The 72,089-nt window shown below is 37.8% G+C and overlaps 1 protein-coding gene across 4 annotated transcripts; it reads left to right on the forward strand.

The window, feature by feature from the left end:
• The first annotated feature begins 2,078 nt into the window (after nucleotides 1-2,078).
• Nucleotides 2,079-46,254, forward strand: MYSM1 (Myb like, SWIRM and MPN domains 1). 4 transcript variants are annotated; one of them, XM_032296845.1, is made up of 20 exons: nucleotides 2,079-2,196; nucleotides 7,578-7,656; nucleotides 10,106-10,176; nucleotides 12,353-12,430; nucleotides 12,522-12,545; nucleotides 13,672-13,750; nucleotides 17,590-17,688; nucleotides 19,931-20,694; nucleotides 25,081-25,211; nucleotides 26,052-26,155; nucleotides 27,518-27,595; nucleotides 29,302-29,390; nucleotides 31,940-31,994; nucleotides 32,296-32,346; nucleotides 33,055-33,129; nucleotides 33,766-33,954; nucleotides 35,024-35,156; nucleotides 39,447-39,552; nucleotides 39,723-39,780; nucleotides 40,835-46,254. In XM_032296845.1, exons 1-20 carry the CDS (start codon nucleotides 2,129-2,131, stop codon nucleotides 40,991-40,993), a joined length of 2,490 nt encoding a protein of 829 aa, XP_032152736.1. In that variant the 5' UTR covers nucleotides 2,079-2,128; the 3' UTR covers nucleotides 40,994-46,254. The 4 variants fall into 4 exon arrangements, with proteins under 4 accessions (XP_032152736.1, XP_032152737.1, XP_032152738.1 ...); XM_032296846.1 differs by having other exon boundaries at nucleotides 39,726-39,780; XM_032296847.1 differs by lacking the exon at nucleotides 12,522-12,545.
• Nucleotides 46,255-72,089: the final 25,835 nt, after the last annotated feature.

The following is a 72,089-nucleotide window of genomic DNA, read 5'->3' on the forward strand; positions in this document are numbered from 1 at the left end:
ATTGTAGTTTTCATCTCTAGAAGAACAATGTCATTCTTTCTGTATTTTCATGTATCTATTTAACATTTTGAACATAGAGAATACAGTTAATAATAGCTATTTTAGGCAGGGCAAGGTGACTTACGCCTGTAATCCCAGCACTTGGGTAGGCTGAAGTAGGCAGATCACCTGAGGTCAGGAGTTCGAGACCAGCCTGGCTAACATGGCGAAACCCCATCTCTATTAAAAAAACAAAAATTAGCTAGGCATGGTAGCGGGTGCCTATAATTCTAGCTACTCAGGAGGCTGAGGTAGGAGAATTGCTTGAACCCGGGAAATAGAGGTTGCAGTGAGCCAAGATCATGCCACTGCACCCCAGCCTGGGCAACAGAGCAAGCCTCCATCTCAAAAAAAAAAAAGAAAAAAGAAACTGTTTTAATGTCCCAGTATAGTAATTCTAACACCTGTGCCACTACTGGGTGGGTTTCAGTGGATTTTTTTCCGTCATTATGGGTCATATTTTCCTACTTCTTTACATGGCTGATAAAGGGATGCCAGGCATTGTGAATTTTACCTTGTTTAGTGCTGGCTATTTTTCTATCCACCTTTTGTCATCATTTTCAGAGTGCAGCCTGAGAACTAAGGTGAGATGGGACAAATTGGGAATGGTGTGAGAAGTGAGCTCATTTAATTAATTAGTTAATTTCCCTGTTCAATATTTATTGAGCACCTGCTATGTGTCATACACTATGCTGAATATTGGTAGTGTAAGAACTAGCAGACATGGTCTTTGTCCTTAAGGAATTCACAGTCCAGTGCAGGGGACAGACAACTGAATGAACACTTACAAGGTGTGAGTGATAAAGGGCAGTATCTAATTTCTTTGTTTTTTTTTTTTTTGAGATGGAGTCTCGCTCTGTCGTCCAGGCTGGAGTGCAGTGGCACAATCTCCATCTAACACAACGTCTACCTCCCAGGTTCAAGCGATTCTTCTGCCTCAGCCTCCTGAGTAGCTGGTATTACAGGCGCCTGCCACACACCCAGCTAATTTTTGTATTTTTAGTAGAAATGGGGTTTCACCATGTTGATCAGGCTGCCCTCGGACTCCTGACCTCATGATCTGCCCACCAAGTCCTCCCAAAGTGCTGGGATTACGGGAGTGAGCCACCACACCTGGCCAGCAGTATCTAATTTCTTGAGAAAGCATAAATTAGACAGAAGTGGGGTTTATCCTTCAGTTTCTAACAACATGATTTGTACATGGTGAACACTCAGTAGAGAGTCAACAAAGCCTGGATTCTGTTCCTGCCTCTGTCTTTGAAACTACTGTCCTTGGGCGATCATTTCAGCTTTCCAAGCCTCAGTTACCTTATAGGAGTATAACTGATGATACCAGCTCTGCCTGCTTCACTGGGATACTGCAAGGATTAATGGTCATGGGTGTGAATTTTAAATTGCAAAGATGTCTACAAATAAATTATACAATCATAAGTTATATTCTTAAGTATTTGTTGGATTTTAAAATAAAAGTTGTTCAGTACTTAGGTGAAAATACTGAACAACTTCACAAAAGTGCTACCCGACCCTTTTCTTTAGAAAACAAGGAAAGAGTTGGGCGAGGTGGCTCACACCTGTAAAGCCAGCACTTTGGGTTTTGAGGCCGAGGTGGGTGGATCACCTGAGGTCAAGAGTTCCAGACCAGCCTGACCAACATGGTGAAAACCCGTCTCTACTAAAAATACAAAAATTAGCCAGGCGTGATGGCACACGCCTGTAATCCCAGCTACTTGGAAGGCTGAGATAGTAGAATCACTTGAACCCGGGAGGTGGAGGTTGCAGAGAGCTGAGATCGCAGCATTCATTGCACTCCCATCCTGGGCAACAAGAGTGAAACTCCGTTTCAAAAAAAAAAAGAAAAGAAAAAAAAGCTCAGGCGTGGACCACTTTCCAAGATCTCTCTCTACATGTCAATAAATTCTAAAGGAAATAGCCCTAGGCCTCTGGGGTCGCCTTTGCTCTGGAAGCCCCGCCTTCTGGCACGGGAGGAGGTGGATGACGCTTCAATCCCGCCCGTGACGCTAGGCCCCGCCCCCGGGCCATGCTCGTCTCGCGGGATCTCTCGGGAGGACGTACGGGGTCAGGTCCCATCATGGCGGCTGAAGAGGCGGATGTGGATATCGAAGGGGACGTGGTAGCGGCGGCGGGGGCACAGCCAGGGTGAGGCTTATAGACCAGATCTCTCTGGGGCGGAGAGGGGATTGGATTCAACGAGAGGGCCCTGGGAAAGCTGCAGGTCCGGCAAGGGAAAAGGGAACAGAAGACTGCTGGGCCAGAGTCTCCTGTCGGCCTGGGAGGCACCGCGCCCGCCGGCTTGTCCCGAGCCCAGCGGGCGGGGCGGTTACCTGGGTCTCTGGTACTGCAGTGTCGCTTTCACCTTTTGTCGGATGCTGTGAGGGCACCGATTTCGCTTAGCACATTGCGTTTATTTCACATTTAGATTATTTCTTCCATTCCCTCCTTTTCAGGATCTCCTCGACAGTAACTAGAACAAGAGCAGCTACGGACGAGACCTGAGCTCAGGGACTCTTGTTCCCTTGCTTGCTAGCCATGTGACCTTGGGCGAGTCGTTTCATCTCTTCTTCCACATGGGGATAATTGTAAAGCTTACTGAGAAGCAGCTTGACTAAAGGAAAGGGGTCAGGTTTTAGAGTTGGACAGTTCTGGGTTTTCCTTCTGCATTTGCTCGCCCTACCAGTTAATAGCAGTGTGACCTTGGGCAAGACATTTAACTTGTCTGAGTCTCAGACTACTCATATTTAAACTGACAGTCATAATATGTACCCATTGAAATGGTGAGGATAAACTGAAATTATTATGAGATACGCTTTAGCATATGGTAGGTGCTCTCTGAAATTGTTCTTTACCATCCTGTTACCCTCAGGGACAGTACTGTGAGGATCGAGTGAGGGATCACATTTTGTTTAATACCTATTCCAGCAGAACAAACAGCCCAGTGTGATTTGACATACAACCTCCTTTGACTCCTTGCTTTCCAAATGAAAAATGAGTCTTCTTTTAGTCATAAAGGAGGCCTAGACTAGCCAGGAATCAGAAAACCTGAGGGTTTTTGTTTTGGGTTTTTTTTTTTTTTTTGAGATGGTATCTCGCTCTGTCGCCCAGGCTGGAGTGCTGTGGTGCAATCTCAGCTCACTGCAACCTCCACCTCCTGGGTTCAAGCGATTCTCCTGCCTCAGCCTCCCAAGTAGCTGGGATTACAGGCACCTGCCATCATGTCCGGCAATTTTTTTTTTTTTTTTTTTTTTTTTGTATTTTTGTAGAGACAGTGTTTCATCATGTTGGCCAAGCTGGTCTCAAACACCTGACCTCAGGCAATCCACCTGCCTCAGCCTCCCAAAGTGCTGGGATTACAGGTGTGAGCTACCATGCCCGGTCAGAAAACCTTAATTCTAAACTCAGCCAGTTATGTTTTTTTTAATTGTGAACAATTTCCTCAGAACTGTATTAGCTTGACCCATATGAAATTGCCAATATTTAGACCATTTTTTATTCTATAAAGTGGCAGTTTCATGTAGGTCAGCCTAATATTAGGGCCTATGTGGACTGGGGAAAAGTACCACCCCAGTCCCTGAGGCACTAAGGTAGTGTGTTTAGAAGTGTATCGTGAACGCCAAAGCCCTGTAAAAACGTGAGGGGTAATTAAACTCATATAGTTGTTGTCCCTCAAAGCTATAAGTAAAGCAGTCTAAAGCTATGCAGATGAGTAGGGAGCCCTTAATAATTGTTGACATTCATGTAGTTTTAAAATCTTGACCAATTGCTTTTGCATGCTTGATTTAATTTACTCTTCATAACAAGTTAATGAAATGGGTTGGCAGGGATACTTATTCCTAGTCTAGAACGAAATGAGCTGGCCTTGGAAACACTAAAGATTGATCACCTGAGGGCGTCAGTTGTATTCTTCATCCATAGATTTCTCTCAATTTTTCTGATTGTGTTTAGTTTTTCTCCCTTTTTTCTTCCTATTTTAGTTGAGCCCTAGGTCTACTGGCAGCACTTACGGTAATAAGCAGGATGAAAAAGGTTATTGGTTCGTGATGATGGTTACAACTTTGTCTTATACAACCCCAAGTATCATTAATATTATATTCTGGTGAATAGTGCCTAGTGGTGTTGGAATTCCAGCCATGTGGAATTTCCTGTCATGGTACCCCCCGAAGTATGTAGTTAAATTAATGATAGCATCTGTGAAAGCCTTGAGGATTAATTTAATAGATGTCAAAGTTAGAAGATGGCAGTGAAACTTTTTGGTTTCTCTTCTTCTCCTAACATTCTATCTCATCTTCCTTTTGTTATTTACATCCTGGTGTTGCAAAGAGTTTTCTCATCGGACTTTTATTCACTCACCACACAGTCCCTCTCAAGACTTGAACTTCTCTTTGTTTGGTTGAACCGTATGAAATTTTACTAGTGTTCAATCTTTTTTGACCTGCCAGCTGATGTTTCCCAAATCTGTCATCAACCCAGATCTGTCTCTTAAGCTGCAGATCCATTTATCCAGTTTTTTGAATCTATCTGTACTTGGATGTCCCACAAGCACCTCAGTTTCACCTTATAAATTTTCCCCACCAAATCTGCCTCTCCACTCCACCCTAGTTTAATAAATGGCACCTACATTCACCCAGTCACCCAAAGCACAGACCTAAACTTTAAATTCCTTACCTCCCTCCTACTCCTCTACCCTATCAGTTATTTAGGGCCTGTTGATGCTGTCTAAATATCTTCTCAACTGTATTCATTTCTTCCTGTTCACAGTTTGTCCCCTAACTATAAGTTATTGTCACCTTTCTCTAGTATTTTTTTTTTTTTCTTAAGACTGAATCCTACTTTGTCACCCAGGCTGGAGTACAGTGGTGCAATCTCGGCTCACTGCAACCTCCACCTTCCAGGTTCAAGTGATTCTCCTGCCTCAGCCTCCTGAGTAGCTGGGATTACAGGTGTGTGCCATTACACCTGGCGAATTTTTGTATATTTAGTGGAGATGGGGTTTCACCATGTTGATCAGGCTGATCTTGAACTCCTGTACTTGTGATCTGCCCGCCTCAGCCTCCCAAAGTGCTGGGATTACAGGCGTGAGCCACCACGCCCGGCCTCTCTAGTATTTTTAAAATCACTCCCTCTTAACTGCTCCTTGTCTTTTTGGCCCTCTTCTGTTCTGTTCTGAAGTTAGAGTAGTCTTTCTTACATCCAAATCTGATCATGTTATTCCCTTCACTGCCCAATTGGTTTTATGATAAAATCCTCATTCTTTAACCTCCAGAGATCTGTGTGATCCATGCCCCACCTACCTTGTTCATTCAGTCATTCAGAAGATATTTAGTACCTTCTACATGTCAAGCACTGTTATATAACAACGTATCAAAACCAAGTCTGTACTCTTATAGAACATTCTAGTTAAATGACATAGACAGAAAACCTGTATATATGTCAGATGGAGATGGGTGGAGAAAGATAAAGAAGGAGGTGAATGGCTTGTCAGCTTTATCTTTTACATTTACCCAGAAAAATTATATAAGATTGGAAACTACAGGACCTCAGGGGTAGTATGAATACATTAGAAGGACTGGTTTTGGAAAGTGGGAGAAACAACAGAATTGGGGCACATTAAATGTGGGTTATGAAGAAAAAAGGGCAGGCTTGGATTTCTGGCTTGGGTAGCTAGGGAGATGGTGGTGCCACTGATTGAGACAGGGAACAATGAAAGAGTAGATTTGGGAGGAAAGGTGATTTCAAGCTTTAAACATGCTAACATATGGTACCTATGGAGATTCAGGTAGATATCCAGAAGTACAAACCAGAATATGAGTGTTGCTGATTCTTCCTATTGGTGAATGAAAAGATTTCGATAGTAAACTTGAAATATAGTGGTTCTACTTTCTGAACACTTGGCAGACCTAGTTATTTGAACAAAGGTTTCCTTGAGCTGTTATAAGTCTCAGAATCCTTTATTTAGCCTTCCTGGCAGCTTCTTCCAGATCATAGTTGACTTTTTTTGGGGGCAGGGAGGAGCGGGAACAGAGTCTTGCTCTGTTGCCCAGGCTGGAGTTCAGTAGTGCAATCTTGGCTGACTGCAACCTCCGCCTCCCGGGTTCAAAGCGATTCTCCTGCCTCAGCCCCCTGAGTAGCTGGGACAACAGGCACATGCAGGCACACCCAGCTAATTTTTGTATTTTTTTTTTTTTTTTAGTAGAGATGGGGTTTCACTGTGTTAGCCAGAATAGTCTCAATCTCCTGACCTCGCGCTCTGCCCACCTCTGCCTCTCAAAGTTCTGGGATTACAGGCGTGAACCATTGCGCCCGGCCCCTCATAGTTGGCATTTGAGATTAAACCTGTTTGCCATCAACAATTGCAAGAAATGGTTGCTTTTGGAGAATAGTTCATTAGCCCCATAATTTATTATAACTACTGCCTAATTAAAGATTCAAATTTATAAACCTATTAATAAGTTTTTGCAGTCTTAGAAGATTCCTACCGCTAGATTAGGTCTAGAAAAAGTCAAAAACTTAGCAAAATATTAAATTTATATCATGGATTGAGCCCCCCAAAACTTAATTATTCCGCCTTTTCAAATATGGGGTATACAATGTAATTTTAAAGAATTCGTATTAGCTTAATGAAAAAAGTGAGGTAATTAACACAGTTTGATCCCTCATGGACATTGAAAAGCCTCCAAATGAAATTAATTTTTTTAAGTATATGAGTTGTTAATAAAACATCACGTTTTTCTTACCTATTCACTGTACTATCCTTTGAGTATTTTCTGTTTTGGTTCTCATCTAGTTTTGTTTTGTTTGGTTATTTTATGGGTAGTGTTATTGATGGTGGGGTTTTTTGTTTTTTTGTTTGTTTGTTTTTTGAGACAGAGTTTCATTCATGTTGCCCCGGCTGGAGTGCAGTGGCATGATCTCAGCTCACTGCAACCTCCACCTCCTGGGTTCAAGTAATTCTCCTGCCTCAGCCTCCTGAGTAGTGTGGTACCTGCCACCACACCTGGCTAATTTTTGTATTTTTAGTAGAGATGGGGTTTTGCCATATTGGCCAAGCTGGTCTCGAACTCCTGACCTCAGGTGATCTGCCTGCCACAGCCTCCCAAATTGCTGGGATTACAGGCATAAGCCACCGTGCCCGGCCGATGGTTTTTGTAATTTAGATATAGCAAAAAGATTTAATCACAACTTTGAATTCCTGTATACACATGGGTACTGGTATTAATCAGCTGAAACTGCATTGTTGGTTCATAGTCACAGAGCATATTGTGATTGCTGCTTTGGGGTATTGCTTTTTTCATGAGATTGTTTATTCTTGAGAACCAAAAGAAGTGAGCAGTCAGACTTGATATTTCACAACTGAGATGGGGTAGCTTAGCATTACCATGTATTTCACAGACCAAAGAGGTAGAGCAGGCATTTCCACAATGTTAAATCTGTTTGTTACGACCTGCCGGTTTCTTTGCTGTGTAACTCACATTCATTAACTAGTATGATTTTGGCTTATATACTCATTTTCTTAATTATTACAGAAGTGATGAAAATACAGCTTCAGTTTTACAAAAAGATCACTATCTTGATTCATCTTGGAGAACAGAGAATGGACTTATTGTAAGTATTTTATAAAAATATCAGGTGCATTAAGCTGTTATTTATTGCCTAGAGTGCTTCTTTTTGTTTATTTGTTTTTGAACTTAGTGCTAGTTCTCAACTACCACAGATGTAATATTTTTCTTCTTTAGAAATTTAGAATTTTATTCTCATTGATGCCTACACAAAGAATTAAGAAAAAATTTAGAATAAAGAAAACAAAAAATATTTAGAATTTTTCTTTCTTTAAAAATAGAAACCTCTTCTTTCTTTGGACATTGAAAAATGGACTGTTGAGAAACAGGTTTGGAGCCAGCTAGATTTAGGTACAGATCCTCGCTCTGCCACTTCTCAAATTTGTGAACTTCAGTTTCGTTACCTAAAAAAGTGGTAGCTGGGCCAGCTGGCTCCTGCCTATAATCCCAGTTATTTGGGAAGCAAAGGCAGGAGAATCCCTTGAGCCCAGGAGTTTGAGATTATAGTGAGCTTTCTTTTTTCTTTTTGAGATGGAGTTTCGCTCTCGTTGCCCAGGCTGGAGTGCAATGGTGCGATCTCTGCTTACCTCAACCTCTGTCTCCTGGGTTCAAGTGATTCTCCTGCCCCAGCCTCCCAAGTAGCTGGAATTACAAGCACGTGCTACCATGCCTGGCTAATGTTGTTTTTCTTTATTTTTTTGAGATAGAGTTTCACACTGTTGCTCAAGCTGTAGTGCAGTGGCACAATCTCATCTCACTGCAATCTCCGCCTCCTGGCTTCAAGCAATTCTTCTGTCTCAGCCTCCCAAGTAGCTGGGACTACAGGCATGCGCCACTATGCCCAGCTAATTTTTTTGTATTTTTATTAGAGATGGGGTTTCACCATGTTGGCCAGGATGGTCTTGAACCCCCGACCTCAGGTGATCCACCATCTTGGCCTCCTGAAGTGCTGGGATTACAGGTATGAGCCACTGTGCCCGGCCTACAGTGAGCTCTGATTGTGCCACTGCTTCCAACCTGGGCAACAGAGTAAAACCCTCTCTCAGAGAATAAGGAAATGGGATTATCACAGGGCTTATTTCTTCATGTAGTAGTTACTTATTGAGTACTTACTGTGGGCCAGTCAGCAGGTCAGGCTTAGAGGATATGACTATAATGAAGACAGACATGATCCTGCTCTCAAGGAGCTTATATTCTAAAAGGGAGTTAGATAATAAACAGGTAGACAAACTAATAATAGATTTTGAAAGAAATAAGCAAGATGCTGACTGAGTACCAGAGTGGGGAGCTTAGTTTAGATTAAATTGTCAGTGAGAGAAACTCAGAGGAGGTGAGATTTAAGTTGAAAATGATGGGGAAAAGGGTAGATATGTGAAAAATTAAAAGAAGAAATTAAAGACAGAAGGAACTGCAACCCCAGAAGCTCTGGTTGAAGGCCAGTGTCTAGAATATGTTGGGAAAGGGAGGAGTGGCAGCATGTGACACAGTTGGAGAGACAGGCTAGAGTTCTGTCATGCAGGACTTATGAGTTGGATTATGCTAAAGGGTTTAAATTTTGTTTTAAAGGAACTGGGACATCATTGAAACATTTCATATAGATTTTATAGAGATTAGCAAATTTATTTTTATAAAATGAATTTTGGGTACTGTGGTAAAGATTGGAGGGAAGTGAGAGTGGAGTTGAAGGGACCAGTTAGGAAACATTCAAAGCAGTTGAACCAAGATTTGATGATTGGGACTTGGCCTGAGGTAGTAGCAGAAGAGATAGAATAGATAGCTTTGAATTACATTTTGGCAGTAGAACTGGTTGATAGATTGGATATGGGCATTAAGGGAAAAGGAAAGAATCCACCATGATTCCTGAATTTCTACATGGAATAACTTAGTGAGTAATAGTGCTTTTTGTAAAGTTGAGAATACAGAGGGAGAAGCAGGTGGAGATACGTGATGGTGAGTTCTGTTTTAGATATGTTAAGTTCTAGAAGTCAATTAGATATCCAAGTAAAAGTCTTGGATGGGCTGTTGAATATTATTGTCTAGATCTTAAAGAAGAGATATGAGCTGAAAATTTTTAACTTGAGGAGTTGAAAATAAGTGGGATCATGAAGATTGTAACTGAGGAAAAAGGAGAGTTAGTGGTGAGTTTTGGAAAGAGATTAAGTGTCTAGCAGAGTGTCTGATGCCTAGCAAATGGTTTCTTGTATAGGATGGCCATTATTACCTCATTGTGGGCAGGAGCATGAGCCTGGGAATCCAACAGACTTGGGTGTAAAGTCTCTGCTCTTCCACTTAAATGCTAGTAGTGCTGTGCACCTGTAAAGTATTAATGCCTATCTCAGTGTTACTGTGGTAATCAAAGATAAGTCTGTGTGCCCAGTAAATGGTAGCTGTTATAATTTGTAATCATTGTGTTTTGTATTTTTATTTAACAAAGCATAGAAGATAATTTCAAAAAGCAATAAATAAAAAGAAAAATGTATTCTCTTTTTTAATAGCCTTGGACCTTGGATAACACCATCAGTGAAGAGAACAGAGCTGTTATTGAGAAAATGTTATTGGAAGAAGAGTATCCTTTAATGATTATGAGGAAAGTACAGGTCTCAGGGTGAAAAATCTATAAATGCAAAAATTACAAGAGGCCACTGTTTACTAGATGGATTTTATTCAGCCCCAGACTGCTATTATATAATATCATGTTACCTATCTATGCAAAAAGCAACGTTTTATTCTTCAGGGTTTTTTTTACTACTACGTCTGCAATCTGATTGCATATTTTGAGTTTCTGTCACTAGCTAACTATTTATGATATCTGAATATTGAGTAGAAATGATAGAATATTTAAGTCATTTAGAACCTTAAGTCCAAGCTTGCATTTTTAAACTTATATAAGCTGAAACCCAGAGATGCTAATTTGTTCCAAAGACACAGAGTTGGAACATGTAAAAGTTCTTCTCACTTCATAATTTACAGGTGTTATGTGGGAGGAATCTAAATAAAAAGCTCAAAACAAATACTATCGAATGAAGATTTTTTTCCCCTACATTTGTAGATCCTTATTTATAGCTTAGCTTTCATACATGTAAAAGAAAAGAATGAACAAAATGATTACTGATTTTATGATTTATAAAAATAGCTAGTCATACTCTAATAAGTAGGGGTTTATTAACCTCTTTTTCATTTTATGGATTTCTCCTCACTATTTAAGCCAGAATTACTCTGTTCCCACTATTTCCCCTTATTGCCATGTCGATTTTAGAGTGCCTCTGTACCTTCAGTTATCATCGGTTAACCCCACTTAGGCTTTCTTATTCTCTAATTCTCCCCAGACATTGCAATTATAGCCTAGATTATTGCTCTTCAGAGAAAGTCACATATAATTTAAAATTTTCCCATCTTAACACAAAGGAAATTAATATTAACAATATATATTATATAAATATTTAAAATATTCTCATTTTAACATTTAATCAAGATAAAAACATTAATGAGATATTTTATGTTCTTTGTTTTGTACTAAGTCTTTGAAATCCGCTGTGTTTTATACTTAGACTACATCCTAGTTCATGCAAATAGTGTTTCCACTGGTTAGAGGTCACACGTGGTTGGCAGCCACTGTGCACGTCTAGATAAAATGCTTAAGTGGTCAGTGGTTCACTTCCAGATATGGAAATAAATAACGAGAATATCTTTGTTAAGCACCTAGTACCTAGCATAGTACCTGACGTATATAGTATCCAGTCAATAAATACTTGTTAAGTGAAGAATATCTTAGGCTAAGCTTACAGTATTTGATCAGGCTAGTTATAAGAACTTTGAGAGGAAGGATCCCGGGTAAATTTGATCTAAATGTTTGCTATTTTTTTTTTTTTTTTTTTTTTTGAGACAGAGTCGCTCCGTCTTCCAGACTGGAGGCAGTGGCGCAGTTGATCTCGGCTCACTGCAACCTTGGCCCCCCAGGTTCAAACGATTCTCCTGCCCTAGCCTCCTGAGTAGCTGGGACTACAGGTGCATGCCACCACACCTGGCTAATTTTTTGTACTTTAGTAGAGATGGGATTTCACTGTTAGCCAGGATGATCTCGATCTCCTGACCTCATGATCCTCCCGCCTCAGCCTCCCAAAATGCTGGGATTACAGGTGTGAGCCACCTTGCCCAGCCTAAAGTTTGCTATTTTTATTAAGGTAAAGAAGATCCCTGGATTCTTCTCCATTGGCTTTAGAAATGGGTGGAAAATTAAAATTGCCTTGGACAACCAACCAAATTCATCTATTACATTCTCCATATGTTTTGGAAGAAAAGATTTAAACCAGGGTGTCCAATCTTTTGGCTTCCCTGGAACACATTGGATGAAAAATTGTCTTGTGCCCCACATAAAATATACTAATGATAGCTGATGAGCTTAAAAAAATGCAAAATAACCTCATAATGTTTTAAGCTTACGAATTCGTGTTGGGCCATATTTAAAGCTGCCCTGGGCCGCATGTGGCTTGCAGGCAGCAGGTTGGACAAGCTTGATTTAAACACAGAGGCTGTTTCTTCTTGTAGTCACTTCTTTTTTTTTTTCTTTTTATTTTTCCCGCCTCCCTTTCCTCCTCTCTTCTTGTAGTCACTTCTAATTGGGAAGACAAGGGAACTATTAACATTTATATAGCACACATTTTGTATAAGTAATGTAAGTATTACAGTCATATAAAAATTACGACTGTAATATTATTTAAAATGTTTCCTTAATAATTACACAGGTATTATTTATCTAAAAAATCACTACCGGGAAAAGTCTGGCTTGATCAAAAGGAAGATGATAAAAAATATGTGAAGAGGTAAAATCAATTTATAATATTTCTGAGAGTCTGGATTGTATTTTTAGAAACCTCACACACTTCCTTATTTTCTTTTTTTCATGTGATGCAGTCTGCAGAAAACAGCAAAAATCATGTATGTACTTATGTTTTACATTTCTAAATTCTTTTTGATTAGTTAAAAATTAGGGAAGAATTTTTTTTTTAATTATAGTTGGCCTGTGAAAAGCCCACTTGACCTTGGGTTATACAAAAACATTAAGTAGATATAAAAATAGTTTTTTTATAATGATGTTAGACTGGCACAAGTATGATTTTATGATGATATTTATTTGCCAGAATTTCTTTTATAGCCCTACATAGGAAATCCCATCAGATTGTGGAAAATATAGGTATCTAGGGATTCATGAGGACATTTTGAGAAGCTGTTATGTGAGAAGCTGTTATGTAATATATTGGAATTTATTTCTTTCGTTCTGTCAGTTAATTTTCAACAAAATTTTTATTTGGATTTGTGGCTTTCAAAAATTATCTGGAGAAATTAACTACTTAAAAAAATACCCTATCCCTATCATTGAAAGAACAGTATTTAGCATTTATGAATTTGGAAGTTTATGGTCCCTTAAAGGGTGAGTTTACATATTTGTAATTGCCCAATAGGTTGAGCACTGAGCAGCCTTTTGCTTTTGTATTTTGCTGAATAAACAGTAAAATGAAGTTAACAAAAGTATTAATGGCTTGCTTAAGTTGGTGAGCTTCATCAGTTTTGTTTTTAATTCCTTCAAATAACGAATTTTAAAAGCAATAAGTACAATGTTGTGGTTTTTGACTTCTTTTCTATCTTAATATTTACATGGATTTATATGAAAGAACTAAAGAGATAATATTTCTGGACCCAGTTTAAAGTCTACATGCCTTTCAGGATTTGGGAATATATTAACACCTACTGCTTTGTATCCAGTCTAAGGGAGCCTTTTTGTTTGTTATCCCATTGACTTCCTTTGATGTCTTTTAGTGTTACCCTCACTCAGACCCAAGGATTATGTCTTTTGGGGCTCCCATCATCCTGAGCTAGAGACACGTGACAGGGTAAATCTCTGCCCCCCGGTAGAGACTGTAGCCTTCTTGTTTTGTTTGTTTGTTTTTAATTCTTAGACTCAACGTATTGAATTTAGCCCATGGCTATCTATAACCTTTAGTTACATAAATATGGAATGTTCCATTTCAGAAATTTTTTTTGCAATTCCTTTTTTTCCCCTCAGGGTACACTCTCCTACAAAACCAGCCAGTTACTCAGTAAAGTGGACGATAGAAGAAAAAGAGCTGTTTGAACAAGGGCTGGTAAATAGAGCAATTTTAAATTTTTAGTAAAATAATTCTAGAAGCAAATATTGGTAAAGTTAAAAGATTAAATTAATTTATAGAGACCTGAATTTTCATTTTAATTACAGTTATAACGCCTTTAGTTCTTCTGTAGTTAGAATAATGATGTTTATAGTATAGTGCAAGAGAATTTCTTTTAACTTATATCTAAGGTACTAAAATACTAAAATAGATTTAGATTTGTAGTTTTCACATTCTTTTGGTATTATCAAAATCCAAGAAATTGAGGTCTATCTCTATATATAACACCAACTACCTGGATCAAAAGACAAAATTATTTAGTAGTCTCTTTTTTTCGAAACAAAACAAAAACTTGTGTATTTGAAACTGGGCGATCAGCTGAGCTTTTATTCAGATAATTTAGCATTGTATACACTGCCTAAATAAATATTTCAGTGGCTGTAAATGAAGACCAGAAACATTTATTGTGTGTGAATGTCTATTACACTGAGATCTATTTAAATGTCCACATGCTGCATAGTGGAAAAGATACATATTCTGGTTACTAATTCTGAAAATACCCCTTAATATGAAGAAACTTACAAAAAAATACTTAGGATTTAAAAAAAATTTTTTTTACTATCAAGATTGCTCTATATCTTTTCCTATAAGGTACATATTACCTAGTAGTGTTCTAAGTAATGTTGAAATTATGTATATGTAATACATTACATGTATAGAATATTTGTATGTATAAAATAAAATTCATGTATTCTAGTTGAAGTATCATTAACATTTCTACAGATGGTGAGAAATGTGTTTATATTTTAGTCAACACCATGACATCTATATACTCTATGATATTCTTATATAAATATATAAACTCTCTTGAAGTTTTTATCTCTTAAAGACTTTTTCCTATACTGGTGATGTTTTTTGTATTTATTTTTCAGTCTGTTGCATGATTATCATTTATAGAATCTAACTTTAATTAATCAGTTATTTATTTAAGATTCCTAACAACTTTTGGTGTTTTGTCCCTTATCAAAGACCAGACACATAATGTTAGGTTTTGAAGGGAAGGCAAGGGTTAAAGAAAGATACACACAAGGAGGGCAGCTCAACAGCAAATACAGGATTTAGGTCCAGCGTAAAACCTACAGAAGTGGTAGACCAGCCTATTGCCAGAGCCACTGCTGCTTACAGCCTAAGCAATATATAGGTATAGGCAGAAGGGGTCTAGGCAGTATGACTTGCTGCCCAGCAGGATATTGATAAGATGCTCCCATGATGAGGCAGTTCTGGCCCTGGTTCTGGAGGGATGTCGTTGTGGTGTTTCCGGTGTTCCTTGAACCTTTGTCCAGCAGGATATGATAGGGACATTTCTTTAGTTGGGCCTTTGTCAGCCTTGTGGTGAGGTGGTTAGACAGGATATTTCTCATGGCCTGAACCCCTGTGAAATGTTTCACTTTGACCAAGGTCTGCAAAATAGCAGGGAGCTTACAACATGGTGCAGTTTGTACTAACACATATATACATGCATAAACAAATAGATTGAATTTAAGACTCAGTTTTAGGCTTAGTTTTTATGTTGATGGTACTTATGGGGACTACATTTGCATGGTTAAAATTCAAAAGGTTCCTAAAGTTATAGGATAGTAAGTCTTCTCACTCTCATCTTAGCCTTCAGTTCTCTTTGCCTGGGGTAACCAGTGTTTAAAAGACTCTTTGAAAAAGAAGTCTTTCCTTCCAGAGATATTTGTCCATACATAAGCAAATATTTATTTATTTATATAGAGATATGTAGACATTTGCCTATCTACATTAAGGGAGATTTTAAACTTGGAATGTTTTCCTACACAAAAAGCATGGAATTATTGGTTGTATTCTCAGCGTTTCTTACCCATTAATAAAGTTTGCTTATAGACTGAATTCTCTCAGGCTTGTAGGGAATTGGGTGGTACTGAATGATGAAGAAAGGTTTTTTCTTTCCCTTTCTTGGGCATGGGACTCTCCCTTTGCTCTATTTTGAAACTGGTAAATATTTTCTTTGCTCCTTGTTTTACTTTTTTTTTTTTTTTCTTTTTAGAAACCAGGCTTTTAACTCCTGAGCTCAGGTAGTCCTCTTGCCTTAGTCTCCTGAGTAGCTAGGACCACAGACATGTGCCACTGTGCCTGGCTTCTTTGCTCCTCTTGTTAGTGTTCTTTCCCCAATTTTTCTAGTGCCTAAGTCCCTACTTTTCTACTAATCATCCCTTAATCCAGATGTGTCCTGTTTCCACAAATGCTCTATGCTACCTACCAGTATTACCTATTTGCCTTCATCCCACAATAAAGATAAATAGTTCTTCAGTAAGTTGATCTCAGCGAGGTGTTAAGAGCAATATCAAATAATTAACTTATATTTGCTAATAATTTTCAGAAGTACTTGGAGTTTAAGAAATTGTCTGTATGTCATGTTTTCTAATGAATATCAGAAATTTACTTAAATTAAGGTTTATCATTTTGGCCAGATCTTTGAAGATGATTTGCTACCGTAAGGCATGACTGCCTGGCCTGTAAATCTAACACCAGGGTCAGCTTTCCTAAGTTATTACTAGTTTTTTGTTTTTTGTAGTTTTAAGAGTTCTAAAAATTTAGAATTATTGAGCTACCTTAGGAAGTAGAGAATATCTTATGTTGGGGATATTTCAAAGAGGATTTATGTATTATAGTTAGACTTGATACCTAACAATCCCTTTTAGCTGTCAATCTGTGTGTTTCTTTCTGTGCTTGAGAACACACAGGAGCTCCCTCAAGTTCTCAATATTTTCCTCTCCACAGCTTCAGTGTTAAGAGTTGCACAGCCTTTGACACTGGGGTACGGGAGGTGTCAGAAGGCATTAGTTGTAGACTAGGCAACATAGTGAGACCGTATCTCTACAAAAAATAAAAAATTAGCCAGGACTGGTGGTGCGTACCTGTAGTCCCAGCTACTGGGATACTGGGAAGGCGGAGTTGGGAGGATTGCTTGAGCCCAGGAGGTTGAGGCTACAGTGACCCGTGATCACACCACTGCCCTTAGCCAACAGAGTGAGACTCTGTCTCGAAATAAAAACTGACAAAGACATTAACAAGTGAAAACCAGAGTTTATGAATGTGTGTAGCATATACACATTCAAGACAAACTCAGTGATGGGTAATCAAATAGGTGATTTGAACTCTTGCAGCTTATAGCATCTTAACAAAGAAGGTATTTCTTATAGGACTTCCTCATTTGTGATTTAGTCTTTTAGGTCAGTTCACTGTGATATCTGATAGAGTAGAAGTCTCTGCTGCGAGACACCTAATGAGTATTGCAAAATATGGAATCTGGTTTAAAAAACGTTATGTTGAAATTAGCACAGAACATGTTCAGTTGATCATATAAATGGAAAATGTAACCTACACCCCTTTCAGGCACTTATTTATTTTAAAAAGTTATTTTAGATTTGGAACATCATAACTTATAATATTAATTCATACAGTTAGGTGATATCTTCATTTAAATAGTTATTCTTTTAAAAAAGTAGTTTCTAAATCATTTCCATCAGTTTTCAGTTCAGTTTCAAAAAGAAGAACGTAGGCTTTGATTTTAAGAGCATAGTCTATATAGAAGATGTTACAGTGTGCTTCAGAAAATAAAGATTTTTTTTCCATCAGTTTTCAGTTCAGTTTCAAAAAGAAGAACGTAGGCTTTGATTTTAAGAGCATAGTCTATATAGAAGATGCTACAGTGTGCTTCAGAAAATAAAGATTTTTTTTTTAATGTGGCAGTTGCTTGGACTATTCATAAGTAAATTAATCAAAAGCAATTTTTTTCCATTTTGATAATACAGTCTAAATTTGGCCGAAGATGGACCAAAATTTCAAAGTTAATTGGAAGTCGCACTGTTTTACAAGTGAAGAGTTATGCAAGACAGTATTTTAAAAATAAGGTAAGCAGAATATCAGTATCCTGATTGATAATGAAAATATTTAGAAAAAACAAAGTAAGCAGAAGTATTCCTTTAATTCAGGCATTAAATTCTTACTGTTAAAAGTTTTTAAAGTAGTTTATGCCCACAGAGTACTATGCAAAATCTCAGAGCATATCTTCAGTGTTGAGTATTGCCATTAAATAGGTATCATGTTATTCTACTTAATCTTATAAAGTTAAATGAACAAAACAGTAATTGCTCAAAAATATCCCATAAAGCAAATTATATTCCAAGGAGAAAATCTTAGCGATCTTATCTTATTGTTTCCTCAGGAAAATAACTTTTCTTGAAACTTTTAAGAATTATTAGCACTTAGAGGAGGTCAATGCTATTATGATTCTGAAATCTGTTAAATAGCAATGAAATTTTTATAATTCCTGTGAAGAATTGTCTAAAACTTTAATAAACTGCATTTTTAAGAAAGGTTTAATTGTGGCCTGGTTCCTTAATCTTTTAAGTAATTTGTGCTATATGCTTGATATTTAGAATTTTTTAATATATTCTCTTTGAAGTTAGGAACATAATTATATAAATTTGGAAGTGTCTTGAGTGAAATTTGATACTTTCTTTTCATGTAGATAATGAGTCCTACCCTGTATATAAGATTTGTTTCAGTGTTAGCTAGACATAGGTGGTAACTGATGGAATAGATTCATCATACATCAATCATATGCTCTATCTTTCAACCAAACAGAAGCATTTTCTTTTTTTCTTTTTTTTTTTTTTTTTTTTTTTGAGTTTCACTCTTGTTGCCCAGGCTGGAGTGCAATGGCGTGATCTCGACTCGCCACAACCTTCCCCTCCCAGGTTCACGAGTTTCTCCTGCCTCACCCTCCCTAGTAGCTGGAATTACAGATGCCCGCCACCAGCCCAGCTAACTTTTTGTATTTTTAGTAGAGACAGGGTTTCACCATGTTGGTCAGGTGGGTCTCGATTTCCTGACCTCAGGTGATCCACCCATCTCAGCCTCCCAAAGTGCTGGTATTACAGGCATGAGCCGCTAAGTCTGGCAACAGAAGCATATTTAAGTCGGCTCGCCCAGGTTTAGTTAATACCTCAGGACAGAATAAAGCTTAACTTTATTCTTACTCTTAGGCTTCTAAGATACATGCTGTGTATCTTGGGGTGCCAGTTATACTTAAAGACCTGGGGTAGAAGGGTACATTTTTCATATTGTAAAAGGGATTAGTATATTATGAAATCAATACAGAATTTCATCTGAATTTTTAAAAATGTAGACAGGATACTTCAAATAAATAACAATGTTAAAAGCTATTTCAGGTAATATGTCCAAATCTCTTTTTCCCTCCTGCTACCCTTTCATTCCCTATGTAGTAAGCCAGTTAATGTCAGATATTTAATCATGGAATTTTCTTATGATTCAGGATCTATAAATAATCTTTTTCTGAGAGCTGTCATATCCCTTATGTATGTCAGTCATTTATAAGACTTTTCAAAAACTTTGTATATAAGGATTTTATTTCATATTTGCTCATTCACTTTCATTATCTCTTTTTTATTACATTACCAGATATTTATGTCTATATTAATAGGTATATGAGATAATTTTATGGCTTAAAGTGTAATCTCTATAATATAAGTTTATTAAATAAGCCTGCAAAAAACAGTTTGTTTCTGTTGTCCCTTATTTAAATGGAAGATAGTTTTAATATACACAGTGAAGATGTCAGTTAGATTTCTGTAAGGATTATTTTAGCATTATAAGAAAGAATCAGCTGTAGTATCAGATGTTCTGAGAAATAAGCCTTTAAAAATATTTCAATATATTGTACAGTACCTTAGTATAGTATAATAGTTACTGGTTCATTACACATGGTTGATCTGAGCCAGGCTGCTGTTTTCAACTTAATATTAAAAAATAAGTAGTAGTTAAATATAGGTCATGATTATTTGACTAATAATCACCAGACCCATGAATTAGTTATATAGTTATAGAAATTTTAAATGCTGATCCTTTATATTTAAAATGCAGTTGTAGTCTATGGCCATACCACCCTGAATGCGCCCAATCTTGTCTAAAATGCAGTTATAAACCCTTTAAAGAAAAGTGCATTAAAGGTATAATGTACCATTAACATGTACTCAGTTTAATAACACTGTATTTATCCTTTTTTTGTGTGCCAATGATTAAATTTTTAAATCTTAATATTATGGGGATTTTATTCTGATTTTTAATAAGGTCAAATGCGGCCTGGAGAAAGAAACACCAAATCAGAAGAACGGCCATAATCTTCAAGTTATAAATGAAAATAAAGGGACAAAGGCATGGACACCATCATGTTTCAGGGGACGTGCTGATCCCAACTTGAATGCTGTAAAAATTGAAAAGTTATCTGATGATGAAGAAGTAGACATCACAGATGAGGTGGACGAGTTGTCTTCTCAAACACCCCAAAAGAATTCTAGCAGTGATATCTTGTTAGATTTTCCTGATAGTAAAATTCATGAAACCAATCAAGGAGAATTCATTGCTTCTGACAGCCAGGAAGCTGTCTTTTCTAAGTCTTCCAGGGACCGTCTTCAAAATGAAAAGCAAGATGAAACACTTTCAAGCTCGGAAATTACATTGTGGACACAGAAACAGAGTAGCAGTGACAAAAATTCAGTCAAATTAAATGATCAGAAATTTAATGAATTGATTAAAAATAGCAACAAACATGATGGAAGGGGAATCATAGTTGACGCCAGGCAGCTGCCTTCTCCAGAGCCTTGTGAAAGTCAGAAAGATTTGAATGATAATGAAATGCTTTTTGATTCTTCTTGCCAAATGGTAGAGGAAAGTCATGAGGAAGAAGAGCTTAAAGCACCAGAACAGGAAATAGAAATAGATAGAAATATCATTCAAGAAGAAGAAAAACAAGCAATTCCTGAGTTTTTTGAGGGACGCCAAGCTAAAACACCAGAACGCTATTTGAAAATTAGAAATTACATTTTGGATCAATGGTAAGAAAGAGTTACATTTTAGATGTTGTTTTAAAAACCTGATATTCTGAAGTATTTTAATTAGGCCTATACAGAACTTAGAATTTTGCTGGTAAATCTAGAGATCACTTCAGTAGGGAAGATTTAAAATTTCTTGTGATGAAACTTTGAAAGCTTTAGTAAACATCACTTATAGCTATCATAACCCATCTTTTTGTCTATTCTTAGATTGTGGGCCTGGTAAAAGGGACAGCTGATTGTTTTATGAAACAGTCTCCTAGGACAGTGTTAGGAAGATATAAAGTGAACACTACTGTACGGGAAAAGGGAAATAATTCTTTCAAGTTTATCATGTTCTTTGAATACAAAGAAAAGTTCGATGACAGGAATAGTATTAGATATAGCCAGATTGCAGAAACACTTCTTCTAAATAGTGATCTTAAATGCTTTTAACTTTGAACTTGTGGCAATAATGTGCTGTTAATTTCTTCAGCTTTATCAGGGTGCAGTTTTCTGATAGATGAGGCTAATTCTCTAAATTGTCAGTACCACTTATTAATTATTTAATGAGGGCTAGGGAATAAACCAAAAAATTTCCCACCTTATTAGCCTAGTTTGAATTTTTATAAATAGCTTAATTAAGCCATCATTAAACATTTGTAATTGCTGGCTTGGCTCAGTGGCTCATGCCTGTAATCCCAGCACTTTGGGAGGCTGAGGCAGGCGGATCACTTGAGGACAGAAGTTTGAGACCAGCCTGGCCAACATGGTGAAACCCCGTCTCTTCTAAAAATACAAAAAAAAAAAAAAAAAGCCGGGCATCGTGGCAGGTGTCTGTGATCCCAGTTACTGATGATGCCGAGGCAGGAGAATTGCTGGAACCTGGGAAACAGAGGTTACAGTGAGCCGAGATCATGCCACTGCACTCCAGCCTGGGAAACAGAGCGAGACTTCATCTCAAAAAAATTTAACCAAAGCAGATTCATAATTGCCAACACTGTTTCAGAAGCTATCAGATTTTATAGGGCCATCTTTATAGAGAGCTTCCTAGTTCCGTGAGCAGGGGTTCTGCTTTGTCTCTTGCTTGTTTTTTTGTATCAAAGCCTTCCGGTCCTATTGCAGTAACTTTCTGCTATAACCTAGAAGGGTTACCAAAGGAAAACAACTGGCTATAATAAAGCAGTAACCTTTATTTTACCCACACAATATAAGTCACTGGTTTTTAAAGATGGCTGTATTCTAATAGGAGGAGCTTTGTCCTTTTTCTTTACTCTTATTTTACAGATGGTTGAGGTGCTGAAAATACATGTGGGTCAGGGCGGCATCATACAAGTATCCTTGTAAGGAACAACTCCTGATTTTACGTAGTGCTTTATAGTTTTTAAATAGCTTTCCTCTATCATATTTGATTTTTTAAAACAATCCTGTAAAATATGCAGATGGTATTATATCTATTTGATAGAGAATGATGCTGAGATCAGGAGAGGTTTAGAGACCTGCCTTTGATTTACAACCAGTCACTGACACATGAAGGACATCAGTCCAAGTCTTGACTATAAATCATTCTTATTCCCCATGGCCTAATTCACACTTTTAACAAAGACTAGTTAAATTTCTATTGGTATCTACTTTTGTTTTTGGAAATAAGAGGGTGAATGGCCAAAATTTAGAGACCTTGAAATAATAGCTAACTCAAAAATGTCCGTATTGGCCAGGAGCAGTGGCTCACAACTGTCATCCCAGCAGTTTTCAAGGCTGAGACAGGAGGATTACTTGAGGCCAGGAGTTTGAGATTAGTTTGGGCAGCAGAGTAAGAACCTGTCTCTACAAAAAATTTTTTTTAAATCTTAGGCACGATGTTGTGTGCCTGTAGTCCTAGCTACTAAGGAGTCTGAAGCAGGAGACTCACTGGAGCCCAGGAGTTTGAGGCTGCAGTGAGCTGGGATCATGCCTCTGTATGTACACTAGCCTGGGCAACAGAGCAAGATCCTATCTCTTAAAAATGTCCATATGAATGATCAGTGTATACTTAATTGTTACTTTAATCAAATTCTATATTTGTTACTTTGAATTTTGGATTCCAAATGAGGCAGAATAATTTATATAGGTATTATAAATTACATGCCAGTAGTTTCCTAAGTCATTTGCCTTGGTTCATGAAACTGGTTAGGTATTGCTATTTTATTATGGTGATTTAGCAGAACAGTGTGAAGGCAAAAAATGTTTTGAACAGGAACTCACATCTGTTCAGAAATAGAAGAGAGTGAGTGGGTTAGGGACTGGAGGTGGTGGTAAAAAAAAATAGACGGAAGAGTTAAAGTTTTAAAATAAAAAGAAGCCTGCCAGATTTGTTTATGGATAAAAGATCCTTATCATAAAAGCAGATGCAGTTGATTCCCTGGTTAGGGGAATATTTTTATTAAAATAGTAATCAGTACCATGACTGAATGCCTCCCAAATACCATGCACTGTATTTAAATCATCTCCACTCCTTTTGACAACCTCATTCTTGTTTTATAGATAAGAAAAAATGAGGTTCACAGAGGATAAAAAACTTGTTCCAGGTCACCCTAGTAAAGGGGATATTGGAGTCTGTATTCTTGACTCATTATTTTCACACTTCCAACTCAGGGCCTTGACCCTGACTTTTTACTGGATGTTCTTTCCCCAGTCTGGCAAGTGTTGCTTTCTTGTTGCATTGAAGTCTGGTCAAGGGAAACTAGAGGCTTATCTAAAGTATCTCATGTATCTCTTCCCTTTCATTCTCTTTTCCTGTGTTTTAGTTTCTTCGCAGAACTTATTACCACCAAAAATAATACATTTTTATTTGTGTATTGTCTCTTCTCCCCTCAACCCCCTTATTATGCAGGCAACATGAGGGCAGATTTTTATCTGTTTTGTTTGTTGTTGAATCAGTAGTTCTTAAACAATGCCTAGAATATAGAAGACACTCTTATTTGTTAGGGGGAAGATTGAACATATGAATCATCATTATTCCATGAACAGGTATTTTTAGAGTACTTACCATTTGTTCAGCACTGTGCTAGATTACTGAGTTCTGTTTAAAGCCTTTTAATTTGAGTAGTCTTCTGTTAGCTCAGTCTAGTTTTTTTCAGACTACTTTGGTTTCTTGGTAGCCATGCTCTTGCCTGCTTTATTGCCTTCATTTGTATAATTTTGTTTCCTTTTATTGCAAGACACACTGAAATCTCAACGTTTCTATGGAAGTTGTGATACCCTCCCACATCATAAATTATTTTTACCCTCTATTCTGCTTAGTGAGGCCAACACCCTATCTATCCAAAGTAGTCTGTGCCTGTTTGTCCCACCCTAGCCTCTTGACCTTCTTACTTAGCACTATTGCTACCTGAAAATGTAATATATATTGTTCATTGATTATTGATAGTCCCTTCCATTAGAATGTAAGATCTGTAAGGTCAGAAATTTTACATTGTTTATCTCTGTGTCTCTAGTGCTTAGAACAATATATTTATGGAATAAAATAATAATTGAATGAGAAATACACATGTTATATGAGACATCTGAATACCTTAATTTATATCTGTACTTGAATTCTGATTCTCTCACTTCCTTGTGTAAGCGTTTTACTCCGACCCCCTTGTTTCCTCATTTCCAAAATGAGAATAATATTAATAAAATCACCTTGTATAATTGTGAAGATTAAGGATGTGTAACTCAGTACAATAATCTGGCATAAGCACTCAGTAATTAGTTTCTACTAAGTTCTTTATTACTCGAATTTTATATTGTGCCATCTAGCAAGGTACATTAAGAATATTCAGTAAATACATGTTTTGTTACATAAACCTCTTTTTTCTTTTATAATCTTTGGGAGTTTCTTGATTCCACTTTGGAATCCCTTATTACATCTGTTTCTATTTTCCACTGAGAGTACTTAATATTTGTTGTCATCATAATTAAAAACAAATATAAAATGTTTAAGCATTTATAAGATAGCTGATAATTGAAAGAAACTGTTCAGCAAAATAAGAGTAGATGAACCTAAGTAATGTATTAAAAATGGAAAATGTCTAATATTTTCTATATATTATCAAAGTGTTCTTTGTATTTGAAGATTCAATTTGTATCTGTACATAAATAAATTTCTAACTTCAAGGTCCTGGGATAACTGGAATCTATGAATTTAACATTGGGAAAAAAATAATGCTTGTAAAAAATTACACTAATAAGTTATTGTATCATTTATAGACATTTTATTTCAGAAAAAAGTACTCTTGGTATTATGTATTAGTATTGTATTTATTACACATTTATACATTGAAAAGGTAAAATTTTAAGATATTTCAAATATTTAAAGTTTTCCCCAGAAATCTTTTTTCACATTTCTATTTATCAAAAATAATTGTACTTCCATCTCTTAATTAGGGAGATATGCAAACCGAAATACCTAAATAAGACCTCAGTACGTCCTGGCCTGAAGAACTGTGGGGATGTTAATTGTATTGGACGGATTCATACATACCTCGAATTGATAGGAGCAATCAATTTTGGATGTGGTAAAAAATAACCCAACAACATCTTTGACTTGACATTTTTTTTTTTTATCCTTATAGCGCCCATTCATTTCTATGATGGTTAGAATTCAAGTTGTTTTAGGTAGAATTTGGAGATGCTATAAAATTATGAAATAAATGTTTTATTAAGATTTTACTGTTAGTTAAACTGTGTTTTCATTTGACCTACACTGAAAATTGAGAGTGTAATTTTAAAGGTAAAATGTTTAAGTAACAGAAATAATTTAAGAATACAGTTCTTTAGCAGATAAAAGTAAAATTGTTTTATGAAAAGTCTAGTAACAGCCCATTTAATTTGCAAAAACTGTATTCGTGCTAGAAATGCTGCCTAGCACTGTTTAAATAAAGGAAATAATTTGTGAGCCTCTACACTTAAATGTAATAAAAGTGTCAAAATATTTTTCATGGAAGACTATTTCATACTGAGCTAGATAGAATTTAGTTTGCCCTGGAGTCTGTCCTTCATTTCAGTGTCTTTGTTTTCCCAAAGCTTTGAATATTTAGACTAGCTTTTCAGGAAAACTAAAGCATTTTTTGCTTCCTCAGCCACCAAAAGAAAAATTAAATCATGTTTTCTGTATTAGACTGCCAAAGTTAGCAAAAATTAAACAAATTACTCATTTTCTAAATATTCCATGTTATTGAGATTTGCTTGTAATAACAGCATTACTTTTATATGAGGACTGCTAAGTAGCACATCAAATATATGATTGTGAAATAAGAGTCATAGAATCTCCACTATAGTCAGTGTACATGTATTCCTATTTAACAAATGAATTTCACAAAATAATAGATGGTTTTGTCTTTCCTGAATTCCAATAGAACAGGCTGTATATAATAGGCCACAAACGGTTGACAAAGTACGAATCAGAGACAGGAAAGATGCAGTAGAAGCATATCAACTTGCCCAGCGTCTGCAGTCTATGGTAAGCAGTCATCTCTCTCACTCAGTCCTATCTCTCCACATTGCTGCTTACCCTGTTTAGTGCGGTATACCTACAGCACTTCTCTTTAGCTGCTTAATAAATGGCCATTTAGTAGAAAAACATGTTTCCTCTTGTATTTCACTTTAGCCATTCACATTTCTGGCTTTCATTCAATTTCATCTTGCTTTCTAAGTCAAAAACAAACCTAAAAATCCTTAAAACGTACTAGCAGACTTGATGCAGAAGCATAATGTTTTGTTAAAATGGTCTTGGGATGCTTCATTTTGATTTATAAATCTAATGTGTCTTTTAAAACTATATAGTTCAGGGGTTTTTTTCTCATTTATTCTTTTAAAATTCTTAACCTTAAGAATCACCTTTTTGGAATAACTAGGCATTATTTTTTAATTCTTGGAGTCAGTTTTATAATATTTTTACATCTGTAAATCATACTTTAAAGTTACCTACTAGAAAAAAAATACATCTTGGGGAAAAAATAAATAAAATGTTATCCAACATTCTTTATAAGGCAGAGTCATAATATGATCTTGTTAGTTTTACTAATGAATTAAATTAGTAATAGGTAAGATAAATGAAAAAGAAAGTATAGGTACTCGAATAGCTGTTTTTCTCAGAGTATTTAGGCTATAAACCATTTCTATCTAGATTTACTATCTTAAAGAATGCTTTCAAGTAGAGTTGTTGTATATGGTACTAGTCATACACTGTCCTTTGGCAACTGGTCCGTTTTAAAGGCCTCACTATTGAGGTTTGCAAAACAGGATGTTAATAATGTGGTCAACCAACTTTGTAATTTTTCATTATTTGATCAACTAGGCCATCTCCTTTCCAAAGCTGAGAGATAATTATTTTGCTTCTAGTTTTCAGTATTACACCTCTTGCTGTGTGTTCTTGCAGATTTTCTATCACAAGTGGTTGAAAAGCCATTTTCTTGGTGGTTCTTTTTGATCTTAAAAATATTTTTCTCCTAGTGTTTTAGCTCCTACATGATGAAAGGAAATAGGAAGCTAAGAAGGAATGCAAGCAAAATACAGAAAATCATTACTGATCTTATTTTTTAATACCTGCTGCCAGCACCCAACCCACACCCTGCCCACCTGCTGCTGGTGCTCCTGCCCTTACCTAGCCATCACTGATTTATTATATTTGTAAGCAGAGTGCTAACTATTGAACATAAATTAATAAAATAAAAGTTTGTCAGGCATTGCCGGAGATTATACTATTTAAATTGATAGATTAATTGACTTTTAGATAATTATTATTTTCATTTTGTGTATTAATGTGCTATGATTTCTCCATGTTAATCCTTCTACCTTTTGCTTTTCTTTAATTTCATCACAGCGTACAAGGAGACGTAGGGTCCGAGACCCATGGGGAAACTGGTGTGATGCAAAGGACTTAGAAGGACAAACATTTGAGGTAACTTTGACCTTTCAAATGGCTCATCCATGAAAACTGCTTTTTAAATATGTATTTGTACATCTTAATGTCATATGTGTTGTACTTGTTTCATACATTAACATATATGTCTTCATTCCCATGTTAATTTGTTTGTCTAGAAGTCACCAGTAAACGCCAAAGTAGAAGGCATTGGTGGTACAGTTAACTAGGATTTTAACTCATTTCAGAACTCTCTGTCTTTATATTCTTATCTCTAGCTCAAGATAAGTGTGTCAAGAAATTGATATGCCCAGTTCGTTTCATTAAACATTTATTGGATGAGGTTCTGATACACCAATTAAAATACTGTTCTAAGCATTAGATAACAATTGAGTTACAAATATTTAAGTGTTATTTCTAATAATAAAAACTACCGTCATAAGAGGAAACATAGACAGTGAATTTTGTGGTTGTGTGTATACACACACGTGTCTTCTAAATATATAATTTTTTTTGTAACAGCTAGTGCAGTAAAATGGATAGAATGTGTGAATGTGTACATAATAGCTTTGTTACTTTGAGCAACTACTTAACCTTCCACAGAATCTCATGTTTTTTTAACTTACTAACTGTGAATAATAGTAATGCCTCCCTCAAAGGATTGTTGTAAGAAAGAAATGAGATAGACTATATAAAGGTCCTAATTCTAGGTATTCAGTAAGCCTTGCATGCACAAGGTACTCAACAAACTTGAGTTGTCTGTCTTTCTTCCTCTACCTTCCCTGCCCCCAACTTCTCACCTGAGTACCATTCTAGGCCCAGTCATTAGTAATTCATCCTTCTGGTAAGGGACTTGTATTTCTAATAGGAAAGACAAAATCTATGGTAAGTTCAATAATGTTGGTCCCAAGAATTATAAGGTTTTCCCAAAGGGTGTGATCAGAGCAGGTTTCATAGAATATGTGGAGTATAATCTGATCTGAAGGATCTGAAAAGAATCTCAAAAAGGAGATGAAAACACTTCAGGCTGAGGGAACAAAGCTAGAGACATGGAAAAATACTGGATGTATTCTGGAAAAGGTGCATAGTTCATTTGGACTGGTTAGTCATAGAAATGGAATAAGTAGAGGTTTATTTTATTTTGTAAACACCCATAAAGGGTTACTATGTATCACACACTGTTGTCAGTATTTTATAAACATGAACTCAGTCTTCACAATAATACCATAACAGTGGTATTATTATTTACTTTTTATTATTACTTTTATTGTTCCCATTTTTAAGAATGGCATAACTGAAGCATGAAAGCTTTAGAACTTGCCTAGGGTCACCCAGCTAGTAAATACATAGCCAGACATTCTAGATCCAGAATCTGTTCTTAATCGTTACTCTGCACTGTGCCAGTTGTGAAAGAAAACTCAACACCGTAGAATATGGTAAGTAGAAACGGGAAATAAAAGACTCCGGTGATTCTGAGGTTTTCGAACCTGGGTGACTGGTACCATTGAAATGGGCAAATCAAGAGAAGTAGATTTTCAGTTTGGGATGGCTATATCTTTTGAAACAGTTTTTAAAAAAATACTGTCCAGCCTTTGTACCGTGTTGGTAGCAAAAAAGAAAACCCATCTGTATCAGTTTAGTTTCTCTTGTTTTCACATGCCCTTAAATTTGGTTTTAAAGGACTATTTTTTATTCTGCCTCTTAGTAGTTGATGGATTCCTTAATCAATTGGAATTTTGTTTTAGCATCTCTCTGCTGAGGAGTTGGCAAAAAGAAGAGAAGAGGAAAAAGGCAGACCTGTTAAATCTTTAAAAGTTTCAAGACCAACAAAAAGGTGTAGTGTTATATAAATGTGATTTTTAAAAATTTATCACAAATGGCTAATGTATGAAAAAATATTCAGTAGCTACATTGTTGTTTACATTAAGTTAAAAATTCTACAGTTTTTTTAGATTTTTTTTTTTTTGTTTCACTGATTATGAATTTGGGAGACCTAGAACAAACGTTTTAAATTTGTTCAGATTCAGTGAACATAGGATCCAACATATGTTGTAAAGGGGCCTTGTTTAGGACAGGTTGGTCATTCAACTCTAGACGTTATGGACAGAAGACCTCATAAAATGACTGGGTTTTCTTTGGTGGTACTAATTGTTAGCAAGTTGTTGCATAGTTTGTCGTTGTTTTCTAATGCCTGGGTAATCTAAAATTTGAACCTTTTAAAATTAAGGGTCACCAAATAAGTTAAATGCCCCAATTTTCTATTCTCTCTTCCTGCAGATGCCCCATTCAATAGACTGTAGTTTGTCAGTGTCCCTTTTAAAACAAGATACCCAGGAATGCCATTAGATATTATTTTTACCTGATATATGTCCTTAGGTACACCTTAGGTTCTCATTTATAAAACAATAATTAAAGTAGCTAACACTGTTAGCTGTGTTTTAAGCACTTTATTAATAATCTTCATGACAGCCCTATGCATTAGTTAATATTCTCACTCCCATTTTACAGATGAGAAAACTGAGAGGCATAGAGAGGTTTAGTAACTTGCTCACACTATTAAGTAGTGTAGCTGTTGATTTTAAACCCAAGTGTTAAGCTTATGAATTCATACCCATAATCATTACATATTACCTCTCTAAAATAAAAATGAAAACTTACACAGTTGTTGTGAGACTAAATTAGATAAACAATGTAAAAAATATTCATAAGGTAGGACTCCTCATCCAATATACAGACAATTGATTTTCTGACTCAATATGTAAGACTTATATTTATTGTGATTTTCAAGTCATTGTTCCAGGTCATCAGAATCTTTTTGAATCGAGATCCACTTTTTTCATTTTAGCCTTGGTAGCACTGTATCATTAACATTTCAATAAGCTTGCCTTTCCTGCCATTAATCGCTGATTGAACTTAGAGAATGTAAACCTCATTGTTTATATCTTAACAACAAAGATATTCATTCTTCAATCAGCTATATAGATTACCACAGTTAACCCATATAGCTTCATCTTATGCAGAAGGATAATCGTAACAGATGTCTTGTTTAATTTCAGATAAATATATTTGAGTCTTTAGTTTCTAACGGATCATTCCCATCAGTAGTGTCTACAATAAGGTCTACTTATGCCTTACATTTTCATGAACTCATTTTGCTTAGTCACCTCTTCACTTGGTTAAAGATCACACATGAGCTTTTTCATATTTTTTTCTAGAATTTGACTAGTATTCAATAACTAATTCCTCCTTTTCTGCAGTCTGCTTTTTTGTGCTGTGAAACAAGCTCAATAATTGCCTATTTCTAATCCTTTGGTAACTTTCCCATTTTCTGCAGTTCCGCAACAAACATTAACAGCAGTTCCATATCCATGGTTCTGAAATGCTCTGGGATGTTCCTTCTGTGCTATTTTCTCATCTATCTTGGCCTTCAGTTTCTTTTTGTATTGATTAAATACTTTCTAATTTAAAGGTCTTTCTTCTTTATTCAACAAGTGACTTTGAATGTCTATAGTATATGCCAGGCACGGTTCTGGTCACTTGGGATACATTATTAAGCCAAACAAAATGTTCTCTTGAAGCTAACAATCTGTGGTTGAATGGGAACAGAGTTGCCCTGCTCTCTTCCAGTTATGTTAATGCAAATGTATACCTGTGTGAATACATATCCTTCTACCTCAGTCTCCCGAGTGGCTGGGATTACAGGCACATACCACCATGCCCAGCTAATTTTTGTATTTTTTTTATAGAGATGGGGTTTCACCATGTTGCCCAGGCTGGTCTCAAACTCCTAGGCTCAAGGGGTCCGCCCACCTCGGCCTCCCAAAGTGTTGAGATTACAGATATGAGCCATCGCACCTGACCACTTTTTCACTCTAAGAGGTTATCATAGGACTAATACATTAATTTCTTTAACAGAACTGTTTGTCATTCATTCATTCAAAAAAATGTTTTAAGTTCCTACTCTATAATGGGCACAGTATTGAACTGACTAGCGTTTTTGATAAACTTCCATCGTTCTTGAACTTTTTTGGGGGTCTCATGACAGATAATTATATTTTCATTGAAATTTTTGAAATCTGCTTTAAGTGTGGGACATACGTCTGATGGTGCATAGTGTCTACTTTGGGTGTCAAAGGAAATTAAGACAACAGAATGACTTTATCTCAAAGTCCCTGGGATTTTTTTGTTCTTGTTAAATCTAAAAGAATAGTGCTTCTTTTGAAAGGATTGATGGAACGGCCTAAGAAACTCTCCTAGTTTAATATTTTTCTCATTTATACAGAATTTGGGTATAGACTATTGATACATACTTTCAAATTTGCAAATAAATGCTATCTTCCTAATCTTGAGATTATATTAAAAATAATTTTTTTTCTTTTTCAGCTCATTTGATCCCTTCCAACTGATACCTTGTAATTTTTTCAGTGAAGAAAAGCAGGTACTATTTATGCATTCATGAATGACCATAGACAATTCCCCTTCCTCTGTCAAACAGGAAATACTTACGCTTTTTCTATATGTGCAGGGCATATGTATGGGAAAAAACTGAAAATGAGAGAGAAATTCTCCCTGGTGGGGTTTTAAATCGTAATATTTTTTAAAAGGCTAGTTTGTTTTGAGCTTTGTTAGTACTGAGAACTTGGTGGGGTGGATAAAGAACAGGGTGGGCATTCTAGGTGGGGAGAACAAAATCTCTATTTTTATGCTCCCCCATTTTGTTTTGTTTTTTTATATTTCAGGAGCCATTTCAGGTGAAAGTGGCTTCAGAAGCACTTTTAATAATGGATTTGGTAAGGATAATCTATTGCGTTTACTTAGTTATTCTGATTTCTACTCTTGTGTATTTTTATTGCAGGCTTAAGACAGAGTATGGAAGACGTGTATTTTGGATCTTAACTATCCTCTTTTACAAGGAATCTAAAAATAAGTCTTTTCTTTTGAAGAAAAGCCAAACAATTGCATGTTTCCATATTTTAGAGAAAATAAATTAATGTGAGTTTTTGCAGACTGTTTACCATCATTAACCCTGTTTTCATTTTCTAATATCTGTGTCTGCCACCTTTTAGTTTACTGAAACAAAACACAACTCCTATAATTTGGAGGTTTTTTTGTTTTTACTAAACTACCAATACCTCCAACAGTTTTTGTGTTTGTGATGTCTTTGTGTAGAAGGATTTAGAGTGATTTTTACCTTGTATCCTTACATAATACCTTTCTTGAATAGGGAGAGTAAATGGTATCTTCATTTTGTAAGTGAAAAGGTAGAGTCAGAGAATGTTTAAGTGGCTGAAAGCTTCTCAGCCAACAGTGAAGATACCTGAAATCTTAGTCTCTGTGCACTGAGCCTAGCATCTAGTTCCTCTTTTATGTTACTTTATTTTTTAAAAGCATGATGACTACACTTATACATGACTTTCTTATGATAAGTGAGTTTTGTTAGGATTTTCTGTCAAGTGATTTTGTGCATTTGGGCTAAGTCTGTCTTGTATTTCTTTTAGCATGCTCATGTTTCTATGGCAGAAGTGATTGGTCTATTAGGAGGAAGATACTCAGAAGTTGATAAAGTAGTTGAAGTAAGTTCTCTTTTTTAAAAATATGTTTTAGTTATTATTTAGTCCTACTACCATACCAAATATTTTTATAGAATTCAGTGAATATAATTAAACTACAGACTTTACCTGTGATATATATGAGAATATGCAAATATTGCATAACTTGCTACATTTGCAAGTTATGTGATGTAACATTCCATATTCTGAGCACCTGTTTCTTTTTACCACCAAGAGAGAACATTGCCATGCCTTGGCTCCTCATTGCCTTTATTAGTAAAAAGCTACAACTTCTAAGAGGCCAGAAATATGTACTAGCACTTGTAGTTGAAAGTTTGTATGCATGATTCTGTTGAAATTATTGTCATAAGTAACAGGTGTCATTGAAAGAATACCTTTGTACAGGTATCATATGGGCTGACATGGAAAACTAGCCATTATTATGACCTTGTTTGAGTAGAAAAATGCATGCTAAGTTTCTAGCATACAATCAGATTTTTGGAGTATAAGTCATTTGCAAGTTAAAGGCTGACTATGATATTGTCAAATAAAAGTCTTGACCTTGAAAAGTTTCTGTATCTCTGAAAGAATTATAACATTAGAGTAATAGAATTAACAGGATTTTAGTATAATCATTTGAAGATCAATTGTTTTTTATAGGTCTGTGCAGCAGAACCATGTAACAGTCTGAGTACAGGACTACAGTGTGAGATGGATCCTGTATCACAAACACAGGCCTCAGAAACCTTGGCTGTTAGAGGCTACAGTGTTATTGGATGGTATCATTCTCATCCTGCTTTTGATCCCAATCCTTCCTTACGAGATATTGACACACAAGCTAAATACCAGGTATTATATGGATATATTCTGTAAGTGATTGCACACCCCCTCAGTGCTTTGTTTTAAATAGATAAACTTTAAACGTTTTTTGTTTTGCATTTCTAATATTCTGTATACTGGGAGTTCTAAAAGAATATGCATTTTTTTTTTCTGCAAGATTGATAAATGTTTATGTAAACATTTAGAAAGTCAGTTATTTTATTAATTACAGACAAGCCATGAATGTTACAGTGATAAATACTCCCAGAGCCTTTAAAAATTAATGGGAGCAACTAGGACTGGAACTAAATATAATTGAAATAATAAGAAACATAATACATTTTTTATAGCTGAAGAACAAGTTTCGTTTTATTCTGGGATTTTACATTTGATATGTGACTGGGTTTGCTGTAGGGTATTTGTAAATTATTACCATATTGATAAGAATTACAGATATAGCATGGTGAATATAATTAGTAAATATGTTCATGGCAAAACAGATTGTGTAGGCCAATTTTTTTAAAGGGGGATTCCGGATTTGGTTGAACACATTTTTGCCTGAAAAATTTTCAGTGTGAAATGAATGTCTAAGGCATTTGATTTAGTTGCAGTTTAGATGTGAACCTTTTTTTTTTTTTTTTTCTTAAGAGACAGAGTCTGACTCTTGTCACCCAGGCTGGAGTGCAATGGCGCAATCTCGGCTCACTGCAACCTCAGCCTCCCAGGTTTAAGGGATTCTGCTGCCTCAGCCTCCCAAGTAGCTGGGGTTACAGGCACGTGCTACCATGCCCCAGCTAATTTTTGTATTTTTAGTACAAACAGTATTTCACCATGTTGGCCAGGCTGGTCTTGACTTGACCTCAAGCGATCTGCCCGCCTCAGTCTCCCAAAGTGCTGGGCTAACAGGTGTGAGCCATCACGCCAGGCCAGATGTGAACTTTTTAATATACCTTTTTGTTCCTGCTTTTCCCTATTAGATGTTTAAAATGTTAGTATGGATAAACATTGGCTAAATAAATTGGATAAATAAAGTATGGATAAATTATAAACTATATAATTTATATAGTTGAAACTAATTATATTTTTCTTGTAATTGTAGAGTTACTTCTCCAGAGGAGGTGCAAAGTTCATTGGAATGATTGTTAGTCCCTATAATCGAAATAATCCCTTACCATATTCTCAAATTACCTGCCTGGTTATAAGTGAGGAAATTAGCCCAGATGGCTCTTATCGTAAGTTTTCAACAAAAATAACTTTATCCTACTTCTACTCTCATTTCTTTCACTTATACAAATCAAAAGATTTGCAACTGTGCAAAATTATTTAATGTCAGAGTTGGTGGCCTCAGCTAGGGAATTACTATTTGGGTGCCACTTAGTGTAGCCGCCCTCTTCCCTTTCATAATCTCCTGCTCTAGTCAAGTCCCCACTTTTGTTACTATGGCCACTGGGCAAAAGGATTGAAATATGGAGAAAAGTTAGGCCAGGCAGTGTGTATTTTAGGCACTGGAGATGCTGCAGTAAACAAAACAGTCTCTGTTCTCATGTAAATTGTTTTTATAAATGCAGACTGGCTTTCTCTGTGATGGCATGCAAATGAAAACAAAAATGACCTCTGGCTCTCTTGTCACCTCCCAGTTTAGGGTTAACAATGACTAACTCAGTTGGTATATTTCTTTGTTCCCATTCTATCTCAGGAAAGAATTTGGTTGGCATAGGCTGTCATCTGACTTGATTCCTCTGAGGTTTATATCTACTTGTAGCCAATCATTTCTGGGTGGATAGGGAATTAGTATAGCAGACTAGGAAAAGGAAGGGAATGTGGACAGAAAGCAAACATTAAGAGGAAACAGTAGGCTAAATAACTCTAGGATATTCTATCATTACTACCACTGCTCTAGGTCAGGTCCTCTGGACACTGTCACTGCATTTACCCCACATTGTACTCTTCCCCATTAGATCTGAGCCCTTTGAGAATAAATACTATATCGTACCCATTTTTCTATCCTGTTTCTAGCACAAGGCCTGGTATAAAGTAGATACCAAAGAATGTTTGTTTAATAATTAATTTCTCTTCATTCCTTTTTATTTATTTATTTATTTTTTGGAGACGGATTTTCGCCCTTGTTGCCTAGGCTGTAGTGCAGTGGCACGATTTTGGCTCACCGCAATCTCTGCCTCTCAGGTTTAAGGGATTCTCCTGCCTCTGCCTCCTTAATAGCTGGGATTACAGGCATGTCCACTATGCCTGGCTAATTATGTATTTTTAGTAGAGATGGGGTTTCACTATGTTGGTCAGGCTGATCTCGAACTCCTGACCTTGTTATCTGGCTCCCAAAGTGCTGGAATTACAGGTGTGAGCCAGCGAGCCTGGCCTAATTTCTCTTCATTCTTAATGATCTCACTTGGATGCCCTATGTTTGATAATGACTTACCAGCACTGCCCCCATGTTATTACTATTAGTTGCTCTATTCTTTATGTATTGCAACACTTTATTCCTGCCTTCATGGTAACTTTATCTTTTAATGCAGTTTATCTGTTTAGCAAGTCCTAATCAACTGCATGCCCAAAGAGCAGGGACTATGTCTTTTCTTTTTTTTCCAGTAGCACCTAATAAATTGCTTTGCATCTAGGAGGTGGTCAACACTATGTGGGTTTTTACTGAATTAATAATACTGGTATTAAATTTAGTCTGGAATGTCCATTTTGAGCATGGTACATAATACACATTATTCTTTAGCTCAGTACAATTTTATAAAAAACAGAACCACAATTAACTTGTTCTCTCTTTAAATCATTTTATAATCCCACAGACTGCTAGGTTTTGGAAATAAACCTCAATTCTGGTGCTGTCCAGTACAATAGCAGGCACATGGCACATGTGACTTCAAATGTAACTTGATTAGAAATACATGAAATTTAAAATTTAGTTTGTGGAATTCTACTTTGGCAAAAATGAAGTAACAAGAACCTGTCTGAAACTACCAGAAAACTGGACAAAATATATAAAATCTTGGTATTTAAACACAACTTTGAGCAGCAAACGAATACAATTGCTAAGAGATAGGAAACAAATGAAAAGAGCCCAAAATTACCCTTGCTTACGCTTATGAGGGTTTTCAGATATGGCACAAGAAGGAGAAACCCCCCAGAGCCAGGCAGACTTGATTAAGGTGATGGAGACAAGAAGACCAAGACAGGTGAGTTTGAGAGACCGAGCCCCAAGAGAACAGAAAGCAGAAGGGAGCGTGAACTCTGGAGATTTGTAGAAGGGTATCCCTGGAGTATTTAGCAAAATACGGATCCGCACATGCATGTGAAGAAAACTGCCCAGAAAGGGGAAGAAACCACTTGAAAACATTAGAGGGAACTATCCATGATGCTCCCATGAGCTACCATTAGACAGAGCTGTCTTGTAAATGACTTGTCCATGGTTAACACTATTAGATCTTAATCCTTGGTTTTTTGCTTTGCCCTTAGAAATCCTCTGGTGCAAGAATTAAGATTTTTCTAGAAGCAATGGGTTACCTTATGCTACAGTACTTTTAACTCTGGTCATATCTGCACAATATCTCTAATGGTTAAATGTTTTAACCATTGCGACAGGCAGGAAATTTAGTGATTCGTTTTCTTCTGATATTTAGTAGATAAAAATATTCTCTATTAAAGAAAACTTTTATTGGCTTTAAAAGTACCTTTTTTAACTTAAAAAATTCTTAAAATACCAAATAAAGCTGTATATAATTTTTATGTTTGTTTTCATGTTTTTCCATCAGCATAGATTGAAAATGCATTATTTACCTCTCTTTATTTTTATTTTCAACTTTCATTGAGAGTAGGAGTCACTCAGCTGGATTCAGATCCCAGCTCTGACATTTATTGCTTCTTTTTCCTTGCGCAGTTTACTCTCTCATTCTCCTTTGTTACATCTGTAAAAATCAGAAAAAAATTACTACCTTGCTTACAGTAGGTGTGTATTTGTAAAGTTTGTCAGTAATATATGTAAAGTGTTTAGCAAATAATAGGTTTTCATTGGGTAGTTATGATTATATAGCTGGTATCCCTGTTTAGTAAGTAATCAAAGCATGTCAAGTAAATGATTGTTATCACCAAGAGGAGTTTGCTTAATAGCTCATGTACTATAATGTGTCACTCTTCTTAAGTTTTTGGAGAAGAGGAATATTGAACAATTAAATAAAAAAGATCAGTCATCATCAGGCTTGCCTGTCCCCTTCCCTTCTTCCAAACACCTGAAAAAAAGTGGCTTTTTAGAGCATATTGACAGTTAAGCTATGCTTTATTTCATTGTGAGGAAACAATTCTATTTTTCTTCCCCTTGGTTTTTTTTTCCCCCATGGGTTCTGATTTGCTGGCATTTTATTGTTTTGAAAAGCCTTATCATGGTAGAAACCCGGTTGAGAGGCAGTGTTACGTAAAAGTTAAAACCAGAACTCTCAAGCCTGACTGCCTGGGTTCAAATCCTGCCTCTGCCTTTTATATCTGACCATGAGCAGGCTAACCTTTCTAGGATGTAGTGTCCTCATCAAAAATAAAAAGGGGAAAATTAATGGCAGCCACTTCACTTAAGTGATTTCACATAAAGTATTAGGTGGTACATAGTACGCATTCTAAGTGTTATTATGACAGTATCAGCCTCTGATGATGAATCAGCTGAGCTTTTTAAAAAATGCTGCAGATACATTTACATGAGGTCTTGAAGGATATGTGAGAAACAGCTAAGATAGCTCATCATTGGGTATATTTTCCTTTCTAGCTGAATATATGATATCCACCTTTTGGGCTTCTTTCTTTGCTCCAGAGTTTAGTATGACAACTTTGACTTAAAGCAGTTGCTCCCTCCCCAGGTTCATCCTGTCCTCTTGTCTAGTCTTAGATTAGCTCATCAAGGGAGGTAGAATGAGTTTGGGCTCAGAAGTGAGGCAAACCTGCTGGGTTTTAACATCTATGTCCTGCCACTTTGCTAGTCTAAATATGATTTTAATGTGTCTCAGCTTTAGTTTTCTCAACTGTAAAAAAAAAAAAAAAAAAAAAAAAAGCTACCTACCTTACAGCATTGTTGTAAGCTTAATAACCTGTATTTAATTTTTTTTTTGAATTGTCACTAGGATGGCAATGTGTTTTAGTTTGTCTAGAATAGTCCCAATTTAAACCTCTGGTTCAGCCATAATTATTAATAATACCTTCTTTCATTCAAAAAGTCTCTTGATTTGGATGATAAATTATGTGATCATCCTATCATAGTGCCCGGCATAGAATTGTCATGTAAATGGCACTTTTACTCTTCTTTATTAGTATTAATAGCTTGGCATTAATATGCTTGGTGGATCAAGCACAGTCAGGCAATAAATATTTAATGAATGCTCACTGTGTTTAAAGTGCTGTTCAGCTGATCTGTCAAGCCATGGTTGTAAAAACACGGAAGGGAATTTTAAGTATAATTAAAAGGAGATTGGAGAGTTAAGAAATAGTTGATGAAAATGTGCTTCTTTATGCTTTTCTAGGGTTACCTTACAAATTTGAAGTACAACAGATGTTAGAAGAACCTCAGTGGGGATTAGTATTTGAAAAGACAAGATGGATAATAGAAAAATACAGGCTGTCCCATAGGTATGTGCTGTGGTTTGAGATGGTTGCACATCTGCAGTGTTGCTCATTAAATTATGTTTCAGAGAAAACCCAAGTTAAATATAAAATTGTGATGTATGGCATCTGTGATAGTTTACGAAACTGATTATAGTATTTGTTTCATCAGTTTGTTTTCATATTTCTTCCTACAGCAGCGTCCCCATGGATAAAATCTTTCACCGGGATTCTGACCTGACTTGTTTGCAGAAAGTAAGCTGCCTTCATTTTAATTGGTTCCATTGTTCACAAATTCTAAAGCTATTCATCTCAATGTGTTTTCCCATGATGCCTAATGCTTTGTGGATAATTTTCTGTATATTTCTTTTATTGCTTTTTCCTTTGGAAAATTAATTTCTAGGAGATAATTAGTAATGTATTTTGTTGCCCAAACTTGCACATAGAAAAAATACTATTTTAGAATAAATCTGTCAGTGTCGGCTGATAAATTTCTTTGCAGATTATTATTATACACAATGGAGAGCATTTTCCTCGTTTTATTAAATTTGAAAGGGCCATGTTTCCATTTTAGCCTTAACAGTTGATCATTTTTAAGAATGATGGTATAAACCTGACAATTAAATTTAAATAGTCATTTTATTTAACTTTCTAATAGGAAATAAGAGTTTTGAATTCTATCAGTTCACTTCTAGGTTTTGCTTCTGTAATGATTGAGGGCTAGTAGATCAGCAACATTTGTCTTTTTTTAAATAGCAATTAGGGGATAGAATATTTAAACATAATTTTTTAAAAAATATTTTTTACTCCTTTCTGTTATATTCACTTTTTTGTGTGTTGTTGAAAAGTATATGCACATTTCCAAAGAAATAGACTCTAGCTAGCATCCTCATTTTGAAATGGTAGAATCTTGTGTTTTTATATATATAAATTGTGTGTGTGTGTGTGTGTGTGTGTGTGTGTGTGTGTGTGCGTGTGTGCCCAGGATTATTTTGCTTTATAAGTGTAACTACAAATGGAGAAAAGTCACAGATGTGTATAAAGTAGAAAGTCTCACATAAAACAATCTCAGGTTTGTCTCTTTATGTAAAATCGTAAAGGTACTAAGCTGAATGTTCCTCAGCAGCAATTTTCTACATTCCAGCTCTGTGACTATTAAACACAAGTTAACCTTCAACCATTTTTAAGGAGAGTGTTTCTCATTTGAGCCTTAGGAAATGTGAGGTCTGGAAAGGAACAAAATAGTGATAGTAATGTAAACCCTCATATTTTTTATGTATTTAAATATAAAACTTTTCTTTTCAACTAGCTTTTGGAGTGTATGAGGAAGACTCTGAGCAAAGTGACCAATTGCTTTATGGCTGAAGAATTCTTGACTGAAATAGAAAATTTGTTCCTTTCCAATTATAAAAGCAACCAAGAGAATGGAGTAACCGAAGAGAACTGCACAAAGGAATTGTTAATGTGATTATTTTACAGTTAAGACATTTGAATCTTGACACAGTAGATCTTGCTTTCAATGTTATAACCTTAAAGTGATTGTAATTTAGTTAACATTGGCACGGCTTTGGTATTTTTTCTCTAGTTCACAAAATCCAAACGTTGCCACATAAATCATGTGAAAAGGAAGAGCTACAGACTTACTTTCATACAGTGATTATCAGAGTGTTGCAAACCAGGGTCCAGCACAGTGTTCTAGTCCTTTACTAAGCAATGCTGTGTAACTTAGGCTGTGAAACTTAGGAGCCTAGTTGGCTGTACTGTTGTGTTCAGCTTGGGATTTGGACTATGTCTCTAAGTCATTTCTTCCCTGAGCTAGCCATTTATGTTTCATTGTGGTATCTCATATTTCATTTAGAAGCACTTCCATTATTTTCATATGTTCTGGTGAGATTTGTTTATGGTTACAAATGAGATGTGGATGGGTGGTCACTGAGATAATTAATATGGTTTAGAACTACTGATTAATCTAACAACATGCAGTAGGGACCCAGGAGAATCATGACAAGAAAATCTTAAAAACAAGAGAAACCCAAAAGAGAGAATGAATTACTAGTTTTTAATATTGCTTCCATTTCATTGTATAGCAACATTATCATAAGAAACGCCATTTTCCCCGCGATCTGAAAATTTTTGACTAATTTGACATGCATAAAATAATTAGCTTCAATTGTGTGTCCACTACATTAGTATATGTGATAAAACCTCATTTAACTGGAAATTAGGTAGTCATAACCCTCAAACTTTTTTTTCTACTATCTACTATTAGGAGAAAGAGGCAAATGATAATAAAGCTGGAAAAATCAGAGATTTAATTTTTAAAACAAAAACGCCTTTCAGGACATATTACATATTCAGCCCAGTTTCATATACTTTCTGAATCTGTAACGGAGGTCAGTGAACTTTTTAATGTAAAGGGCCAGTTAGTAAATAATTTTGTCTTTTTAGGCCACATATGATCTCTATGAGACATTCTTCTATGTGTGTATATGTGTGTGTGTATTTGTTTTAAACAATTCTTTAAAACTATAAAAACCATAGTTAGCTCACAGGTCTCACAAAACATAGGCTGCTGGCTATTATTCTCCAACCCCTGATCTAGAGAACTTTAAACATTAGAATTTTGTTTTACATTTGTTAAGCCTTACATCAGCTTCAAATGACACTGAAACTCAGAATTATGATCTGCATCTAAGCCCATTTTAAAATAAAGTAAGCAATCATGCTGCCTCATTCATTGAAATTCAATAGATTTTAGTTTATTTCTTAGTATCTAGAGGATTGATTTATACCTATTCACTAAGGATTCTCACTAATGTTTTCTTATATCTAAACCAGATTGATTCTACATTTTTGTTTGTTTGTTTGTTTGTTTGTAGTCAGTAGCCAGTGAAGAATAAGGAGTATTGGAAGAAGCAGTGAGCCAGCTGTAGGTGACCTGGTCTTGTCTCAACTTTGTGATTTGGGGGGATATAGTTTACTTTTCCTTAGCCTTAATTCTTGTGTAACGGAAGTCTAACTTCTTAGGGTCCTTTCAGGACTAAAATTTTATTGTTCATTCTAATTGTTGGACTACTCATGTGAAGTTTATATTTTTAGTTAATACAGTTTCCAAATTAACATACATTTTTTAAAAAACAGGTAGTATTTTTCCATTTTTCTATGTGCACTTTGGATAAACAATGAAGTATAGCTTACAAAACAATTGCTTTGAGGACTGAGAGACCAAAAGTCAGGAAACCTGAACTCTTATCCTAACTCTGTGACCAACTTTGCTGTGTGACCTTAATCAAAACGCGTAACCTGGACTGCACGCTCCTCACTGTTAATTCAAGGGCCTGAATTTTATGACTTAGTATTCTCTTCCAATCTCAGAAGTTGTGTGATTCTATGAAAGGCAGTAATTGATTCCTTTGTACTCATCTTCCTTTTGAACTGTTTCTTCATAATATATTGGGGAACAAATACTAAAAAGTTGTTATTTATTAGGTTTCTTGATTGACATTTCCCTATAATACTGATGAGTTTGGGTGATGGAAAGTAATGGAAATCGTTAAAAGTTATGCTCTCAAATCTGAGTGTCCCTGCTGTGTGTGCCAATTTTAACCATATTTGCCAACCTAAGCCATATGGTGAGGATCTCAAGGATGATAATTGTCAAGAGTTTGGGGTCTTCAGAACACAATTTTCAAAATAATACTTACTGAGTATTTTCTGACTATAGAGTACATTTATCTTGTAAAATATGTTTGAAAATACAGAGAACTATGAAGTATAAAAATCTCAGTATTACTGTTTAAAAAAACACAGTTAATAGTATAAATCCTTCCCCATTTTTTTGACAGTATAATTTGAGTATGTTAAAATTGGTTACTTTTTTCTCTCCTCCTCCATCATGTTCGCTGCTTCTTTTTTCTTTTGTCACATTCTTAAAACAGTTTTTCAACTGCAGGTACCCACATTGCTGGCACTGCCAGCCTTGGGCTACTACCAAGGATAATGGAGTCAGGGCCTTGAAGCACAGAGGAAGCCTAGAAATGACTGGGACTATGATACAGGAAGTTTAGGAGGCAGGGTCTCAAAGGAAAACCTGCCACTAAAAATGTGTACAAAGTGGAGGAAGGACTAAAGGACTTAAAGACATGAAGGTGTCTTCATCCTGATTCTGCCTTTGTTATTGCACAATGACTATAAAATAATGAGCTGAACTTTTTTTTTCTGGCTTCGCTAATGGAAATTGACACTAGCACATCCCCAGTATTAACTTAGCTTTCTTTAAAAATCTAATTCCAAAGTAACATTCAAGAAAAGAAAAACCAGTGGAACAGGATCAGTAAGCTCAGAGTCATCATCTCTATTATTTTAGCCTTGAAACATTCTTCTCTAATCCTTTTAAATTGTCTTCAGTTTCCTGTTCAAGTTATATTGCTTCAGTTACAATTTGTTTGACCCTGTATTCAGAGCTGCATTATGATTTTTGTGGGCCCTAGGGAGTTTTGCCATCTTAGACTCCTTCTTCCATAAAAAGTTAAAAGTGATATTTTACAATTGCATTTGTATGAAATGAATGTATTAACATTTTAGAGTAAAACATTTTGTTTAGTCTAGAAGTTCACTTTTTTCTTACAAGGCTAAAAAAACATTAAAACATTTTTTTGGCCACTAAAAAACTGTGGGCCTTAGGTACTGTGCCTAATGAATAAGCTGGCACTGCCTGTATTCTGAAGGGTATCATTGGAAAAATAGCAGTCATGACTCTGTCCCCTTCTAACACCACTATCCCTGAGGAAGCCTTTGCCACCCCAACCAAGAGCACTGCAGTTTCCACAGTTAACAGATCTATAGACTTGAACTTCCTTCCTTCCCAACCTAATCAAAACTCATAAATTACTTGGGACCTTTGATCCTCAAAAAAGATAGGAGGCAGTGATTTGTTTTAGTCTTCAGATATTTTTGTTCTGGTTGTCCTTAATCAATCTATAGATTTGAAACTCATGCCACACTTGAAAGGGAAACATCCTAATACCTTTCTTTTCTCCCCATTTCCTACAAACCCTTTCTTTCATCATCATTCCCTCCATTCTTTTTTCTCAGCATATAGATACAAGACCATTCTTTCTATCATTTGTTGAAAGCTAGGCCTGTAGAATAGAGATGGACAGACCATGCATGTTTCTCTGAAGCTGTTTACTGCTGCTCCCAGTCTTCCGTCCGTACCATACCTTCCCTGCCCACAGCAGTGGGGTTGAGGTCTGTGACATGCAAACTGTAAGCACAGTCAGAGCCTCTGCAGCTCCACCCAACAGAGGAGACAGGCCTCAACCTGCCTGAGCAGGTCTCCTCCTCTACATTACCTTCCTCCCATTTCTCTTGCTGGGTCCTGATGAAGTGAGCTGGAGGAACCAATACAGTCAGGTTGCCCTGGAATTGATGGTGCTTTGTTTTGTGCTTACACAAGAGCTGTGTAACACATGACCACCTGAATTGAAGCCATCCAGTCACAAGTCAACAGACAGCAGTTGATAGAATTCTCAGTAGAAATTCAGTAAGCGTGTCCAATTTTTTTTTTTTTCCACCTTTACCAAAAGCTACAGACTAAATCTGGAGTCACTTATATGATATTTAGGAAAACTTCTTTTATCTAAGCACAAAGAAAAGCACACACATTTTTATAATCATCTGCTTCATCACGGTAAATAATTTAACAAAGAAAGTTGATCAGTATCTCTAGTTTACCAGTATTTTATTATTAGTTTTCTTACAAATTAATATATTTTGTAGTATTTCCAGAAAATCACTGTGGGAGAATAATGTGCTACAGGATGTATTTCCTGACCTTTTCTTAAATGGCTGTTCCCCCCAAATTCTGCTTTCTCTGGTTCCTTTTTTATTTAAGCTATCATTATACTTTCTAGTATATTCTGAGTCTATCTTCTAAGCCATCTTAAATTTTTCCTGGAACAAGGAAGGGAATAAATATGTTGCCTCCACTAAATCAGGAGAAAATAAAAATATCCCAGGGGGGCTATGATTATGCCAAGAGCTCTAAATAGAAGTTCGAGAAGGTAAAATTAAGTTACAATATCTGGGTTGTTTTTATTTTCTTCCTTTGGTGTTTATGAATGTATTCATAAGAACTTTAATTTCAGGGGAAAAGAATGCCTGATTTGCTATCTTTGAGGTTTCCTAGTTTCTTAAGAAGTCAGTTAAATATGTTTTCATAGTTTATATTCCTGTTTCATAGATTACTGTAAAATGTGTTTAAGCCTATGGATTATAAAATAGTATTTAGAGTGTAGCATGCATGAGTTAAATAGATCAATCATATACCTTTAGATTTGTGGATCTGACATGCAATTTATGTGTTGTGTATAAGTTACTAAACACACTGCATGGTTATTGATAAACTTGTTGCTGTTTTTTTCCAAATGTTTTCAGTGTTTGTGGACTTTTTAAAATTAGTTTGAATTTTGGAATGTTCTGTAATATAATTTCAACTATTTTGTACATTTAAATATGCCATGTTGTATATGTCTGTATTTAAAAATATTGTAAATATCTGCATTTTTAGAATTATGAAAGATTTGCCTCAAAAGTGACAGAACTCTCCATACTTAATTGTGACACATTATAAAATACCTGATTTTAAGCTTTTGGATTTTATCTTGTTCTAAAAATTAAGCTGAAACATGCTGAAGATTCCATATAAATAAAATTTTGAAAATAAAATGGTGATCATTTGGATGCTTTCTAAATTATTAGCAATATACACATCGAATTGCAAAAAAAAAATTGCCACATTTTAATGTATCAAAGATTTGTGGAGCATCTATTATGTGGAACACTGTAGGGGAAGCAAAGGTGAGTAAATGTTAATTTCTTCCCACAAGAAGCCTTATTTAGTAAGTGGGAAACAGAAAAGCCCAACATGAATAGCTAAGACACTAGGATGCACAAAGACTTCCAGCATAACGGATGGTTAAACAAATGAGAGGAAATGCTGTGGAATATGAGCAGTGAGGTCAGTTTCTGGGGAAAAGAAGCCAACTAGTCAGATTTTTAAAATGGCATTTGGGGGACAATGGTCCAGAGAGAAAGACTTCAGCATAGGTATGGAGGTAAGGAATGAGAATGGTGAGAGTTTTGGTTAAAGGGTGGAGTGTATGAAGATGTTAAGAAAGCAACACACATTCTGTCAACTAAAGGCTATAGAAGGTGTAAAGGAAGTGAAAATCTCACCTTAAAAGCAGTATTAACTCATTAATCTTTAACTTTCCAGTCTTTCTAGCATATGCAAAACCTATGAATTTTTTAAAAAACCCAACAGAATCATACTGTATATCTTTAACTTCCATATTTCTCATTGAGGACGTCTTTCCATGTTGGTGCATAAAGTCTATTCATCCTTTACAGTAGGTACTTAGTATTCTGCAGTATATATTTGCCTTAATTTATTTGATCTGTTTTCATTTGGACTTCAGGTTGTTTCCATTTTTCTATTAAAAATATTAGTTTTTTCCTTTTACAGTTAATACTTCTCAGAAGAGCCCTAGAAGCTTAGTTGCTAGATCAACTAAGAACTATGCATCCTTTAAATTTCATTAGTATCTGCAGAAAAATTTTTAATTCCTATAAGCTAATTTTCCTTACAGTAGTACAGGCATATTCCATCTTGTTTATAGAACCAGTTTGAACTCAGACACCTAAATGATAGTAATTTAGGTGGCAAAGTACAAGAAGTAGTAAGTTCAGTGCAGGTATTTCTGATTGGGTGGCCCCACTGGGCAACTCATCTTCAATAGGTAATTTAGGTACCCAGGTTCCTTTCACGTAAGTGTTATCCATTGGAGGACAAGGGGAACGAACAAGAGGAGGGTGACACACCCAGTACTAAACTCCTTTGGAAATACTTTGGCTTGGAAATACACATGTTTTTTCCTATTCCTTTGGCAAGAACTAAACCTAACAGTCCCACCTGGATGCAAAGAGAGCCACTAAATGGAGTCCTCATTGGACAGGTATTTCTCCAAAATTCTACACTATGGAAAGGAAATATGAATCTTTGTTAGTGACTAGCTATCTCTGATACAGATGGCTAGGGTTGATTTTGTAAAATATTATAAACTCATCTTTACATGGCCTTTAAACTGTATTTGAGACCCCAAGTTCATAAAGAAAAGTTGACATCAAATTTCTTTGAAGCCCTAATATTAAAATAGATAACTTATTCCCCTTAATTCAGAGAATGTTAAAGCTGGAAAAAGGGTTGTTCAGGCTTACACTTCAGTATTTTAACAGGAAACAGGTTCCCAAAAATGAAGCAAATTGCCCAAAGTCACACAGCCACATTTGTAGCAAGATTGCCCCTGGAAATACCCCAGCTCTGCCACCTAACCCAAGTGCTATTGCACATTTTTTTGAGTGATTTCACATTATTTTTCAGTCTCATCAAGAAAAATTCTGAGTATTTTTTGTGAGATTCAAATATTGATACATGTTTGAATTTAAAATGTAATTGTCTTAGAACTGCAAGCTCTTATAAATGCTCAGAACATGACTTTGTGGAACAGTCAACTAAGGAATTACTATTAGAAATGATATAACTAGTGAGTCTTCATTATATTTAAGACAGTTTTACTGGCATTAAGAGTAACAAACCCAAATCCCCGATGTTTGCATCCATGTCCGCAGAGCCTTGTTCTTCAATGATCTTAATGAAAATGTTAATGTCTACGGCCACTAGAGGGTGCTCTGTCACAGTGTATCAGCACTACCATCTCAGCCCGGTATTGTTGGCTAGCCTAAGAGGCAGAAAAGACTGCACTTGTAGCTGAATTTGTAAACACTAATATGTTCACTTTTCTAATTCCTTGACATTGAGTGATCTAGAGAAATTTTCCTTGTTTTATAGTATCTCTAGGCTATCTTCACTTTGGGGTATAATAGTAACAGCCATCCATTGATACATGTAACAGCCATATATTTACACATAGATACAGTGCTAAAAATGCTTTACATACAGTGTCATATTTAATTTCCACAACAACCTTGCAAGAAGAATCTTACTACCCCCATTCTAAATTTAGCCTTAGAGAGTGTTTAAGTAACTTATTCAACATCATGCAGCCAGAAGTGGTGGAAAGAATTCAAATTCCTATGTAATTCTAAAGGCAGCTCGCTATCATGTTATTGACTTCAGAGCTGGCAGAAATTTAAGGAACAATTCAGTTCAGTCTCCTCACTTTGAGATGGGAGAACTGATACCCAAGTCCAAGTCACAGACCCAGTCAAAGCCAAATTGGGAGGTTAAAGTGTGTGCATTCCGTATCCTGTGATCCTGGGTCACACCTCATGGCAATCCTTGCCTTCTCTGAGCAACAAAAGAAATCCTGCGCTGACAGGTCCTGTGTCATGCTTTACCCAAACATCGTAGATGATGGCAAGGGATTATCTGTTACCTAGACAACAGAAGAAATGGACCTTATAGATAGAAATTTTGCTCTTACATGGTTCTCTATTCTCTATTTATAAGAACCTCCTGCACTGTCAAAAGTAATTAATCATCCTGCTTCCAGTAGGTCCCCCTCCATCCCCTACACTGAAGCCAGAGGGATTTTTTCTTCTTTATCAAGCATAAATCTGAGTACATCACTTCTTTGCTTAAAGCTTTTTAATGGCTTGGTGAGCTTTCTACACCACGTCCAACACGGAAGCACAGAAGACCCTTACGACGTACCCTTCTCTAGTCTCACCTCCTGCTACTCCTCTTCTGACCTCAAACACACACACACACTCCTGCCTGTGCTTTTCATCCCAGCCACTCAACTCATTTCAACTGCCCGTCTTGTATTAGACAAATCCAAAATGGGCAGCTTTACCGCTGCAGGCTCACTCACCCCTTTCCCCATGCTTGGACCGCACCTTCCTGGTCCCAACCTTCTTCACAATTCAGCTCAAGCATCACTTCCACCTGGAAGATTGCCTCAAGTCTTTATTCACTTCAGATGGGGTTGACTGGGCCCCTCTCACACCCTGATCTTACCTCTCTCGGGGCCAGTCACACTGCCTTCTGCTGGTCTCTTCTTTCCTACTACTTCTTTGAGATAGAGCTTCTGAAGGGCTTGGACCCTGCCTTCTCACACTTTGTATCCCCAGTGCCTCGTATACCACCCAGCATAGACTAAGAAGGCACTTAATTGATGGCAGCTTGATGAATGGATAAATAATTGAATAAGTGAAAGAATTCAAAAAGAAAGAATGGAAGGCAGATTCTTGGGGAAAATCAGTTCTATGACAATCAGATGCTGGATTTCCTGTGAGGAGTAGAAAATAACTGAGGCAGAGCTGTTTGTTCTGAAAAACGAGCCCCAGAGTCTAGGCGTGAGCTGAGAGCCCCAGAGAAGCAGCATCTCTTCATTAACTTAAGTGCAATGAGCACTTGAGGAGACATGAATCAACTGATTAGCAAGGGCAGCCTACTCCAGGAGATGTATTCTCTTGCAATTTTCTCAAAAACACAAAGGCAGGTGAGATTATAACACTATAAACATAATTGCATTTTCTAATCAAAAGTGCAACGTAACTTGGGTAATTATGAGGCGTCAGCAGCATTACCACTTTATACCCTGAGTATTTTTTATCACTACAAGCTGGGTTGGGGGACGGGTAGCAACTGCTCAAACATTTTCATCCATCACCTTGTGTTCTCTTCTATGGGGTTGATACATGGAGAAAACAAAGTAAGAAAAACAAAAAACAGGCAAAGGGGTAGAATCCATTTAAAGATGACTAAGGTGCTTTAGTGATTTGAGGTCCAGCAGTGGAATGGGTTCTGCGTTCTCTGGGCAAGTGATTTTTCTGTCAGGCAAACAACTAGGGGCACCATGGGCAGCCCTGGTGGAGGGGAGCCAGGAGAGCCAGGTCCAGCTCCAGCTCACACCCAAGCCTTTTCTCCTCTTTGAAAGATACTTGTGAATTGCACTTTCTTTCACGCAGGAAATCAATGCAACCCAGCTTCTCTGCCCAGGGGCCAGTGGTGGACAATAAGCCATACTCTGGGCAGGTCCAGAATGGAGTTAGTTACCTTCTCCTCCTTAAAAGCGATAACAATAGAAGACAAAATAGCAACGCAAAAAAGCAGAACTTCGGAGCACTTCGGGGCTTTTTTGTTGTTGTTGTTGTTACAAAAGGAGAAGAAAAGGATTTTGCCATGCCCCTGGGATTTACTAGTTCAACAGCCCTCCCTCCTGATCCAGGGACCCGAGTCAAGCTGTGGGTTCTGCAGGGCTCCATGTGGCATGAAGTTCCTTCTAGCACTCCAGGCAGAAGTTTCCCTGGAAGCAGTGGCACAGTGCCAAGAAGGGTAGATTTTCATGGGGCTGGTGTGCATTGTGTGTGGCTAGGAGTCAGGGGTCACAGAATGGAATGTGGACATGGGGTCAGGTCCCCCAGGGTGTCCAACGCTATTTTATAGAGGGATGTATTCATATTCCTCATGAAAAGAGATTCAGTCAATCAACACCCAACATCTTCAAATCCTAAAATGAAAAGGTTTCTCTAAGCCAGTAGTAGTCAGACGTTTTTGGTTTTTTTGAGATGGAGTCTCGCTCTGTCACCCAGGCTGGAGTGCAGAGGCATGATCTTGGCTTACCGCAACCTCTGTCTCCCGGGTTGAAGCGATTCTCCTGCCTCAGCCTCCTGAGTAGCTGGGACTACAGGCGCAGGCCACCACACCTGGCTAATTTTCATATTTTAGTAGAGATGGGGGTTTTATCATATTGGTCACACTGATCTTGAACTCCTCACCTTGTGATCTGCCTGCCTCGGCATCCCAAAGTGCTGGGATTACAGGAGTGAGCCACCATGCCCGGCCATATTCTGGCTTTTATTATCTAGAAATTGCTGTTGAAAACAAATCTTGCATTAAAACCAAGCATATATAAGAAGTAATAACCAAAAAATAGAAAAAAAAAACAATTGGATATCAACTAATAAATGGATAAGTTAAATGTGGTCTATTCAGACAATAGAATTATTATTCAGCCACAAAAAGAAATAAAGTATTGACACGTTAGTTACAGCATTAATGAGCTTTGAAAACATTATGCTCAGTGAAGAAGCCAGACATAAGTGACCATATACTATATGACTTCATTTCTAGAAAATGTCCAGAATAAGCAAATCATAGACAGAAAAAAGTAGATTAGAAGTTGCCAGAGTCTCAGGTGGTGAGGAGAGATTGGGGAGTGACTTCTAATGGATACAGGGTGTCTTTTTGGGGTGATGACATGTTCTGGAATGGTTGTATAACCTTGTGAATATACTAAAAACCACACTTTAAAATAGTGAATTTGATGGTCTATGAATTATGTCTAAGAAAGAGAGAGAGAGAGAGAGAGGGAGGGAGGGAGGGAGGGAGAGGGAGGGAAGGAAGCAGAACCGATTTGGCTGAAGGGAGGAGGCACTGGGAGGTCCAGTGGCTGGCTCTGTTTATTTCCAATGTCTGTCCAATCTCCCACCCAAGTTTTAAGCTTGGCTTCAAGATCTCGGGGGAGCCAAGTAGGAGAAAAGATATAGACACCTCGAAATTGAGCATGTAAATTTTCACCTAATCCTCCCATTTTCCCCCAATCCAGAAAGGTTCTGCTTCACCTTTCCCAGAGACTGACCAAGCAGTGACTTTCCTCTTGGAGGCGGGAAGGTCAGTGGCCTGCTGAGAAAGCAGGAAGTCACTAAGATATAACTACATCTTAAACCCACGTGTGTGTGTGTGTGTGTGTGTGTGTGTGTGTGTGTGTGTGTGTGTCTTTGAGATGGTGTCTCACTTTGCTGCCCAGGCTGGAGTGCAGTGGTGGGATCTTGGCTCACTGCAACCTCTGCCTCCTGGGTTCAAGCAATTCTGCTGCCTCAGCCTCCTGAGTAGCTGGGATTACAGGCATGCACCACCACACTCAGCTAATTTTTGTATTTTTAGTAGAGACAGGGTTTCACCATGTTGGCCAGGCTGGTCTCGAACTCCTGACCTCAGGTGATCCGCCTGCCTCAGCCTCCCAAAGTGCTGGGATTACAGGCATGAGCCACCGTGCCTAGCTTAAACCCACTTGCTACCAGCTATCATCATCCTGGCTCCACTGGATCCCCAATTCCAGATGTTCCTGGTGCTACAAATTCTTGAGCTTTGGGGATTCCACAAAGTAAATCAGGTCACTTCTTGAGGGCCTGCTTCTCCCACTCTCCAGGCCTGCTAAGTCAGATCCCAGGCATTCATTCGTTACTGTCATGTCTCTCAAAATAAAGCCCCACTACCACCCTGCTGTGATTGAGTGATGTTTTAGGAGGGCAAGGAATTTCACTGTGCACAACCAATCCTTATCTCTAACCCAAATCCACCATACTTTTCTGTATTTTCTATATTCCCTTTGATTAGCATATATATATATGTATATTAATATATATATACATATATATATATACACACACACACACATATATATATATTTTTAAGAGATAGTTTCTCATTCTGTTGCCCAGGCTGCATGCAGTGGTGTGACCATAGTTCACCACAGCCTTGAACTCCTGGGCTCAGGCGGTCCTCCCACCTCAGCCTCCCGAGGAGCAGCGACTATAGCCATGCACCGCCATTCGGGGCTAATCTTTAATTTTTTTGTAGGGCAGGGTGTCACTATGTCGCCCAGACCAGTCTTGAATTCCTGGTCTCAAGTGATCATCTTGCCTCAGCCTCTCAAAGTGTAGGGATTACAGGTGTCAGCCACTGTGCCTGCCACATTATTTTAAATAATCAGGGAAAAAAAGCAATGAGAGGGAGAGAGATGGAGATTTTGGAGGTCGATTGGAAAGATCCCCGGAGCCTGCCTGCCAGCAGGAGCGAGGGCCAGGCAGGAATGGACAAGACTCAGAGGGATGGGAGATGAGGTGCTGTTGGTGGAGATACGGAGTCGGATTCCAGAAACAGGCCAGAGGGTGATCAGCCAGAGTTGAAGTTGCTCTGCTCTTGGGGGAAGGCATTTGTCTTCAGGACATGACCACAGGGCACTTGGGGAAAGACCAACTTTCCAGAGTGTTCAAGTGGGCATGCAGTATAACTAAGGGCCTGACCCAATGGCCAGATGCCCACTGGCCTTGAAAACTGTAACCGCTGGGCACCTTTCACTCTCCTACTCAGACCCAGCTCTTCCAGATATTCTGGGATCTGTTCTGACCTTAGTAGGGAAGGAGTGAGACATAGAACATCTTGGGCTCTGGAGTTTTTAGTATCTAGTCAACCCAGCCACAGATTCCTCTAGAACAGGGTTTCTCCCAAACCTCAGGCTGCAGACCAGTAGCAGTCTGTGGCCTGTTAGGTGCTGGGCCACGCAGAAAGAAGTGAGCCGTGGTGAGCATTACCACCTGAGCTGCACCTCCTGTCACATCTGCGGTGGCAGTAGATTCTCATAGGAGCACGAACCCTATTGTGAAGTATGCATGTGAGGTTGTGTGCTCCTTATGGGAATCCAATGCCTGATGCTCTGAGGTGGAACAGTTTCAACTCCAAGCCATCCCCTAATCCCCAATCCATGGAAAAATTATCTTCCATGAATCCAGTCCCTAGTGCCCAAAAGGCTGGGACCACTGTTCTAGAACTCCCACCCCAATCCTAATAACCATCTGGTGAATAAGGCCCCAGCTTAAACCCCAATTCTAACACCTGTCTGCCAGACACACCTTTAAGTCTGCATGTTGTTCCCCATCCCTGGGCCTTCCAGTAGGACCTGAAATCTAAGCCAGCACCCAAACTCTTCCCTGTGACCTGATGCCAACCCTCTCTAACAGGCCTTGTCAAGTTTCTCCAGCCCCCTAAAGCATCCAGAGCCAAAGTCCTACTTTATCCAGGCAAATTCATGATCAATAAAGGCAGTTAAAACAGCCAACATCAACTTCACTTCACCCCTGAAGACCTGGGCTGATGACTCAGGAGTAAGAGAAGGAAACATTTCTTACCTGAGAAAACTGTTCCAGATTTACCCCCAATGAGTTTCAACCCCAAGGTTAAGCCCAGATCTGACATGCCTTTCCGGAGCACTTAAAGCCTGAGGATTTCTTCTTTATGTCCATAGATACAGTTTTCTGTCACCAATTTAGATCTGATTTACGGAAGGCCTTGTCTTGAGCTCGCTGAGCTGGTTTTGCAATGTAGCTTCTGAAAAGAGATTGGATATCAGCCACAATAAATAAGACCGCATTTTCTCTAACCAGATCTTTTGTGTGTTTGTTATGTTTTGCTTTGTTTTTGAGACAGGGTCTTCCTCTGTCCCTCAGGCTGGAGTACAGTGGAACAAGCACAGCTCACTGCAGCCTCAACCTCCTGGGCTCAAGTAATCCTCCAGCCTTAGCCCCCCAAGTAGCTGGACTACAGGCGTACGCCACCATGCCTGGCTAATTTTTGTACTTTCTGTAGAGATGGGGTTTTGCCATGTTGCCCAGGCTATTCTCAAACTCCTGGGCTGAAGTGATCTTCCTGCCTCGGCCTCTCAGAGTGCTGGGATTACAGGCGTGAGCCATTGTGCCTGGCCTATATTGGTTCTGTATGAGTAACTAATAAAGTACTTTTAGAATGTTAAAGTGGAGAGGGGCCAGGGAGTCCTGAGTCTAGTGGGAGAAACAGAGAAGACATGTAAGAAAGACACCTTCCTGGCCATTTTTATTCTTTGGGTATTTTATATATATATAATATATATTAATATATATATATAATTTATATATAGTTATATATATAATTTATATATATATAAATATATTATATATATATTTTATATAATTTATATATATAAATATATTATATATATATTTTATATAATTTATAAAAGGAATATATATATTTATTATAAATTATTTATATATTAAAAAAAAAAATATATATATATATATATTTTTTTTTTTTTTTCCTGAGACAGAGTCTCGCTCTGTCACCCAGGCTAGAATGCAATAGTGCAGCCTCTGCCTCCTGAGTTCAAGTGCTTATCCTGCCTCAGCCTCCTGAGTAGCTGGGATTACAGGTGCGTGCCATCATGCCTGGCTAACTTTTGTATATTTAGTAGAGACAGGGTTTTACCATGTTGGTCAGACTGGTCTCGAACTCATGACCTCATGATCCTCCCACCTCAGCCTCCTAAAGTGCTGTGATTACAGGCGTGAGACACCACACCCGGCCATTCTTATGGTATTTACATTAAGATCGGCCAGGTTTAATCCACCTCTGCCACTGCTAGGTGTGTGACCTTGGGAAATCTTTCCGTGTCTCGGTTTCTTCATGTGTATATGGGGTTACTAATAGTACCTAACTTACAAGGTTGTTGCAAAGATTAAATGAGTTTATACATGCAAATATATAGAACAGTGCCTGGAAGGGAGCAAGTACTCAATCAATGTTAGTTACTATTAGTGTTGTGTTTATTATTATTACTATTGGTGTTGTTAGTATTCGTCTTTATTATTATTTTTTTTTAGAGATAGAGTCTCACTCTGTCACCCAGGCTGGAGTGTAGTGGTGTGATCTTGGTTCATTGCAACCTCTGCCTCCTGGGTTTAAGCAACTCTCATATCTCAGCCTCCCAAGTAGCAGGAATTACATGCCTGCACCACCATGCCTGGCTAATTTTTGTATTTTTAGTGAATTTAAGGTTTTGCTGTGTTGTCCAGGCTGGTCTCAAACTCCTGACCTCAAGGGATCTGCCCGCCTCAGCCTCCCAAAGTGCTGTGATTACAGGTGTGAGCCACCACAAGCAACCACTATTCTTATTTAAATATCATATCAGCAAAGCTTCAGTGTGGGAAATAGAAACCATGTAAATATTTTATGCAAGAAAGGATTTAATACAGGAAATCGGATGCTTATAAAACCAGTGGAAAGGAGGGCAGGTCTGGCTTCTACTCAAGGCCGCCAGAAATGACTGCCAGATGTTTTTGACTGTCCGGCTGAGAGAACTAGAACCTCTGAGGCCATCACTAGGGCCTGCTGGAATTAAGAATTTACCACTGCTGCACTGGCCACTACTGTTCTGGCTGCCTCTGAATATGGGGAAGCTGTGGTTATGACCACCCGGGGATCAGGAAGCCAAGCAAGCAGCCCTTGTCACCAGTGAATGAAGGGGTCCTACGCAGCAGTTATACGGAAAACTCACATCTCCACAGTCCCACTTGCTAGCTTCCCCCTCACCCCCCCTTTTAAATCTCCTGGACATCTAAATGGCAGAACCCAATCATCAGGCAAAACTCTGATATTCTGGGACTTGAAATTGTTAGTTTTCTAACCATTCCAGCTAGAGGAAGGAGCTGGAATACAGGTGGAGAGTCAGTCCACACACCCCAAAGGAGGCAGCTGCGCGGGAAGGTCCTGCTAGGCAGAAGGTGTACCCTTCTCCTCAGAGGAGAGTAAAGCTCTTGGAGGATTCATTCCTGATTTAGGTTCTCTGGGGAAGGGAATGGTCTCTCAGATCAGATAAGAATAGAGAAGGTGTGAGCGGAGAGGGGACCCTAATAGTTGTCTTGGCCTTCACCATGAAGTTGGGCCTATGCTGTGAGTAGAAATATATCACTTAAAAATGTACTGGAGAATAATCTTATAATGCTTGCCTTTCAAGAAAAGCACAAAAATCAGAAGCTACAAGGAAAAAAATGGACATATTTAACCATATATAAAGCTAAACGTGTATATGATAAAAATACAAAAAACAGGTTGAAAAACATATTTGCAATGAAGCAATTAAAATCCATAATATATAAAGAGCCACTTGAAGACAGTAAGATTGAAACATTCAACGGCAGCAGGTCACCTACATGCTTTTTCATAGACTGGTATGTGGTACATGCTGTGTCTTCTGTCAAAAGAGCATTTCCCCTCTAGCCTACCTGGAAACCCTCTATTAATATCTTAACCCTCTTAGTAATGTCTCTTCTTGATGCACTGCCTGATTTTCTCTCTGTGGTGGATACTGACATGCATGGGCAGATTGCTTTTCAGGATGGAGGGGCCAGTCTCTCTAGCTGCCAAGACAGCTACGTCTTGTACCTCTACAGAAAGAAACTGCTTTGCCCAAGGTTATGCCACTTCCTTGGAAGCAACCTGTATGCAATGACTGGTAACTATAGCAATACAAATACCTGGAACGCTTGCCTCAATAGGATAAGTCAGTAGAGCCATGCCAGCCCCAGAGATGCTCATGGGATTGACTATGGCCTCTGTTCAGCTTTTCCTGTGTTCAAACAATCCTGCCTCCCTCACCCCAGACAAGTGCTGTTGCCAAGAGTACTTCCCAAAAAACTCTTGCATGCAAATCTCAGAGTATCAGAGTCTGTCTCGGAATCTGAACTCTAAAACTCCACTATTGATGGTTTGTGGATTTTTCCATAGTGGTATGTGTCAATTTGTTTCATTCATCTTAACAGCCTGCCATTGTATAAACACACTACAGTTTAGTTATTCTTCCCTTTTGATGAAAATGTAGGTTATTTCCAGTATTTGTGATGTAACAAACAGTGCTGCTGTTAATACCTTTTTGCATCTCTCGTTGAGCATGTGTGAGAGTCTCCCTGAGATGTATACCTAGAGATGGAACTGCAGAGCCAAAGGTTTCTGCAATTCCAAGTTTTTAGAGATTGCCAAATTTCCCTTTGAAGTTATATTATCCATAGACACTCCTGTTACCCTTGCATCAGAGTGTCACTTAGTATCATCAGACTTTTAAATCTTTGCCAGTCTGATGGGAGGGAAATGGTATTAGATTATTGTTTTAATTTTAACATATTTGGTGACTGGAGAGCTTGGGTATCTTTTCATTTTTTGTGGAGGGTGATGGAATATTCCTTTCCTGGGGGAATATGTAACTAAAATCAATAAATGTTACTTACTATTAGTGTTGTATTAATTATTATTATTACTAGTGGTGTTGTTCATATACTTATTTATTTATTCGTGTTATTATTTTTTAGAGACTCTGTCACCCAGGCTGGAGTGCAGTGGCATGATCTCAGTTCATTGCAACCTCTGCCTCCTGGGTTCAAACGATTCCCGGGAATTACTTGTTTATTTCTCTTTCTAATTTTATTAGGTTGTTTGACTTTTCTCATTGATTTGCAGGAGTTTTTTTATGTTTGAGTTAGAGATCTTTGGTTGTTCATATGCATTGCAAAATTATCTGCCTGTCTGCAGCTTATCTCTTAATTTTCTTAGACTTCATTTCACATATATAGCTTTTTAATTTTGAGAGACCTGAAAATATTTTTATTATTTACATTATGACATATGGGATTTTTGATGGGAAGGTCTAATTTCCTATACCAAGGCCCATAATGTTATTTTTGTGTATTATTTTTCCCCATGTGTGTACTAATTGTCTCATTTGTTGAATAGCCCATCTTTTTTTCACTGATTTAAAAAAAATATTTATTATACTTATGTTCTGGAGTACATGTGCAGATCGTGCAGGTTTGTTACATAGGTATACACGTGCCATGGTGGTGGTTTGCTGCATCCATCGCCCTTTCATCTACATTAGGTATTTCCCCTAATGCTATCCCTCCCCAATCCCCTCACCCCCCAGGCCCCAGTGTGTGATGTTACCCTCTCGGTGTCTGTGTGTTCTCACTGTTGAACACTCAGTTATGAGTTTTTTACTGATTTTTAATGCCACCTCTAGCATGTGTCAAATTTCAATAGATGCCTGGCTGTTTGGGCTCACTACTTTGTTCCCTTAGTCTGTCAATAATTCCTCACCACTGTAGTTTCCAGAGCTTTACAATAAGTCCTGATAGGTGTTGTAGCAAGTCCTTCACCTTTTTTTTTCCCCCAAAATTGTTTTTGCTAACCTTGGTCCTCTAATAAATCATGTTAATTTTAGAATCAGCTTGACAAGTATCACCAAAACAATAACCGCCACGAGTTTTGGGGAATTTGATTGGAAATGATTTGAATCCACAGAAAATGTTGACATTTTTGAAGTATTGACTTCCGATTCATGGAGATAGTATATGTCCCTATCTTTGTTTTTATCTTTCTATTCAGACAGCGTCGTGCTCTGTTGCCCAGGCTGAAGACCAGTGCTGCAATTAATAATGACAGGAGGCAGAGAAACTCCAGGCAGAGTGGGACGGGTTCCTGACAGAACTCCACCTTGGAGCCAAAAAGCCTGAAACCTGCAGCCCAAAGTGAGAACTTCAATCCCTGTGTGCCCACTGTCTCCTGATTGGTTCCTTCTGAATAATGTCTTTTTACCAATCAAATGTTGCCTTTTCCAAAACTACCTACAGACCACCCTGCTCCCATCCTGTGTCTATAAAGACCTCAGACTCAGCCAGTAGAGAGAAACAGCTAGACATCAGGAAGAAGCAGGTGAACGTCAAGGGGAAGGGGCTTTGACTTCAGAGACAGTGGCTGGCTGGACCAAGCAATTTGACTTCAGAAGACAGAGGCAGAGAGGTGGCTTGACTTCAGGGGAGAGTGCACTTTCCTTCCTGTCCCCTTTCCAGCTCCCTCCTCTCTGCTGAGAGCCACTTTCATTACTCAATAACATTCTCCACATTTACCATTCTTCAATTCGTCCATGTGACCTCATTTGTCTTGAGCACTGGACAAGAATTTGGGATGTACCAGGTGTGGGTACCCAAAAAGGCTGTCACACTGGCCCTTTACCCTCACTGGCAGAAGGCAGCTACCCCATGCAATGAGGCAAAGGGGCCACTAAGCTGGTAGCACACTGCTGTCTGTAGAGCCTACAGAGTTTGCTCCTGCTGGTGCCAAAGTGGCTTGTTGCTGCACTCGCTCTCTCTGGTTCCTGCACCAGTTCACTCACACACTCCCTCCCACAAGCAGTTGAGCAGGGCAGGCTGAGTAAACAAGACACCTCTGTGTGAGTCCTGTGAGAGTCAAGAAAATATCCTGCATCATGATCCTAGCTCACTGTAACTCCAAACACCTAGGCTCAAGCAATCTGCCACCTCAGCATCCTGAATGGCTAGGACAACAGATACACGCCACCATGTTCAGTTAATTCTCTAAAATTTTTCCTAGAGATGGGAGTCTTGCTATGTGTGGCCCAGACTGGTCTTGAACTCTTGATTTCAAGTGATCCTCCCACATTGGCCTCTCAAAGCACTGAGATTACAGGTATGAGTTATAGCACCTGGCCATTTCTATATTTATTATAACAACTTTAATATCAGTGTTGTTAATATATTGCAATTAAACTTTATACTTTATTCATAAGGGTCTTAGATATGTGTTGTTGGATTTATTCTTGTTTACCTCAATTTTTGACATTTTTGTAAGTTGTGTCATAAAAGCTATAATCAACTGTTTGATGCTGGTACACAGAAATGTGTTAACTTTCATATGTGGATTTTATAGATATTAACCTTTATAAGTTTTCATATCAATTCTAATATTTTATAGATTTTATGGAATTTTAGAAAATTATATCATCTTCAAATAGCGATGCTTTACTTTCTAATTCTTATCCATCTTATTTATGTTTTTTTTATCTTACCATGTTTATTGACATTTTATCAAATTAAGAAAGTTCCCTTTTATTCCTGGTTTTCTAATACTTTTTAAAAGTCCTGAATAACTGTTGAATATTATTAAATACTTATTTTCTGTAATAAATCTCAATCTTCAGAGCAGCACAAATTTATTTATGACCTACGCTAGGATCCTGTCCCTTGTGCAGCTTCCCATGAGTTGCTGGAGATGGGAGCAAGGAAAGCTTTCGATGACTCTCTCACGACCTTCCTAAGATGATAGGTAACTAGGGAGAAATCTATTAATACACCAGCTCTGATTGACAAATTGGTGGGTGGGCAAGTCATATTCAGAGTCAGGAACTTTTCTGACTTGCATAGAAGAAAGTGTCTGCCCTAAGGTCACCATAAGGAAATAATTCCTCCAATTACAGAGGGTAAAAATGATCACAAATGGAGATTATTGACATCCTTGGTACAGAGAACCCTGGCCAAAAAGGCAAGACACAGGAAATGCAAATAAGTTCCTCTTGGACCAAGTGTAGTTCATGGCAACTCTTCCTTAAGTCCTCTAACCTAATTTAATCAGATAGAATCGCAACTCCTTTCCATTAGTAAAACTGGTTAAGAGATGGGAAGAGGAGAAAGCCAAGGCTTGCATCCATGAAAGGAAAGCACACAATATAAAACGGGGACTTACCACGTAAGAGTGAAATAGCCGGATAGACATTTTATGTAAGGGAGGATAGAGATCATACTGGTGTTCAGACTTCTGAAGGGGAATGGGGCAAAGGGAATGGAGGTGCTTTATAAAATGAGCCTAATGCCCATAGAAGGACATACTTGAATGTACATACTTGAATGTAGATGGGCCTTGTGAAGCAGAGGACAGGAATGTGCTCCTATGCATATGGTGAGAACCTCATTCTGATTTACTTGGAGCATGTAGCGAAGTAGATCAGGAAGTGAAAGTAGGGATGTGGAGGTAGCAATCTTAGGAGGCAAAACTCCCTGGTGTCATAGAGTCTCAACACCTGTGCAAAACACTATAAACCGTGTCTAGTGGGAAGCAGATAAGTGGGCAACACAGAGGGAGGCCTAAGGAAATAAGGACGAGGCCCATATTTAAAACGCAAGAAATACGTGTGTGTTTTGGTTCCCAGACCTACAGGGAATCTGGGAAAATATCACTACCCAGTTATACACTGCCTCACATGTGAGAGCTTCTCTCCAGGGAAAGAAATTGAGGAAGGCGGCTTGGTTTATGTCTTGTGGAAGATAACAGATACAGGTAATTCTCATTATTCACGGTACTATCATTCTATTAAATCACTATGAACACTGAATTATGAAAATTTGCTCCCGCAGGATATACAGAATTAGGTTCCTATGAGCCTCTAGTCACAGAATTTTCATGAATCTATCAATACGTAACCTAACCTTATGCGCATTTTTGTTTAAGGACATCTTATTTAATATATATTGCTAATTCATTAACATTAAACTCATGGTCAACAGCAAAATAATTCATGCCTTCACAAAATATATTTAATACCCATAATTTTCCATAAGGCACATCATAGCCTTCTTGCATATAGGAACACTACACAATACTTCAGCCTCTGTTTGGGGGTCACTTTAAATAGCAACATCAATAGCATAAAATACAAAAAGCATGGCACTCAAGACTTTTCTATTTATGTGTTGTTTGCTCTGCCTGGAATTTTATCCCTGCTCTGTCTTCCTGACTTAGCATCAACTTCTCTCACAATCTTCCCCTGACTTCTCATTTCCCAACACAGTACTAAGCTCCGGCAACGCTGGACTTGTCACCACTGCTTACTTCTTAAAAAGTGAAATTGTTGTTTTCTCTCTTTTCCACAAGAGGAGATGCTCCTTGAGGGCTGAAATGGCTCATCTCTATCTCCAGGGTCTAGCACAGCATCTGTCATACAGTAAGTGCATAGTAAATGTTGGATGGATGGATGGATGGATAGATGGATGGACAGATGGATGGATACATGAATGAATGAATACATGGATGGATGGATACATTGATGGATTGATGGATGCCATGGCCAGCAGATGGAGTAACAAGGACCCAAAGGTAAGCCTTCTTTCCATATTCTTAATTCTGTATCATCCAGCTTTAAAATCAGTTCTCCAACTTCCCTAGTTTACCAAATTACACCTGCCATTGCAGGCTGCAGCAAGTAATGATGACATGCCCTAGAGCCCCAGTTGCTCTGATGGAAAGCTCCATGCCCAGTGAGTACAGGAGGTAATTTGTCCAGTAGGCTTTTTGTGTCCTGGACTGTGTGTGGCAGGCGCAGCTAATAAAATCTTTATTGCAATTAGAGAAAATATTCCTGCAGCAGGTTGAAGAGATAATCACTGTCTAATTGTACTTTTCCCCAGTATTTTAACCCAACAGTCTAGAAAAATAATTTTGAATTGTAATGTTTATAATTACCTTTTCCAAGGGGTCTATTCAGAATTATAATCATCGTCATCTAACAGTTTTGAGAGCTTACTATAGGTATGCTCTCTTCCAAAGGCTTTGTATTCATTACCTCCTTTAGTTATCACAAAACCCCTATGAGGTAGGTCCTATTGCTTACCTTATTCTATAGGTGAGGATACTGAGGCTCAAATGGATTAAGAAATTTGCCCAAGATTGCCCCTGGGAATGGGGCTGAACTCGCACTCTCTCTCAGGCCTGTCTGCTATCAAGGAGCACGATCTTATCCACTTTTCTATGCTGCCTCCACAACTTTCAAATGATTCATTTATTCAATCAATTTAACAATTTCCCTATTGTGACTTAGTATCAGGCATTATTTTTGCTGCTGGGGATACAATAGAGAATACAACAAAGTCCTTGTTTTCACAGATTGTACATTCTGAAGACAGGAAAACAGATAATGAATTAACCAATAAATATATAGTGTATCAGGTACTGGAAAGTGCTATGAACAAAGAGAGTATGATAGAGAGTGCTATTTAAAGAGTAGATACGTAGCTATATAACTTAATATCTCAGACTAGGTTCCCTGGAGACACACTCTGAGTCTGAGATCACATGCACATTTGTTGGGAGGTACTCTCAGGATATTTAACTCTAAGGAAGTGAAAACAGCAGGATTGGGCAGAGGAAGAAGCTGAACTGCAATATAATTGCAACTGAACCCTCAGCCCATCCTACAGTGGGCCCTGCAGTTGAGAGGATCCTTCAGAGTTGTCCAAATTGAGGCAGAAAGGGCAGGGACTTTATATCCGGGCATCAGCCGGGTGGTGATCCCTCGCCGTTGCTGGGAGAGAGTGAGACAGCTCCCTCTGGACAAAGGCAGTGCCCAGTAAGGAGCATGTTTTGAAGTCTTGAGTGTTGTTTCTGGATAGTTCCTGTCAAGCCTTTCTTGTAGAGTTGTTAGCTAATGCCAAAGAATTAACTGCCTAAGCCGCCACTCTCCATCTTTATATGCTAGAATAATAATACCTCTGTCAAAGGGCTGCTAAGAGGATCAGAATGATAAAATGCTGACAAATGACTCTAAAGAAAAATAAGGGAGATTAAATGAATTAAGGAAATATCGACTGCAGAATAGTACAGATCATGTATGGAAAAAATTGATCTTGAACAACCTGAACTGATGTGGAAAGAAAAGACATATGAGAAAAATAAGGAATACAACACTGTATTCTATGATGCCATTTATCTTTAAAAGGGATCTATTTGTATCTATATAAAAAGATAAATGGAAAGACATAAACCAGAGTGTTGACTATGGGTGCAGGAGTTAGCTGGGGGCTGGGAGAGGCAGACAGAGCTGGAGCAGAGGTGGGGCTGGACTAGGCTTGTCAGATGGGGGAAGATGGGCATAGAAGGAGTTGCAGCAGATGTGAGCAGTGCATGGCAGCACAGAAAACAAGTTTGGGCAGGACTTTAGAGATAATTTGCTAATCAGATTTGCTTGTGTTCTGGAGTCAGCATACCTAAGTTCAGATCCGTGCTCCACCACTAAATATGGAATAGCTCCATTTAGTGGAGCAACTTGGGCAAGTCAATGTCTCTGAATCTCAGTTTCTTTATCTTTTAAATGTGGCATGATAATACTTATTTTAAAGACCTGCTGTCAAGATTAGACATGATTGCTTCTGACACATATTCACAGGAGCCGCTGTCATTAGGCCTAAGGGGGCGCCTGGCATTTCTTCCCCTTCTCAACAAGGAGCAGGGAGTCAGAAGAAGAGCTTCCCTGGCTCAACATAAACACTCCAAGATGAACCAGCTCTCCAAATGAGCAAGATTTCTGTGTGCTTCCACACAGATAGAGGAGCAGCCAATTCACCTAGAACTCCTGGTAGAATAGTGATTCACTTAGTTTTTAAAAATTTTTCATTATAAAAAGTCAAAAAATAACAAATGTTGACAAGGTTATAGGGAAAAAGAACGCTTATACACTGTTGGTAAGAGTATAAATTAGTTCAGCCATTGTGGAAGACAGTGTGTCAATTACTTAAAGACCTAAAGACAGAACCATTCGACCAAGCAATCCTATTACTGGTTATATATCCAAAGGAATATAAATAATTCTGTTTTAAAGACACATGCACACATACGTTCATTGCATCACTATTCACAATAGCAAAGATATGGAATCAACCTAAATGCTCATCAGTGATAAATTGGATAAAGGAAATGTATATATACACAATGAAATACTATGCAGCCATAAAAAAGAATGAAATCATGTCCTTTGCAGGGACCTAGATGGAGCTGGAGGTTATTATCCTTAGCAAATTGACACAGGAACAAAAAACCAAATACCACATGTTCTTACTTATAAGTGGGACCTAAATGATGAGAACTCATGGACACATAGAGAGGAACAACACACATTGGGGCCTTTCAGAGAGTGGGAGGGCAAGGATCAGGAAAAATAACCAATGGGTACTAGGCTTAATACCTGGGTGATGAAATAATCTTTACAACAAACCCCCATGATACAAGTTTACTTACATAACAAACCTGCATTAGTACTCCTGAACTTAAAATTAGAAAAAAAATTTCATCAACTGATACATGTACATAGTTAAAAAAAATATGAGACTGATAAGGAAACCTCAGTCCACTCCTTAAGCTATCGCACCAGTTATCTCATATTTCTAAACAAATGTGCTTCTTCTGATATTTTCCATTTTGTCAAAATTAGATGTCATCTATTATCTTTCTATGATGATCCCTGCCTTAGCATTCTTATACAATCTCCCATCCCCCACCTGTCCCATATCATTTTTAAAATTTAATTGGAAATTAGGGTTATAGTATAATGACTATATAAATATAGTTCTTTAATTTTGCTCCAACTATTCATCAGATCTGCCATCTACCTATGCTTTGATTTTGTTTTCCAAAACTCCCATATCAGACTCTTTAATTTATCCCATTGCCTTCTCTTTTTGTATCAACATGGAGACATCTCTCTAGGAGCTCTGTCTTTTCCTACTGTAGACTAGACAGGCTGCCTTCTATGCCTACTGCACAGCTGCCATCTGGGGAATTCTCTTTCTTGATCTCCTGGGTAGGATCCTCTATTGCCTGAATTTCATGTATTTTTCTTTCCCTAGTTTTGCTGGACTATACCCTTTAAAAAGAAGATAGGAGTGTGTTAGTCCATTTTCATGCTGCTGATAAATACATCCCTGAGACTGGGAAGATAAAGAGGTTTAATTGGACTTTTATTTCCACATGGCTGGAAAGGCCTCAGAATCATGGCAGGAGGTGAAAGTACTTTTTACATGGTGATGGCAAGAGAAAATGGTAAGATATGTTGCAAAATGCTTATTGCTGTTCCAATGTAAGAAAATCTTTTCAGGGCCAGCAACTGTGCCTAGATCTTCCTAGCCTTCTGAGTGCCAGTACCTTCTCCAGTGACTTGAACAGAGCCTGACATATAGTTGTGTCTCTAATACATAGTTATTGAATGAATGAAGGTCAGATGTGGTATTATAAATCAGTGGGAGAAAAACATTAATAAATGGTCGTAGGACAGTGCCTTATTCACACACATACAATAAACAAAATTAATTCCCTAATTTACCTCAGTTATAAAAACAAATTCCAGATAGAATAAAGAAAATAACCTTTAAAACTTTTGAAGACAATATGTTTATGACATTAGAGTAGGAAAAGATTACTAAAATAGAATGGAGCGCATAAATCATAAAAGTTGATAAATGAAACCATCAAATGCAAAATTTTGTACCAGACACCAAACATACTTGTCTTAGTCCATTTTCTATTACTATAACAGAACACTTGACGCTGGGCAATTTTCAATGAGCAGAAATTTATTTAGCTCACGGTTTGGGAGGCTGGGAAGTCTAAGAGCAGAGTGCCAGCATCTGGCAAGGATCATCCCATGGTGGAAGGGCACAAGGTACAAGTGAGCACAAAGGACAGAGAGAGAGGCACCAGGGGCCAGGCTTGCTTTTTAACAACCCAGTCTCGTGATAGCTAACCTGCTCCCATGATGACAACATTAATCCATTTGTGACCAAATCACCTCTTATAAGGTCCCCAGAATCATCCTTAATGCTCTGTTTATAGCAATACAAGCTTTTACTAACTTGCTCTTCCAAATTCTTCCCGCCTCTACCAATTACCCAGTACCAAAGCTGCTTTCACAATTTCAGATATTTTTATAGCAACAACCCCACTTCTTGGTACACATTTCCTTTCCTGGTTCATTGTGTGTTACTACAAAAGGATAACTGAGACTGAGTAATTTATAATGAACAGAAATTTATTTAGCTCATAGTTCTGGAGGCTGGGAGGTCCAAGAGCACAGCACCTACATTTGGCAAGGGCCTTCCATGGTGAGCAGGACAAAGGTGGAAGTGAGGACACAAGACACAGGCACAAGGGTTAGGACTTGCTTTATAACAACTTGCTCATGATAACTAAACCACGCCCACCATAACAACATTAATCCATTCATGAAGGCTCTGCCCTCATGACCCTTTTAGTAGTCCCCCCACCCGCCCCTGCACGCACGCGCACGGGCACACACACACACACCCCACTATTGCTTTGGGAATTAAGTTTCTGACATATGAACTTTTGAGGGAACACATTCAAACCATAGCAACTCTTATCATAGGATATTTTCAAAAACTTCTCATCCATTGGAATTTGAAGGTCATATTTGTCAATCTGAAAGACTTTGATTATAAATGTAACCTTGCCATTTACTAGATATGTGACCTTGGTCCAAAGAATTTAACATCTCTGAATTTAAGTTTCCTCCTCTGTAAAATGAGAATAATATCATTTTGGAGCATTACATTGTGTGATAAATGTAAAGCTTTTAACAGTGCGCATGATTCATTTTGGATGCCCAATGTGTTAGGTGCTGTGGTTTTCAGGATAAATGCGCTACACTCTCATCCTTCACCTTTGAAGGACTTACAACCCATTGGGCAATTAAGACAAATAAGCAGACACCTAACTATAGGGGGACAAGGGCTGTCACAGTTCTCTTTACAGTGACGTCTTATAGATCAAGAAGTAATCCACCCCAACTTGAGGAGGCACCCACTGACCTCCTGCATCAGTCCCATTCTTCGGGGCTCTCTCATAGCACTCCTGTTATCAACATGCACTCTCTTCTCAAGGGATCTCATCCACACCTATAGTTATGCTGAAAATTCCAAAAATTTTATCTCTCGCCAAGATATGACACATCTACTTGAATATCCAATAGACATCTCAAAGTTAGTATGTCAGCAACTGACCTCTTAATCTTTTTATGTCCCTAAATAAACTCATTCTCCACATTGACTCAGCTGAACAAATGTCTCTTAATTCACTCAGATACTGTAATTACTTATGACAGAAACTCAGGGCCATTTTTGAGAACTCCTCCTCATTTATTGCCCAAACCACATTCACTCTCCCATCAAAATGCTTCTTAATTTCATCTGTTTCCTTCTACCCCCACGTTAACCATTCTGGTCTAAACCATCATCTCTCACCTTGATTTGTACTATAACTGTAGCCGGGTTTTTCTCGGATGCTGGATGCCGGTGACCGTTGTGCGTTCTTGGCCTCCAACCTCTTAAGGAATAAGCAGTGGGGCCCCTGCAGGTGCACTGTATGCTCATAAAGTGAATATCGGACCCAAAACAGTGTTGCAGAAAGGTGATTTTATTTAGGTAGAGAAAAGAGAAGGAAAGGAGAAGAGAAAAGCTTCCATGAAGAGTGTGGAAGGAGATTCCAGAGGGGAAAATCCCGAGGGAGCTCCCACCATGTGGGAGGGGATTCCAGAACGCTGGAAAATCCAGCACAGGTGAGGGAGCATGGACTTTTATCCTGGGAGAAACCCCCACCTTCTCCAAGACCCCGGGCCAATGAAAGGAGTTCCTTAGAACTTCTGCTGGAGTGACGGACTTTTAGTTTCTTCCCTCGTCCGTGAAATTCAAACATAAACCATTGAATCTCCCGGATGGAGAGAGGTGGGAGGCGGGACATGGCGCTGGGAAATTATTGCCCTTAAAGCTACGCCCCCTCATGGACCCGAAAAGAGAACACATTCCCTCATAACCACCTGCAAGCCTCCCTGAATCCCCTATTACCCCTCATCCCTTTCTGGTTCTTCATTCTAAATCTTTAAATAAGCAAATTTCACTGACTTTTTTTTTTTTTTTTAAATGAAATCCTCTTTCATGAAAGAGGGTTCCCATTGTACTTAAAATCTAAATCTCTCACTATGGCCCATAGGCCAAGGATCACTGGGCCTTCACCCATCCCAATTACCTTGTTTCATCCTCTTTGCTCATCAGCTTTCAGTGACATGGGCCTTCCTTAATTTTTGGAACACACTAAATTCTTCATACCTTGGGCCATGGGTGCATGCTATTCTCTCTGCCTTGAACAATCCCAGCCTCCTCCTTTGTCTAGCTAGCCCATCTCATTCTTTCAGGTCTCTGCTAAAGTTTCCCTGTTGCCCCTATCTAAATCAGATATTTTAAATTTAAAATCATCCCCTCTTATTCCTTCTCTGTTTACCTATTTTAAAGTATCTATTTATTTGTATGATCATTGTATATGTTTATCTCACCTAAGAGACTAAAATTCCTGTAAGGATAGATACTATGTCAATTTTGATGAATGATAAAATCAAAACTATTATTGTGTGCTTTGCTAGAGCTTTTTTTGTTTGTTTGTTTGTTTTGAGATGTAGTATCATTCTATTGTCCAAGCTGGAGCGCAGTGGCATGATCTCAGCTCACTGCAACCTTGGCCTCCTGGGTTCAAGCGATTCTCCTGCCTCAACCTCCTGAGTAGCTGGGACTACAGGCACGCACAACCACACCCGGATAATTTTTGTATTTTTAGTAGAGATGGGGTTTCACCATATTGGTCAGGCTGGTCTTGAACTCCTGACTTTGTGACCCACCCACCTTGGCTTCCCAAAGTTCTAGGATTACAGGTGTGAGCCACCATGCCCAGCCTGCTAGAGCTTTTATATTGAGCATATTTTATTTACTAAGCATAGCAGTGGCTTAGTTAATATCCCGGCTACACAGGAGATTTTTATAGTGCATTTTATAAATGTATAGATTTGAGGACTTCAAAGCCTATTGAATCAGAACCTTTTCGGGGTGGAGCCCAGAAATCCGCATTTTTAACAAAGTGCACAAGTGATTCATTCCTATTTAGTTAGCCTATCTCTGATGCTTTAAACCAGCTAACCTTCAGAAAAGTTCCCAAGATTGGAAACAAAAAGACATGGGTTTGAATTTTACTTTGTAAATTACTAAGCAAGGAATTTTGGAAAGCCATTTAAGATCTCTGATATTCAGTTTCTATGTTTGGAAATTTGGAGTAATAAAAATATCTCCTTCAAAGTACAGCTGTGAAGCTCCAATGCACAATACATCTTAAAACACATCATGAAATTCATATTAAAGAAATGTTAGAATTTTAATTCGTTAATGATCTCTTCTGTATAGGGCTTGCCTCATCATTTCTGACAATCTACCTGGTGCAACCCACATTTCTCCAATGAGATAGGATCCCTTTCCCTATTCTTCTGAAGCAGAACTAATAATAATTCACTGAGCGTTTTGCTTTTGAAAGTTCCGGGCCATCATTACTTAGATCCTCATCATACCATACCCACAGTCTCACTAGCCCATTGGCTGCTGGGGAGGAAGCAGCTCAGGCAGCAGCAGCAAAGCCTGAGGGAGAAGGGGTGGCCTCACTTCCCACGGGAATGACAAGGATTGAGTCTCTGGACAGTAACAATGAAAGGCCACAACCAGGAATTGCAGGGAACCTCTAGGCAGTTTCTTAACTCTAATATTCCCATGCTGAATCATTGCAAAACTCCCTCAATTATTATGTGCAATCACAAAATCAAGAAAACTGGACTCTCTATCAGAGATGTAATAAAAAATAAATGAACTCTCAAACCAAAGACACTTGCTGTGCAATCTGTGAAAATCCTGTCATCTCCCTGGCTTTTAGAAACCTTACATGTAGAACAGGTACTTGGGCCAGATGAATATATAAACATGTAAATGAACGAACACAAATCGCTTGCAAGACCATTGCTGGGGATACTTGTTTTTTGTCTTGGTGTATGGCACCCACAAATTCTTAGTCTCTCAAGCCTAGGAGAGACTAAGATACTTAAGATACCTTAATTTGATGAATCCTCCAAACAGACAAGTAAATTAACTCAACTGCTTGCAAGATGATTGCTGGGGATACCTGTTTTTTGCCTTTTTTTGTGTTGGTGTATGATCCACAGGTTCCCAGTCTCCCAAGCTAAATGCCTTAATTTATGATTCCTCCAAGGTCTTCTTAATTTCCCATATCTTCTTTCACTTCTCCATCCCTACTACCTGGCATAGTGTACTAGTTGAGGTTCTCCAGAGAAACAAAACTAATAGGATGTGTATATACAGAGAGATTTATTTAAGGAATTGATTCATGATTATAGTGGCTGGCAAGCCCAAAATCTGCAGGCTGGGCCAGTATGCTG

The sequence above is a fragment of the Sapajus apella genome, unplaced genomic scaffold (assembly GCF_009761245.1).
Source record: "Sapajus apella isolate SASKATOON/1434 unplaced genomic scaffold, GSC_monkey_1.0 scaffold36, whole genome shotgun sequence".
Lineage (NCBI taxonomy): Eukaryota > Metazoa > Chordata > Mammalia > Primates > Cebidae > Sapajus > Sapajus apella.

What these genes read in the sequence shown, in the direction of transcription:
- MYSM1 (XM_032296845.1), top strand. Translation starts at nt 2,129, where the DNA reads ATGGCGGCTGAAGAGGCGGATGTGGATATCGAAGGGGACGTGGTAGCG. An exon ending in CCCAGCGTCTGCAGTCTATG is followed by an intron (nt 26,156 to 27,517) that starts GTAAGCAGTCAT and finishes ATTTCATCACAG; the next exon opens with CGTACAAGGAGACGTAGGGT. An exon ending in ACCTGACTTGTTTGCAGAAA is followed by an intron (nt 39,781 to 40,834) that starts GTAAGCTGCCTT and finishes CTTTTCAACTAG; the next exon opens with CTTTTGGAGTGTATGAGGAA.